A 72,089-nucleotide genomic window follows, 5' to 3' on the forward strand; every position below is an offset into this window, starting at 1 on the left:
ATTACGTCATATTGCTTGTCAAATTCCCACCATTCTCAGCAGGATTTCTTTTTGTAAATTATTCTTTGGTGTGATGATGCCTTTTTAAAATGAGGGACAATATAATTTAATTTTGTTAGACTGTAAAATATATCTTCACCAATTGTCTTAAATATGCTTTGGAAAAAGATATGTAAAATTTAGACCTTACTAGTATGTAGTTAGAACTAAAGGATAAACTAAAGGAAAAAATAGTTTATCTTCAAAATAATTAAACATTTTCCAAATATTTGAAAAATAGCCTCCCAAAATTGGGTTGAGAATGTGGCTTTCTTCATATGACAAAGATCACGGTAGTAATAGAAAAGTGCTCCCAGAACTCTGTGAGACTGACAAATCAAAACAATATAACACCTGATAGGTGAAATTAAATATATGTAAACGTTTAGGCCTTTCCACATGCTATTCTCTAGGAGAATAAATAAAGGTATTTCCTCTCATGGGGCAAGAATATGTTACTAGACCCCCTGCAGCTTAGATGAAGCTATCTAAATAAATCAAAATATCTATCCACCTTTGCTCTCTGTTTATGACCAATATATAATTTTTAGATTGGAACCTTGATTTCTAAAGCAGATAGAGGGCATCCTTTGAAGAAATAATATGAACTTTATAGTTACCTCCATGGAAAAATCTCCCCACTGCAAATTAATAAATGTATATTCTGCTTTATAAATCATCCTCTATAAACTTGATCATTGAGATTTAATCACCAGGAAAATCGATGTGCTTCCAAAATAAAGATAAAAATAAGTGTGAGCCTAGAAAACTTGGATGTAAACTTTGCAATGGGGAACTCATGCCAAGTTAGGTAATTAATAGGTCCCTTTTGGGTGACAATCTGATCAGACTTCTCTTTACAACACTCATCATTAACAACCTAAAAGCCTTTCTTCTAAAACAACATTATTATCTGTAAATTAAGGATAATGAACCAGATTTTTTTAAAGATTTATGATGTAGTTTAAAACCAAAGTAAGGAATAAAAACCAATGAAATAGAATAAAATTTCAAGATAGGTACAAAATTGTCAGAAATTAATGTTTTATAAACTAGAGTAGCAAACAATAAGGAAAAATCATATTTAATGACTATCGCCTAAACTTAAATGTTAATATATAGAAAAAATAACATATCTATACCTAATGCCATAGGTTTTAATAAAAGATAAGTCTGTTAAAGATATATACACTCTAGAAATTATGAAAGAAAGAATAGTTTTCAAAGAGGTGCGCTATGTACTAGTTTCTCTATACAAATGTATCTAATTTTATCTCCCAAAATCTGCCAGAGAAGAAATAGATGAGGAAACTGCATTTACAGAATAAACTAACTCACTCATAGAAACAAATCAAGTTAGTAGAATTCCTGGAATTTGAACCAGATCTAAATCTTTATCCATTTCAATATCCCACACTGGTATAGCACATTTACTTTAACTACATATAGACTTCTATGAGCATGACAAACTAGAAGCTATAATTAGGAATAAGCTACATAAAATAAATAAAATAAGAATATATTTTAACTTCTACAAAATAAAAACTAACAAATGTGATAAAAAATGATAACAATGAGGATTTTCGATTAATGATAGCAGAATTGAGGTATTTTTACTCTACTCAACTCTATGAAATTAAATAACAACAATAAATAAAATAATAGTTGAAAATAACAACCCATTTTCAAAAAGAATTTAAAAATGGTTATCAACCCCTCCCCCCACACACACACACACATACACACACAGAATGTCTACTAAGTACAGTGAAATGTAGAGCAAAACTAGGAAGTTCTAGAGCTAGTAAATATTTCCCCAGATTTCTTGCAGAGTGGAGATTTCTCTAAAAGTAAATGACACATTCTTTCAAGATCTGGGTGATGTAGGCAAGCTATAGAATTATCAGAAAACATTCTTATAGGAACTGGATTCATATCACTAATTAGTAGGGGACTCAAAGCTGAAGGGTAAACTCCTTAAAGATGTCACCTTTATTTTCTGTACCTAAGCTTCCTACCCTATAGAAATCTTTGGGTATGAGGCAGGATGGAGAGCCATGAAGAAAGAGAATACAACAGTACAGTCAAGGCAACCCAGGGACCAATCCAACTAGACTTCATGAGTAAAAACCAGGAGAAACAATAGAAAGCAGAAAAATACCTAAAAAGACTTCAGATATTAAAATCATCAGGCATATGCTATCAAACAAATAAAAATATAATAAAATTCATATACCTAGTAAGACTGAGCAAAACAAAAGGTGAATGCACAAATAAAAAATATCAAGAATTCTTTAAAATAGGACATAACTACAGATTCCACAGATATTAAGAAAATAATAAGAGAATATTATAAACAACTTGTTGCCAGTCAATTAGAAGATTTAGATGAAGCAGACAAATTCATAGTAAAAAGTACAATTTACCCAAACTCTCTCAAGAACCAAACATTCAAGGAAGAAGTAATTTCAATCTTATACAACTCTTCTAGATAAGAGAATAAGATGTTATAATCCCCAACTCATTTTATAAGGCTAGCATAACTTTGACAACAAATTCAACAAGATCAGCGTAAGAAAGGAAAATTACATGCCAATTTCACTCATAAACATGGATGGAAAATTCCTAAACAGAATATTCACAAACTGAATCCAGTAATAAATCAAAATGATGATGACCAAATTTGGGTTTATAACCAAAAACACAAGATTAGGTTAACATTAGAAAATTGAATCCATGTAATACACCAGAGAAATAGACTAAGGGAGAAAAATCATATAATCTTCTTAATATATAGGACATGTTTTACATTCATGATAAATATTCTTAGTAAAGTATGAGTTGAGGAGATTTTCTTAACTTTATACAAAGTATCTATAGAATCTAAAAAGCAAGCATCATACTTAATTGTATAATATTAAAACCTTTCTCTGTGAAACAGAAATAAAATAATGATGCTCACTATCAAAGTTTCATTTAATATTTTACTGATGGTACAAAAGTAGAGGGGAAAGGTTATAAGGATTGGAAAGAAAAAAACAAAACTATTATTATTGTCAAGTTAAATAACTGTATAGTTAAAAATCCAAAAGAATCTTCAGACATATCATTCAAATCAAAAATATGGGTTTAGCAAAATTGCTGGATACAAAAATCAAAAGGCCAAAATTAATTTTTCTATATGCAAGAAAATATTAGAAACTATAATTAAAGAAAATACATCATTTATACAAGCACCAAGGAATAAGTCTCAAAAAGTGTAAGACCTTAACTGTGAAAAAATAATAAAACTTTATTAAATAAAACCTAAAAATATAGAGATGTTCCTTGTTTGGTGTATTTCAATACATGACTCAAAATTGAAATTTTGACAATTCTTTCTAATTTATTTTAAAATATTATGCAATTCTAATCAAAATCCCAGTTTGTTTGTGAAACAGTTAGCTGATTCTGAAATGTAAAGGAAATGCTATTGGCCGAGAATAGCCAAAATGCTCTTGAATTGAACCAAGTAGAAGAACTTGCTCTATCAGATATCAAGATTTACTGCAAAGCTATGCAATTAAAACAGCTTAGCACTAACATAAGAATAGACAAAAGGAGAAAGAGAAAGAGAGAGGCTAAAAACAGATACACACTTTTATGCACACTTTATTTTTATTTTTAACGTTATTTACTTATATTTTTATTTGTATATTATGTATTTTATGCAAATATTCAGGTTTATTATAATTGGTACTACAGAAAGCAGCACAGAAACCTTATACTCTTCCAATGAATGTGCTGGGACAGTAAGGTACACATATGAAAAATAAAGGTGACAGTGATCCCATACCATTTATAAAAGTCATCTCAGATGACTTAGAAACTTAACAGTGAAAGGCAATAATTTATAGGTGTGTGAAAAGCATTCTTAAAAGACACAAGCGCACTAACCATAAAAGAAAAGAATGATAAGCTGGACTATTTGAAAAATAAGAATTTCTATTCCTTATAAGACATCATTTTAAAAAGTGAAAAGACAAGCCACAGCATGACTGAAAAATATTTGCAATGCATATATCCAACAATGACACACAGATATGTACAATGTAAAGAACTATGAATTAATTTTTTTATGAGAACAATCCAATTACAAATGGAAAAAAACGTCAATATGCATTTAACAAAAGAAAAAATCCAAATGGACAATAAATATATGCAAAGATATTCTACTCAGCAATAATCAGGGAAATGCATATGAGATAAAGTACCCATCCTTCAAATTGGCTAAAATTTAAAAGTCTGACAATACTTTTGCTATTGGTGTTGGTGAGCAAAGCAATCTTATGGGAGCTCAGATCAGTATAGCCAGCTGGGAAAACAAGTTAAAGAAAGTTAACTTACAACCCAGGAATTCTGTTCCTTGTATAAACCCAGGGAAATTGTGCGCATGTGCTGATATAGTGGAGATGTGACATAAAGAGGAATGTGCAAAGATGATGGGATTGCTGGAAGGGGGCCACGAGCCAAAGAATGCAGTCATCCTCTAGAAGCTGGAAAAGGCAAGGAAACGAATTCTTCCCTAGAGCTAGAAGGAATGCAGCCCTGCTGACACAAGACTCATCATTTTGGACTTCTGACCTTCAAAACTGTAAGATAATGAATTTGTGTTGTTTTCAGTCACTAAGTTTGTGATAATTTGTTACCACAGCAATAGGGAATTAACAGATAGCAGGATTGTTTATAAAGTCTGTTCTATGTAAAAACATTATCATTCTCAATTGCAAAAAAAAAAATCCAAAACAAACTCAAAAGAGAAAAAAAAAATTAAGTAAAAAATAGTTGCAACACATACGACAGACGTTAATTTCTCTTATATACAAAGAGTGTTTATAAGTCAATAATAAAGACATCAGTAACACAATGGGGAAAACGAAGCAAACATTTCACATAAAAAGAAACACAAATGGCCATTATCGCCCATGAAGAGATGCTAATCTTATCATATTACAAGAATGTCCATGTTTACCTGTTACTATTTCTCCCTGGGCCACCCACAGGCCCAGGTTAATTACCCTGGCTCAGTAGTTCTTAAACTTTAGCCTGCAACCCCAGAATTACCTGGAATGCATATTAAGAATGAATAATTCTGGATCCCATCTCCAGAGATTCTGATTCAATAAAGCTGGGGTCAAGAAATCTGCATTTTCTACATACTGGACTATATGACTTTGGTGCAAGTGGCCCAAGAAATGTATTTCAGAAAGCACGGCCTGGCCTTTGACTTTCCTATTCCTGGATTTCTTCCCAAACAACAGGAGTCCAGATCCTATTCAGAGTCTGCTAGATGCATAACTAATAGCATCAAAGGTAAACTATATACACATTGCAAATGTGCCCAAGATGGGCACTGCCAGTGCCACTGAAGTAGCCAGGGTGTCGTCGAAGTAATTATCACACTGTGGAACTGCCACTGTAGTCATGGTTGGGAGCCAGGGGGCAGACTAAGAAGACATTTTTCAGGATAAGTATGCAGCAAGTATGTAATAAGTATGTAAGTAATACACTTCAATTAATATAGAGCTAGAAGCCACGCTATTTTTTCTGCATTTATTTGGAAGACATCCCACGCCGAGGACATGAAGTCACAGAGAGAATCAACAAGGCACGTCTGTTAGGGTGTAAGTATGATTTTAGGGTGTAAACTAACATCATCCTTATGGTATTAACAGAACTCTTTAGGAAACTGACGTTTAATCTCCGTGATCCCTGACACCCATTAAATAACCTGGTTTGCTGGCACCCTGATTGCCATACATAAATTGGCTTGACCGAGGAGACAGTTGTTTATCTTCAGTGCCATTATCTCGAGGTGACCAGTCAGACATGTAGTCACAACAACTGCTCCAGTACAAAACCAAGACAAGCTTTGTTTACCTTTTGTCCATGCCCCCAGGCCCACTCTAATGAAAACCTTTTTGCTTGAGTCAACTCTAGCACTTACTTGCCTACCGAATTTGACAAACATAGTTTAGGACCATAAACATTTTTTAAATTTTCTTTCCTCTAACACCTGCTTTCAAGAAATAAAGTTGCCCTTGGATACTTAAATAATATCCACCAGTAACCCTAAACTATGACAATTTAATGGAAAATTTTGCTCTAACATCATTTTCATAATATCTTTGCCTGTATAGATTACATTTTTTTCCAAAAAGAATTTGTACTGAAACATATTGAATTAGCTATCCTCTATGGCATTACTTTTTTTTTTTTTTTTTAAGTGACTTGGTGAATGTTCAGGAACTATTTTTGTAATTTTATTTATTTATTTTTCCCCCAAAGCCCCAGTTGTATGTCATAGTTGCACATCCTTCTAGTTGCTGTATGTGGGACGCGGCCTCAGCATGGCCGGAGAAGCGGTGCGGCAGTGCGCGCCCGGGATCCGAACCCGGGCCGCCAGCAGCGGAGCGCACGCACTTAACGGCTAAGCCATGGGGCCGGCCCTCTGGCATTACTTTTAAAAATATAAGTGTTAAAGCACTTACTGTGTGTTAGATGGATATGATATATGGAAAGAAAATGACCTACTACTTTAGAAGCAGGATAAGACAACAGCACAGAAGCATAAGAACAATAACTAAATATCAAGATCAGCCCTGAAACTCCATGTATACTTTCATATGAGCAAATGAAATGCTACTGGTTTGATATCAAACATAAATAATAGGACGAACTTACTTTAAAAATCCTGCTTGCAGAGCCAGCTATTAAACTCAATAGTTTGGTAAAATCTAAGATATGGAAAGGTTTTCTTTTAAAAGACAATAACAGTCAGCCATCAATTCTTTTCTAGACTATACTGCACAGTGGCTTGATATTTACATATATTGACTATAAATCAGGAGGTGGAATTCTTTCCCTATCTTGGGCTTTAATAAACTGTACAGCCTCTCTGGGCTACACCTATGACATACATAGGAGAGAAGGAAGAGAGGAGAGATTGGATTATACCATCTCTAGGGTGTCTTTAAGCATGTTCTGTTTCTATGATAGCTGTATTCCACAGGAGAAACAGAGGTAGCTGCTATTTCATTAACTGAAATCCTTTGGGGACTCCACTTTGAGATCATCCCTACAACTCTCCCAAGGCATAAGTGCAAATGAGGTGATAGGGCATCGAGTGGCCACTTCTCAACTATTGCAGAATCTTTTACATCTGCTTATGATAGTAATCTCCAGATTCAAGTGCTGGGGACCATTGAAATCAGGAGTTACAAATGTGAAAATCTGGAAGAATCGCTTAAATGATCTAATACCTATTTCTATTGCTGCTGTTTCTCTCGTTTGAAACTCATCCCATGAATAGCAATTCAGGTAGATATAAAATTTTATATTTCAGAAGAAATCAACCAATCATAGTGGAAACAAAGAGTAGAAACTTTTGCAAAATACCTCCATTGGACACAGCAAGAGAAGTTTCCCTTATGGAAAACAATAATATATAGGGATCTAGACCTGTTTCATTAATTCTCTTAGGCAAATTAAATTATTCTAATTCAACAATTAACTGAAATAAAAATAAACTTCTATAGCTGGCTCAACAATGGTCAACTTTCTGTACAATGCGTGTTAGTGTAATACACTGTTATAGGTTGCCTCAGAGCCTGCTTGGAAGTAGCTATGGAAATAAAACCATCATGACACTCACTGACTTCTCCCTGAACCCTGAGTTTCTTCTTAAGCTCTGATTGACTCACTGCTTATAACCATAAACCCACTAAAGAATCCCTGCTGGCTCCTCTCATTTTCTACTGTTCCACGATTCCCATTGCAGTCAAAGGTCTCTCACATTTATCTCTGCTTGCTAGCCCAGAACATAGTACTGGAAGCACTGAGCTTCTATATATTCTCTACCGTCCTCTCATAGTCCTCTTTTGATTCAGACACCAAAAAGGAATTTATATACATGGGGCATGATCAACTGGCTAGCACACAGAAAGGGCGTGTCAGCTATATATTTTTTTAAGCCTGAAATTCCATTTATTTGAGACACTTTACATTCTCCTCCTGTGTTTCTATAATTCAAATCTTAAATGGTATTGCACATTACATTTCCATAAGACACAAACCATCTCCATAGCTGTTTGTGGTGTGTCTCTAGGGATGGAAATATACGGTTAGCCAAGGAGTATATCCACTCACTGATACATCGCAAATTCTCGTCATCCTTCTTTATTGCAAAATAAGTCAAATGCTTCGTACAAAAATTAAAATAAGGTCACGACACAGGTATAGCCAATGAAAAGGTGAACAGCACTATTTGTACTTCCCACATATTGAGAAACAAGGGAAAAATGCCACTCTGTCCCAAAAGCCCAAAGGTCACTGGCAGTATTGATAGGGGATATATCTCAAGAGTAAAAACAATTTAATGCTGTTCTGACCTAGCTATAAAAGAAAAATTTTTTACAGTAAACACAATTATCACATTTCAAACCTCTGGACAAAAATTCATGAAAACAAAGAAAGCCCAATTGGATATAAACAGTTACAAAATAATTTTTTAAATGCTTATTTACTCAAGGATAGCTTTCCATAACTCTTGGTTTAAAGATGTATCTAGCATACAATGATATATTGGGTTAATAAACCATCCAGTGAATGTATGTGTGTTAGTATTCTAGACAATCTGGAGGACCACCTGAAGATGTATTTTGAAACATGATACCATACACGTGCTTTATCAGGTCAGCTTAGATATTTTTTAATTAGGCAAATATCTCCAACTATAAGCTTTGCCTTGGGCAGTTATATCCAAACACTGCCTCTTTGTAAGAATTCATTTCTTCCCATTGTTTAAATATAACTTTCTGCTCTCTTTCTCATAAATATCTTCAACATATAATTCATTTTTCTTCATTTTGGGATACTACAGGCCAGCCCGCTAATTGCCTAGACTCTTTCCTATGATTCCAAAAATGCTAAACTAAGGTTTTCAAGAGACCAAGCACTATGTAGAATACATTCCATTACTAGAGAGAGAGCCCGCCTTGTCTCTGAATTGCAGCCATGGGGTGGTGAAGACAAGATGTGGTCTCCCCTTGCAATTCCCCAACCGACACGTATTAGCAATTAGAAAACATTTAACTACGTTTTATCTTCACGTTTGTTGATGTTGCTGCCAGCCTGCAATTTTTTAATAAGGAAACTATATTCTATTCTAAACCCATAGTAGCAAAGGGGAAGAGAGACATGAAAAAAGAGAAATGATTTTCAGAAATATCTAGATGCTGTTCTGGTCTCTTTCCCTTACATTCTCAGGTCTCCAATTTCAGCTTCTTCTCTTTTTTTTGGTGAGGAAGGTTGTCCCTGAGCTAACATCTGTGCCAATCTTCCTCTATTTTGCATGTGGGATGCCACCACAGCATGGTTTTTTTGATGAGCAGTGTGTAGGTCCACACCTGGGATCTGAACCTGCGAACCCATACCATCGAAGTGGAGCAGGCGAACTTAACCACTACGCCAACAGGCCAGCCCCTCAGCTTCTTCTTAATAAATATTTATGGTGATTTAAAAGGTGTTTCTCACCCATGTTATCACTTTTTTATTAGCGGTAATGCCATGAGGAGTGAGCAAACTCTGTATTGCCGTTAACCTAAAACAATTTAGTTAATGTAAAACCATACAGGTTCAACTATATATTCAGGAAAGAAGGTGCTAAAATGTGGAAACAAAAATAACTCATAAAATCGGAGTTTCTTTGACTTACCTTATTTTTTCAGAACACCTTTAAAACTGAGAAATGCAATTCAGCTATAGGACATCTTAAGGAGGGAGGTAGGAATCACCTGAATGAAGAGATGAGCGCTTCATGATTCTATCTTTCTCCCTACATCATACTTTAGGCCTGGTGCCTTTTCACAATGTCCTCTGTTCAAAGAGTCATTTCTTGAAGTTGGTTCTGTAGTGGACATATGTGTTGTCAGTATGTGTAATTTTGCTTTTACAATGTTGGCAGTAAGAAGCAGCCTACTAATTTTATTCAGCATGATGATAGGCTCTAGCATTTTAATTATTTTTCATGTTGTGAGTAATTTATTATTCATTGGGTATCTTCCCTGTAAATCTTGTCCTCACTCTGTAAGATTTTTCTTTGGTGTCCAACAAAGGGTTTCATTGCAATAAGAATCAAGGTGTGTCTGTGTTCTTACCCAGAGCCCAAACAATGCCAGCCTTCCAGACCAGCCCAGGAGTTTGGGGTGGGGAAACAGAGTCATTATAGAACATCTTCATTCCTCTGCCCAGAGAGCACCAGAGTTACTGCCCATGCTCTCCTAAAAAGGCATCTCGAAGCACATCTTGCTGCAGAGCCAAATTCAGGACCCAGAGGACTACGACTAAAATCAAATCTCATTGCAGTTCGTGTGCAAGAGAAACCCGAAGAAATGGATTGGCTTCTTTTCAGGAACATTTGCCTTTCAATCATTTTAACGGTAAGTAGAATTTAAAGGCCTGGAAAGGAAATGCAGCTTTGAGGCTTTATCTCCTCTGTCGTTGTCAGACTTTCTACATGGGATTTATTCCATTTTTAAACTTCTTCCTGTAAAGACAGTTCTATGAGTTCAGGCTCTGGTAACTTCAAAGGACTCTCCATGTTTGAGGGACCAAATGCCATAGAGAAGCAGGGTGAAAATCTGGCTGACTTAGACTTAAATGGGATCAGAGACATAATCTAATTCAGATTAAATGCTAGGACAATTCTAAAATTTATAATCAGAAATAAAATTATTTTTTTATTTTCTTTTACTTATACTTAAATCAGACAGATTGCTGTCAAAATTCCCAGTGCAAATGGGTTCTAAATTTGCAGGGAAGTAAAGTTGATCAAGCCCATTTCTTCTAAACAGTTATTTCCCTGTGAGTTTGTTTCCAAGTAGAGGAATATTAGCTATGTCAAAATTACGTTGCAACTAATTATGAAATATTTGTCATATGAGGATTTTTTCCAGTCAGAAATGGCTAAAGAAAAATGAAGAAAACCAAGCCATCAAGACAAACTCCTTCTGGAATTATTAAAGCATTTCTACAGTCCAGGAAGGAAACACTTCAATGATCTATTTCTTTAAAGTAAACATGGCATTTTGGATGTTATATTCCTTTCCTCCAAGCCCTGGGTGCCCAAGGAATGAAGTGCCTTCCAGACAGGCATGATGTATAGCGAGTGTCCTACCTTTGAAGGAAGTAGGCAGCCTCTGATGCAGGTCCTTAGAGGAACAAAGATCAGGTTGGTCAATTCACCAAACTATTGCCAATTTAATTAGAAAAGTCTATTTAAAGAAACAAACTAGGGGCCGGCCCTGTGGCTTAACGGTTAAGTGCGCGCACTCCGCTACTGGCAGCCCGGGGTTCGGATCCCAGGCGCGCACCGATATGCTGCTTGTTCGGCCATGCTGAGGCCGCGTCCCACATACAGCAACTAGAAGGATGTGCAACTATGACATACAACTATCTACTGGGGCTTTGGGGAGAAAAAGGGAAAAAAAAGGAGGGGGATTGGCAATAGGTGTTAGCTCAAGGCCATTCTTCCTCAACAAAAAGAGGAGGATTGGCATGGATGTTAGCTCAGGGCTGATCTTCCTCACAAAAAAAAAAGAAAAAAGAAACAAGCTAGTTTAGATTAGATTAGACTTAAGTCTATTGATGGTCAAATGATAGAACAATTCATCCAAAACAGTTAAGAAAAAAATAAGTAGAAAGATAAGGGGATTATTAGAAAATTGTACATATGTTTTTCAAAGCAAGTAAAGGCAAATGAGGTATAGTTGGCTGCATTTCAGTCTCCCAGGAATATCTGCAGTGCTGCTACGACATAAGCTTGGAAAATGATTTCCACCCGATTCTCAGGCAAGTGGCATTATATGGGACTCATCTGAACATCAGCTCTAAAATTTTGGCAGAGGGCAGCCGAGGCTGGGGAGATATGGGAACACACTGTTGTCCTGTTGGTCCAGCAGGCGCCATTCTTCCAGAGTTCACATTTCTGTGACCTTCAGAAGCAGTGCAGGAGCCTAATACTGCCAAAGGGCACACAGCCCAAGCTTGGGAGGCAGATTATTAAACAAGACCATTTTCGAAAAATATTTGTAAACTGAAAAACTCCAAATAGAAGTGCAATTCCCTGTTATAACGATCATTGTTTATTTACATTATTAAAGGAAGACGGAAGAATCTGACTTGATTGTTAATAGAAATCAAGAATTACCAGTTCAGACTTCTTGTTACACTTCTATGGGGTATCTCCATGCTTTAACTCAGATAACTCTTTTGTTTTCTATAAGGAAAACTGACTGTATGCATCAAGATTTTAGAGGCAACATCTGAGCACTAAATTTGGCCTCCTATTTCCCTCTGCAAAGGCATGTTTTATGGTAATATTATTTAATTGAAGAGTGAATTTTTCTTCTTCTTGACTTTGAAAGAGTATTATGTTTCAGATTCTCAGGATCTCTTTTTAGTAGTATTGATTTATTATCCTTTGTAATTTTCGTGTTTTTGATATTTAATTTCTCCCGGCTGATACTAAAGTGTTTGTGTTTTACCTTTCATGGTAATTGTGATAGGCTCAAGTTCTTACTGCATTTCTAACAGATCTCTTAAGATATCAAGTACTAATTTTTGAAATTGGGAAGTAAAGACTTTTAGCATGTTTCAAGATTAGAACAAATACAAGAAATGTTTAAGGGAAATCAATATACTATTATACATGTTGTGGAAAATAGGCATATCTTCTTGTCTTTCATTTCCTAAACTTGAACTCTGCCCCTTTTTCATCAACTAAATCAAAGGCTTTCTGGGGCATCGTTGCAGCCCACACTAAGGAGGGTGTGGCAGCCTCTCAGAGATTCAGAGGAACTTGGTGTCATGTATATCTCAACCACAAGAGTACTTTCAACAAGGTTTTGACTGACTTAACCTATAAAAGACACCCAAAACTCTAAGCTACAATAGGGCATTTTATCATAAGAGTCCTTCAGCATCTTCTTCCTAAGGGTATTCATCATGTTCTTCTGCTGTAAAACAAATTGGGGTGGTGAAGTACAGTCAACCCTGAACCAAGACTCAGAAGCCCCAGGGTTGAGTCACAGCTCTTCCTCAAAGGGGCTGCGTACCTTTGGCCATGGCACCCAATTTCTCGGGCCTTATTGTGCCTCAGTGAGGATGCGTGGTTATACATGACATCACTAAGCTTCTTTCAATGGAGAAACTCTGAGATTCTATAATTATCTCTACTGAATAGTTATGTAGTAGAAATTCATGTCTGGCCCCCAAATATTATTTTCATAACTTTGGTTGGAGAATCTAAAGATTTAGGTAACGCTGTGGATTGTATAAGTTTTACTAGGAAGGAATCACTTAAGGCAGAACAATTATTAACTGTGGGAGGCCTATATTTTATCGAGTTGATAAGATCATAAAAAACAGCCATGTAGCTTTTACCAGATAAGAATTTTTATGCACATATGGTGATCATTCATGCTACATATGAGATGTAAACGCTTCAATTAAATATTCTGATTCTTGGAAAGTAAAGAAGGTAGGTGGCTAAACGTATAGATATTATCTCACTCTAAGTTAAAAACAGGCATCAAAATTTAAAATATTTAGAACTAACCTAGCCACTTATCAATTTAGCTCTCACATAAAACAACATGATTCTGACATGTGGAACAGAAGTTTGTAATTTATTTATTTTATTGTTAGGTAAATTTCTAGAAGTATAGACTGATGAAAAGAAAAACACCTCATCTGATTTGGATTTTTATTTGTACTCAACAGAATACCCTAGACAGCATTAAACGTAACTGCTTGTTACAGAAACAATTGATGGCCTCATCACAACAAAGGTTATATGGAAGTACATCTCACCCATGTTATTTTTTTGTTGGTATAAGTAGCTAAGGAATTACAAAATATATTTTAAACCAAGTGGAGAAATTTGTTTGTTTGTTTGTTTATTTATTTTTGCTGAGGAAGATTTTCCCTGAGCTAACATCTGTGCCATTCTTCCTCTATTTTGCACGTGGGTCGCCACCACAGCATGGCTGAAAAGTGGTGTAGGTCCACACCCAGGATCTGAACCCACGAACCCCGGCTGCCAAAGCAGAGTGCACTGAACTTAACCTCTATGCTATGGAGCTGGCCCCCAAATTTATATTTTTGCCTTCAAATTCCTGGTGAGTCTGTGGCGGACTAAAAAATAGTTTAACATCCCAAGAGGTATCTAATATTATTACCATAGCATGACCTATAACTTTAGTACAGTCTTCTCCATAATATCTGCCTGTGGAATTATAAGATGAAAATCCTGCTCTGGGGGCCAGCCTGGTGGCATAGCAGTTAAGTGCGCGTGCTCCGCTGCAGCAGCCTGGGGTTCGCCGGTTCAGATCCCGAGTGCACACTGATGCACCACCTGTCAAGCCGTGATGTGGCGGCATCCCATATAAAGTAGAGGAAGATGGGCACAGATGTTAGCCCAGGGCCAATCTTCCTCAACAAAAAAAAAGGAGGATTGGCATCAGATGTTAGCTCAGGGCTAATCTTCCTCCAAAAAAAAAAAATCCTGCTCTGAAAATATTTCATGGCTTTAGAGAGTCTAGGATGCTTTGCCTTTTTTAAAGGTCTTTCTCTTTTTTAAAGAACTTCTCAACCCTCGGGGAAGGATTAGGGATCCTTTCCAGTCTTTAGGTATCCAGGGAGGAGTTCCTTAGAGAGCAGTGACTCTGTGGTTTGAGCTGCGATGATGTTTCCTTCACTTTCCCAAGGAAAATCATGGTTGGAATTCTTCACTCACAGAGAACAGCTCTGATGACAGGGTTTGTGAAAGGAGTGCCTGGAATGAAACCTTCCGATATTACCTGCATGAGAAAGGTTCGCCCTTCCTTTCTGCACAGAAAATTACACGGCTTACAAACTAAAGTGCCACTACTTGATATACCTTCAATTATAAACAAAAGTGGTATAATTAGGCTTGAACTTGGCATCTCTACCACATCCCTATGAGGACTGCAATTGCTTTACTCAATTATTTTTATAAGTATTATTCAGGAGAGAAGTGCTTAGTAATAAGTTGGTCCCAGGTGTGCAAATAACTTCAAGAACTGACTTCAAAAAGGTAAGTCATAGATACAAAAAATAGCCTGGTTCAGCACCTACTACTTTAAATACACTCAGCATGCAAAAGAATAATATGTATTCTAATATTGCAATAAGCACATGTAATGGCTTAGATAACACATATTTTACATAAAATATCATATTCTCTCTAGGAATATGACTTAGAAATACACACCGATTTAAGAACTGAATTGCTACTATAACAATAGTTTTCATTTGAGGCATGGATAGCCCTGAGATACATGAGCACTTCAAAGCGTACAAGTGCACAGATAGTTTTAAGGGAATCATTTACTAGATCCTCAGCTCCCATTTATATATATTATTTACTTAAGTCAACCTACTGTGTATGCACCTGAACATGAGGTATCAAGCTGCTTCTCCTCTCCCAAATCCCCTTTAAAAATAAAAAAGTCCCACCTCTCACCCATGGCAAAGATTACTATGTTGTACTGCAAAGATTGTAAAAGAATCCAGGGCACTAAGCTAAGGGATAATTCAAAATATCGATGTCAGTACTGAGAAGGAGAATTGACTCTAAAGCTTGTAATTAACACTTTTGCAAGTCATGTGGTTTTCAATTATGTACTTTCAACAAAATTCAAAGAGAACCTAATAGAGTTGTCAGCTAATAGGTCATTTTAAAAAGCATTTTTAATGATAGATTACTCTGTATATTTAGGTGATATAATTCAAAATAAGTTTAAAGAATTTAATGACTCTGCTACTAAAAGAAAAAATCCCCCAATGTCATCTACCTATTTATGTGAACAAGTTTTCTCAGTACTTACAACTGAAAAACCAAGCCAAACAAAATAGAATTGATGCTAAAACTTGTTTAATTCTAGCAATAAGTAATATTTATTCATGAACTAATTTTTTAAAGCTTCATCCATCTCTTTGCAATGAACTTCTGATGAAATTTTACCTTCTATATTTAATAATATTAATATAATATTAATAAATAATATGTCAAAGTTTCCATATTTGCACAATATTTAATCAATTGTGCTGCTAATAAAAATTGTAAAGGTAATTCAATCTAGATGAAATTGATCTTTAACACTTAGCATTTTGCAATTATAGAATTCCAATAAAATAAATTTCTATCCATATACATATTTTTGTTGCAAAGAAGTATGATAGACTGCTCAACAAAAGCCTTAAAAATATATTAAAATATATTTAAAGCTTAAAAATAATTCCAGTAGGATGAACCTAAGGAGGATACGATTCACTACATGGAAGTAGGATACAAGAGTTCAAGGAGAAATAGAAATGAAATAAAATTTCCAATTATTAGAGAAGAACTTATCCATTCTTTAACAGATGGGACCGGGCATCAAACGATTGCAACATTTAGATTCTGTTGGCTACATTTAAAAAGTAATGTAGTGGGGGGCCGGCCCCGTGGTGTAGCGGTTAAGTGCGTGCGCTCCACTGTCAGCAACCCAGGTTCGGATCCCAGGCGCACACGATGCACCACTTGTCAGGCCATGCTGTGGTGGCGTCCCATATAAAGTAGAGGAAGATGGGCACAGATGTTAGGCCAGGGCCAGTCTTCCTCAGCAAAAAGAGGAGGATTGGCGTGGATGTTAGCTCAGGGCTGATCTTCCTCACAAAAAATAATAAATAAATAAATAAAAGTAATGTAGCAATTTTATTTTAAAATATCAACATTTACAATATTCTTAAATTCCATCCTTTGCAGCTATTTAAACTTATAATGAAATCTTTTAGATGTCACTATAGAAAATTTTGAAGAAGCACATGTTTTTCAAAAAGTTTTAAGGCCAAATGAAGCAAAATATTTTGAAGACCTCTGCAAGACAATTTTAGGAGTAGTCAACAGAAACATCAATATTTTCCCAGAGCCAGGGGCCACAATTATATGACAGCACAGTGTAAGAAAAACCAGAGTCATTTGGTAAAATAATATCAAGTGATTCAAGAGAAGCTTTAGGTGCTGAGTAAATGAATTGTTAAAACATTAACTGGGACATTAAAATTTTACCAATTTATTTGAGGAAAAATCAATTAAAATCAGATATCGCCAAACCAAAAGTGGTTAGAGACGCTCTGCCAACGGAAGATGGGGAAAAACTTCTATAGAGAAGAGGCAGAAGCAAAGTAAGGACATTGTTGATTGGCTATAGCTTAAAGCCTAGTTGGTTGTTTGTCATGGGTTGTCCTTATGTCTCAATTTCGTAACCTTGAGGCATTTACAGGCTTAGATTTTGGTTTGCTTACATAGGCACCATGGCATCAGAGCCACTTCAGTCTAATGGCCTCCTTGTTTAATTAATTTAACAAAATATCAGTAGAATGGTGATCTGGGTTCATTCTTGAGCTGATGTTTTCACACTGCATAGATACAATACTAACCTTGAAGGCTTGTTGTAAACAGACAGAAACCAGGGCGAGGATACAGTGAAAATTACCTGCCACATCTCTGATTGAATTATGAGCAGAACCTCAGCTAGGACTCACTCGCACCACTTTCCAGATAAAATTAGGTTATTGGGTTGATTATAGCTCTGAGAGTCAACAGCATAATGAGGCTACCGTGATTCTCTGTCAGGCCTAAGAGGAGTGGGGAAGGGAGAAGGAACACGTAGAAGAGAACATCAAAGAGAGAAAGAAAGAGAGAAAAGGAGAAGCAGAGGAGAGGAAGAAAAGAGAGACAAGTAGGAAGCTGAAGACAAGGAGAGAGAGCTTCTTATTAACCACAGGCTCATGTGGCAAGCTCACCAACCTTCTGGCATCCACCAAGGTAGCACTTCCAGTTAATGTCCCACAAGAGGACAGTGCCAGAGAACCACACGTCAGAGTTTAATCCGCAGCATTAAACTGCAGAATCTATCAGTTCTGTTATCCCAGTGTCCCAGTGACCCGAATGGAAGGCATCTATTAAAATGATACATAAGGCAACCTTCAAAACGTATGATGTCTCTATGTGGTTTTTCTTAGAAGTCAGCTTTATTGAGATATGATTTATATACAATAACATTCACCCTTTTAAGTGCACAGTTCTATGATTTTTGACAAACACATACAGTTGTGTAAACATCAACACAATCAAGAACATTTCCATCACTCCAGAAAATTCCTTTGTGTTCTTTTATAGTCAACCCATAACCCTACTCCCAGACCCTGGCAACCACTTATCTGTTTTATGTCCTATAGTTTCGCCTTTTCAAGAATATCACATAAATGGAATTATATAGTATGTTTTGGTGTGAACATATACTTTCATTTCTTTTGGGTAAACACCTAACAGTGAGACGGCTGGGTCGTATGGTCTAATGATTAATCGTACAAGAAATTTCCAAACTGCTTTCCAATGTGGCTGGACAATTTTACATTCCCATCAGCAGTGCATAAGGGTTGCAGTACTTGGGATTGTCAGGGTTTTGTTTTTGGCAATTCTGATAATTGTGTAGTGGTATCTCATTTTTATTCTAATTTGCATTTCCTTAATACAAGTCATTCTCTTTTTTATTGAGGTCACATTGCTTTATAAATATAAATTTCAAGTGTATATCATTATATTTCGTTATGTGTTAATTGACATGGAGCTTTACCACGATAACTGTTGAATGCAAAATTACTAAATGGTGCGTATAATTTCCTTTTGGTTAAAAATAATTACAATTTGTATAAGTATGTGTTTTTGAAAAACGAAGCCTGAAAGAATTTCTTCAAATATTAACAGTGTCATGATCTCTAAGCAATAGGATTCTGTGTGATTTTTACTTTTTCTTATATCTTCCAGAATCATCTACTTTTCTAACAAAAAGAATACCTAACTCTCAAAAACCAATATTTATTATGAAGTGAAACATCCTATGCAACCAAAAAGACCATCTTCTATTAAATATTGAACTTCTCTTCCAGGTCTAGATATTTTACCAATGTCTAATAAAAGAACACGTGAGGGAGAAAGTACATTAAGAGGAAACACTATGCCCTACTGCCAAATTTTTATCTGTATTTTTCCCCCTTCTGGAGTCAGCTGTCATTCCAAATCCCCACCACACCCTCCACTCCCTCTTACACCCCCCTCATATCTGCAAAATCTGCTCTGCTCCCATTCCACCCATCACAGTCTCTGTCTAGTCTCAGTTCATTGGAGCTCCCTGGTTTTACTCTGCTCCCTGACTCGCTGAAGTTCACAACAGTATCTTATCACCTCCCTGAATCTCCATGCTGCCTTGATAACAATCCCCAATGCTGGGACAGCCGGTGGCATTCCTTCTCGTCCCACTCCCAGGTTGCCAAGTTCTACTAGAGAAGGCACAAAACAGATGGGCTGCGCATAATATTCTTGCTTCCTAATCTCAACTGGTCCTCCAACTCTTCATCAACTCCGGAACAATAGTTTATTTTCTCTGTTCCTAATTTTCTGTGCTCAAGTGTTCCCTAACTCAAGAATGCTAGGTGGGCCTACCATCCTCTCTGATTCATGGCATTTAGTTGGTATCCTGTCACCTTCCCTTCTTGACAGTCTCCTCTATCCCTTCCCCATTCCTCCTCACTCCAACTCTGAAAACCTATGGAATAGGCACGTGCATAATTTTCCTCCAATTACACTTCAAAATTATTTTCTATCTTCATTGTAGTCTTTTGACCTTCTGTTTCAGAGGAAGAAATAGTCTTCCTCATTATCAGGTCTCTTTTACTTGCACTATTGATTCAGCCATTCCTATTGGCTCTTTATCACAATTGTAACTACTCTTTGATTTCTTTCTCCTTCTCCTCCTCCTTTCTCCCTTCTTCTCCTTCTATCACTCTTTCTCCACAAACCCCTTTCCCTCCTCCTGTAGACCGTATAATTGGTCATGGTTTCCCAACCTAAAACATATGTCTTGATCTAACTAACTCCTCAAACTGCATCATACCTCTCACATTTCTTTTATCTTCTAACTTGAAAATGTAATCTACAATTGCTATTTCTACTTTCTCAATAACTCATTCCTTGACTCCTGCAATTTGACTTATGCCACTTGCAAAAGTTGGCAATGCCTGCCTGCTTTAACATCCCAGGACCTTCTTACTTCCCATTCTCCTTGACCTTGCTATGACACACAAACCATTAAATACTCCCTCTTTGTCAAACTTCTTTTCACTGTACTCCACTCATTCTGCCTCCTTTCTGGCTACTTCCTCTCCATCTCCTTATCCAATCTCTTCTTTCTGAACTCAGCTTTGTTACTAACCCATCACTTCTTGCCGTTCTCACACTAACAGAATCTGCTCTGCACCCACGACCTTTGACTTCTCTATTCTTTTAGTCTCTCAGAGCCCTCCACTTTTAGACTTCTTCCTTTCCCTGCACAAATATAAGCATTTCCCATAAGATTTTCTTTCCTCCCTACTTCATTTATCTTCCTAAACTGTTTCATGTTATGGCCTCACTTCCTTCAACTTTAAATAGCATTCCTGTTTGGATAAATTCCACTTCTTCAGCTTTCATATCTATCCCAAATTTTAGAAACACACCGAAAATAAATAAAACAAACTTAAGTCGTCATCTTCCTGCAGTGATATTCTCTCGCTAAATTTTCTGTTTCTAGTAATAGTACTTCCATTCTCCCAGAAAGCCAAGCTTACATCACCTGAATCATCTGACTCTTCCTCACAATCTATAAGCCCTAACAGTTCTTTGGTAAAATCTCCAATCTCTCTTTTCCATTCTCTCCATTCTCTCCTTTCCACTGCCACTCTAGCACCCATGTTCATGTTCTAACCAAGTATTATCTAAGCAATTGCTAATTCCTAAGTGTCTCAACTTCAAAGGTTTTTCCCTTGTAATCTTCCCTTTGTATGAAGGGAATGTTTGAAAAACAATGTTTTTGCCGCTCCCAGTCCCTACCCAATAAAGTCCAAACTCCTTAGTCTGGAATATAAAGCACTTCATGCTCTGCCTCCAAACTGACTTTCCAAACCTTGTCTCCTATGTCTCCTCACTAGTTCCTCTACCTTCCAGCTAATCATATTATTCACCATTTCTGGAACATCCTCTGAAACTTAGTGCCTTTAAACTAGTGTTCATGTTTTACTCTGGCTGAAATTTTCTTGCCCATCAATTCCTCTTATCAAAGCAGCTTCATCCTGCAGAGCCCTTTCAAATACCTGCTCTCCTATGAGGGCTTCCCAAAATTCAATTTGATAACAAGATGTCTGCTCTACCCCCGCACTGAGCCCATTAGTGCCTCTGTTGAAGCACGTATACTAGCCTGCCCTGCTGTAGAGCTATGTGTTTGTCTTCCATAAAAGTATAAAAGTATAAAAGCCTTTGGAGCACCAAAAGTCTGTATTATTCATTCATTTTGTATTATCCATGTTTATTCCATATTATTAACAAAATGTATATTCAAGAAATGAAATAATAAGACAACATTGTCAATGTTTTTATGACACTGATTCCTTTCAAGTCTGCATATTTATACTAATGTTGTGCCTTCTATAGCAGGTGGTGCTGGAAGTAAACAGTGAATTTATTGTTGAGGTAATGTATAATAAAACTATTTTCTCAATTTAAAATTAAAAGGAAAACTGAATTTTGTAATACATCATATATTTAAAAAATCAGAATATTTGAAACCATAATTGTCCAGATAAAAGTTAAGAGAAAAAAACCTCTGCTGAACTGAAATAGCAATGGTGAAGCCCATATTCCCAAATATCCATACTCTTATGCATGGTTTGTGACAACTCAGTGTCACAGTAACTCCTACTTATCAAACTATACTGGTAGCTTATTTATATATTTCCCAATCTAAAGCAAAGCAAAATAAATGAAGTAACACATGAGAATGGGGATAGGATCTTTAGACAATTACGTTAGCAAGAAAGACAACTGATGGTCAATCAATGAAGGAAAAATACTAAAATAAAAAATATGTAATCACAACTAAATAGAACAACAAAGAATCTGGTGCCATTTAGAATGGGACTCAGGAAATAAACCTTCTCTGGCAAGGCTTTATTTTATTATGGTAGTTAAATTTTCATTATGATGATCTCAAATCACTTAGAAAGTAAAATGACTTTTCTAATCTATGTTGACAAAATAGGGAATACGTGGTGCATTTCAGGAAGTTGTATCAAAATGGGGAAAAATGTAAATGCTTTGGTTCTTGAAAGGGTAAGCTCCGTTCACACTGAACATCTTCTTCCCCCAAAGTGGTATTTAAGTGAAGCCTTAGCTTAAACAAACATACAATCATCCATATCTCAATAGGTACATTAGAAGTTACAAATACACACATATATACGCTTATGTTTATGCACGTATACAAATATGTTTACAGATGCAGTAACATTTCTAAGCTCTTTAATAGTACAAAATCCTTAAACACCCTCCAACAATAGCAACAGAAGACGACAAAGAGAGAAACATAGCAAGCAGAGACACAAGTGGACAGCACTGAGGAGCCACATAGGTGTCCACACAGTTATTGCTGGTACCATCAATTCAGTCTAAATATTCTTCTGATCCTGCAATGACGTATTTGGATGCTTGGCCAGAGTGGTGTCCTTAACAACAGAAGAGAAAACTCCCTTCCCTCTTTCAGGTGAGCACACTCACCAGCGCAACTTTCCTTTTGTGAGGAATGCACTCACGGGGAACACCCGCAATCTTTCAGTCTCTAGAGACCAGAAAGCCTGGTCAGAGCTCAATGACGGGTGAGGCGAGCAAGACCTCTACATGGTGGGGGTAGATTGAAAGAACAAGAACTATACCGTATTAGCCAGTATAATGCATTATGAACTCCACACATACCTAATGAAGTTTGTTTCACTAGAGTCATACAGTTAGAAGTGAGATGATTCCAAAAGATGAAAGTTTTACAGACGTACAGATGACAAAGTTATATCTATTTAGAATTGTGAATTAGGAAAAACTTTCTTTGTTCCTGAAATTCAATACCACTGCTTCTTCTGAGTGCACCTTACAGTGCTGAATAAATGTCCTTACTAAGTAAAACTGTTCTAACACTGTACGAAATGTGAACTATTTTTGCTTAAGGTGAAAGAATTAGACATTGAAAATGGCACTACAAAATGGCAAACTGTCAGAAGACAGAAGCGGGAGTGGATCAAGTTTGCTGCGGCCTGTCGAGAGGGAGAGGACAACTCCAAGAGGAATCCGATTGCCAAAGTAAGTGATGAAATAAACAGGAGGATCCTGTGCTGATAACAAATGCTTCTGCAGGGCAGGAAAGCCCTCCCACATTTCAAGGATTTGCGGTCTTCACTACTCCATAGCGATCTGGGAAGATGGGTGACATCTAGTCATTTGCTTGCATTGCCGAGGCACTGTTTTGAATGTCACATTCCGGGAGCTGATACAGAGCAGGGGTCCTTGAGTGATCCTAGAACAGAGACTTGGATCTCCAGCACCACTGGGCTTTGTCTGTCCATTTGTGTTCTCATAATCATCACCTGCATATGTTATAGGAAATTTATGCATGTATTAATAGTCTTCTATCCCTCCCAAAAATCAAAGGTTTATCATATATATTGATTAATTCTCTCCAAGAAAGTAAGGACAGTGTCAAAAGTTCCCACTAGATTCCTACATCCAGAAATTAGGAGAGTCTTGAAAGGTATTTCAAATAATGGCTATCAATAAGGAAGGAGAGTTAAGGGAAGAAAGTGTGATAAATTGGTCCTTGAAGGATAGGAGCCACATCAACAGCTTCACTAGCTCTTTCTAGGCATCTTGGCCTTGGCCTACTAGTGAAATTATAATACTCATCTACCAGAACTCCTTCCTTAGGCTTTACATTAAATGCCTTAGGCTTTACATTAAAAATATTGTAAGCATCAGCAACGATCTTACAGATATAACTTCAGCTCAAGGTAAGAGATTTATTTTCTCTCAGGTTTTCAAATTTTTGGAAAGCTTGGAAATTGCCATTGTCTCCATTCAATTCATGGTTATAGCTTTGTTTATGTTATCCCACTTGTACTACATATTCTTTTCTTTTTATTTGCATTTAGGGGATTTCCTGGATTTTCATCTATATAAATAATCTCTGTGGATTAGAGTGGAGCTCATCCAAGTTGTATTTCTAGCCGTCTTTATTTAATTGTGGATATCTGGGTAACAAATTGTAGTATTTTACTGAGTGTTCTCATTTTTAGTATATAGGTTAGATTTCTAAATTTAAACTACCTTTGTCTAAATTTATGAGCAATAGATATAAAGCTATTAAAACAAAACCTATATCACAGAATATTTGCCATAAGATCTATTTGGCAGATAAGTGATATGGTAGGTTTTCATTTATAAAATTATTGCCAATATCTCTAAACCCTGTATTTCTCTTCTGGTTTTCTTAATTCATCTATAATTTTTTTAATTCATTTTTATTTTTTAAATTTTTTATTTAAATCTCTAACTAAAGTCTAAGCAGGGTACATACTAATATGACACAATCTTTTATAAAATAATAAAGATGGTGATTTCTTCTGTCAAACTCTTTATATGCAAAGAAAAGTCAGAGAATTAAATAATGTATTGTTAATAATAACAAATCTAATATCAAATGTGTATGTGCCATATGCCAGGCAATGGGGTGTGGTATATATATGTTACCTCATACAATCCCCACAAACCTAGGATATAGGTGGTATTATTCCATTTTAAGCTGGTGCTTGACAAAGTTAAGTGAATTCTCTAAAGCCACACAGGCCTGAGTCATGGTACCGGGTTTCAATCCAAAGCCCCTCTGGCTGCAAAGCCCATTCCCTTCTCATTCCACTACACTCTGAAGTTCATGATATACTCTAAATTAGATCACAATCCTAGCCATTTTCCTCATAGATTCGATCAGACTGCGAAGTGAACCAGAAGATTACATACCGCATCTCTGGGGTAGGAATTGACCGACCTCCTTACGGAGTGTTCACCATCAATCCTCGGACTGGGGAAATTAACATCACCTCTGTGGTGGACAGAGAGATAACTCCACTCTTCTTGGTAAGTCACAGCAGTGTGTTTTGATTTATCATGTTATTTTTCTTCCTTGTTTTAAAAAAATATCATCTTAGGACTAATGCTTACTTTTGTTTGTTTGTTTGTTTGTTTGTTTGCTTTAGGAAGATTGGTCCTGTGCTAACATCTGTTGCCAATCTTCCTCTTTTTCTTTTTTCTCTTCAAAGCCCCAGTACATAGCTGTGTATCATAGCTGTAGAGTTGTAGGTCTTCTATTTGGGACACCACCTCAGCATGGTTTGATGAGCAGTGAGTAGGTCTGCGCCCAGGATCCGAACTGATGAACCCTGGGCCGCCAAAGTGGAATGTGCCAACTTAACCGCTACTCCACCTGGCCGGCCCCTAATGCTTACTTTTGATAAAACAGACTAGACTGAAACCAAATAAAGAGCTTGAAGACATGGAAAGAGCATGAAAATATAAGTTTTATAGTTCAGGATTCTCTGTTGGGTTGCATATGCCTGTGACCAAATGTCCTGATAATATTTACATTACTAGACTATATAGTAATATAGTATAGTATATATATAGTAATATAGTCTGAATTCACCAGGAAAATTGTTTCTTTGCACATTTCCTGATATATTTTCAAGCATGTTACTTAATTTCCTTTGGTGGAGAAAGACAGTTTTTTTCCAACTTTCCACAGATCTATTGCCGGGCTCTGAATTTACGGGGTGAAGATTTAGAAAGGCCTCTTGAGCTTAGAGTCAAAGTTATGGACATAAATGACAACCCTCCAGTCTTTACACAAAATGTTTACACAGCCAGCATTGAAGAAAACAGCAATGCAAGTAAGTGGAATGACACCTCTTCTCTGCATGATACCATACCTATTTCTCTTGGTCAAAAGCTTTAGGAGATTGAAGTACAGATAATTTAAAGACAAGAAAAAGTCAAACTTGTATTTTGAATAAACCCCACAAATTCTAACTTAAAACTGACCTAGAAAAAAAATCACGTCTAAAATTCTAAATATCCTCCGTTTTGTAGAGGATTCTTTATAATGTGATGTAGCAGGGTAGAAGGCCTAGCGCCTTCCTCGGAGATTGTTACTGGGCTCATGATTAACTTAATCCAAATGAGTAAACTGAGGAAGAAGCCATGAATGTGTACAAGGGCTCTGTTCTGGTCTCTTCCTCAAATTCTGGGTGGAACCACAGCAGACAGAGAGTGATGGAGGGTGCATCTACCAGTGTACCCATCAGACCAGTCACCGAGGGTCATCACTGGTCTTCACAGTCTACACTCATTTTTTTCACTTTTTTCCACCCCACTTTAATTCTACCTCCAACTCTAATACTCTTCTCTTTTTCCCTATTTCTATCACTTCTCCTGAACTTCTTTTCTTTCTATACTTAGGCTTTTCCCATATTGCAACTTTCTTCTCTTCTCTCTCTCTTTGCCTTCTGCCTCTTTCTTCCCCCCAAAACTTCCGTAAGTTATTAGTCTTATAATCCTTTTTCCATAAGTGTCAATAATTGATTTGCTTTCCTGCTAGTTTGCGAACCTGGTTCTGGTACATGTATGGATGTACTCAGCTTTGCTGAAATAACCTTGCAACTTCTTATGTATAATAATACACCTTAATCTTCCTTTTCCTTTCACATCTATGTCTGCATTTATACCTCTAAATAAAATCTCAGGAAAAAGAATAGAAAAAAGAAATTTCAGAAGAAAGCCAGAGAAGAAAACAAGGTAAAGGTACCAAGGGACGAAGAAAGAAGGATGGAGAAGTGTGGAGGAAAAGAGAAAAGAGACTGGAGGAGAGAAGGAAAGAGATAACAAAAGGGAGAGGTTGAGAGGGGCTGTTAGGAGAACTCCTTCTTCAGATCCCCTAAAAAAAAGTGATGCTGAAAATAAGAAACACGAAATATTTTATAACAGAAGAAGGGAGGACAGAGAGAGGCAAAGCCAGAGTTTTTGCCTAAGACAGGCAACAAAGAGAGAGGGTCTCCAAAGCCCATCATTGTTTCCTCGTTGACATATTTCAGGACAACTTTGGTGAAGGAAGAAAAGGTGAAACCCACATCCGTGTCCACATCCACGTCCACTCGGTTGCTGATTAGCAGCCTTGTTAATGCTCCCTCGTGCGAGGAGAGTTAACCACAGGGCCAGGGTCTACTTTCATAAACTATGACTTCCGTGAAACCTGGCTCTTTCTATTCAAGGGGTCCCTGGATCTCTGTGCGGGGATTTTTCCCTTTGAAGCCTGGCTGGGAAGCAGAAAGACATCAGGGACCTGCCAACTCTGGAAAATATGTCCTGTGGGCTGATGTCCTTGGGGATTGGCCTAGGATGCCTGTTCTTTGTCCCTATAAATAATTAAGAACTTCTTATATTCCTGCAGACAAATCTTTTCAATAATTATATACTTTTGACTGTTCGGTAAAGTACTATTATCTTGCAAGGCAACCAAGAGTAATTCTCTACTTTCTGGATGAGCAAAAATAAAGAATATAGGTGCTCAGTAAATAATTGCAACACTGAATTTAATTAAGCTATAATCTTTCTTAATTAAGCATTTTAAAATAATTTCACAAGACCGTGGCAAAAACAAATTGATAAAATCGGTTTTCCAGCTTTATGATAAAGGCTACTGAACTTCTTTTTCACACATTAAAGATTACTACATTTTACTACTAATTTACCATTTAATCATTTAAGGAGTGCAAGTACTTTATAAACGTCTATAAAAAGGATTTTATAGAAGCAAACCACCGTTATTTTTGTAATCAATGGTGCAGCTGGAAGTTAGGTAATATATCCTCATGGAAAACTAGACAACAGAGAATTCAGAAGGCAGACCACTCTTTCTTCCTCTACAAGATGATTCGCTGAATTGATTCTAACAGAGTCCCAAACATTCTCCATCTCTATCTTCATTTCTAGACACACTGGTAGTAAAGTTAAGTGCCACAGATGCAGATGAAGACAATCATCTGAATTCTAAAATTGCCTATAAGATCATCTCTCAGGAGCCAGCAGGTGCACCAATGTTCCTCCTGAACAGGCACACTGGAGAAGTCTGCACCACGTCAAGTTTCCTGGACAGAGAGGTAAAGCCTTCTATGAATGAATGAAAAGAAAGAGAGAATTCAATTTTGAAAAGATGAAGATGACATGATCCATGTATGCCCTTCTTCCAAAGTAAAGAGGGAAGGAAAAATAATCCAACCATTATTTTTAAGGAAAATTATGAAAAGAAAAAATTATTAAAAGATTATATAAAATTATAAGAGAAAAGTGGAATAACAACATTAGAATGTATTGGATTTTATTCAAAACAAGATCTAAGTCTTACAATTCTTTTCCACTTTAAGCAACACAGTATGTATAACCTCCTCGTGAGGGGTTCAGATCGGGATGGAGCTACAGATGGACTGTCTTCCGAGTGTGAATGTAGAATCAAGGTTTTAGACGTCAACGATAATTTCCCCACCTTGGAGAAAACTTCTGTAAGTTATTACTCTTATAATCCTTTTTCCATAAGTGTCAATAATTGATTTGCTTTCCTGCTAGTTTGTGAACCTGGTTCTGTTACATGTATGGATGTACTCAGCTTTGCTGTATTAACCTTGGAACTTCTTATGTATAATAATACACCTTAATACTGCATGTTTGCTCTGAGTCACTATTCTATGAAAGCAACACACTATCTCCTCCATACTCTCTACTCACAGAAATGTGGAAACTTATTAATAAAACTCTGGAAATCATGTAATAACATTGATAAATCTTTATATGCCTGATGATTTGCTGAATGAATTCTATACGAGTCCAAAACATTCTCAACTTCCATTTTCATCTTTAGGCATAAAGAAGTATAAAATCAAAAACAGCAGCCCCAAATCTGGCTCACCGCCTGTTTTGGTAAAAACTTGTTTTATTGACCAACAGCTGTACTCATTCCTTTTCATGTTGTCTGTGGCTGCTTTGATCCTACAGCAGCTGAGATGAGTAATTACAACACGAAGTCTCTGGCCCACAAAGCTTAATATATTTACTATCTGGCCCTTTACAGTAAAAGAAGGAAGTAAGGAAAACTAAAAATAGGCAAAAAAAATGAAACAAAGTGCCGGTTTGACCTTGATTTCACATACAACACAAGCAAATCAGTTTTATCATCTTATAATCATTTTATTCTTATATTTCTGATTGGACATATGGCATTTAATAATGGTGCAAAAATCATTGACATAGTTTGTTGTTATATTTTAAATAATTACTTATTTGTAAATATCTTTCCTCTTTTGAAAATTCATTGATTATAAAACTGATCTATGTCATTTCAGTACTCAGCAAGTATTGAAGAGAATTGTCTAAGTTCGGAACTGATACGATTACAAGCAATTGATCTTGATGAAGAAGGCACAGATAATTGGTTGGCAAAATATTTAATTCTCTCTGGAAATGAAGGGAATTGGTTTGATATTCAAACAGACCCACGAACCAACGAAGGCATTCTGAAAGTTGTCAAGGTACAGTATGGGATCTGCAATATTTTCTTCCAAAGAAGTTTCAAAATACTCTTAGAGACAGAATCTTCGTACAAAATCCATAATCGTGAATATATTTATATGGACAACTGCCCTAGTTAGTTTACTGTGTCAGTCTGAGAGTTCCAGCCCAGCAACACAATATTTATTTACCAGAAGAAATAAAAAGGCTATTTTGAGCTCATAGTGCCCAATACCTAGTTGAGAAGACAAAGCAAAGACCCCCAAATTAGACAATAATATGAGAGTTAAAAACATAATAAATAGTAGTATAGATATTATGATATTAACCATAATTAATTGCCAAATGAGTTAAATATGAGATACTGAGATAAGAGGTGAGATCCTTTCGAGTTATATTTGCCTGATAAGATTTCACGCATAAACCTCACGGAATAAGGTTTAAGCAGGACCTTATAACTGAGATTGCTAATGTGGGTAATGGAATGAGCAAACACGCAGAGGTGAGAAAATGTAAAGCATGTTCAGGGCATGGTGAACAACCCTGTGGGGCTGTAGCAGAGTATTCCTGGAAGAAAGCAATGAGATGCAAAAACAGAGATGTCGAGTTGGAGTCAGTCCGCTCAGAACCTTGAATATTGAACTACAGGGTTTGACTTTTTCCTATGGATTATTTTCTCTTCAACTACTTTATGCTTTTACTTTACGGACAACAGTCAAATCTAAAAATACAAATCAGAAACAAATAACACTACAAACCAATAAGATTCAAATTAACATTAATGGAATAAGATAAATTAATTTTTCTCAAAGAAAATTACGACTAACAACAGAAATAGAAGTTAGAGCTATGAAAATACTTACTAATAGACACCACGCATTTGGTTTGGCATACAATGTGAACTGTGATTACTCCATTCTCTTACTACTATTCTCTATTCCAATTACTGTGAAACTTTTTTCAGACAGTGTATTAGAAAACCATTTAGGCTTCATCTAATGCAAACATATTGTTTATATATTGAGTTTTTCTCTGTTCTCTTTGCAATTTTCTGGAGCAATTATTACTTTACCATAAAACTCAACCACTAGCACTGAAATCATATGATGCATTAATTTATGAGGTGATAACCAAAATTATGGAAAATATCTATACACACTTTTTAAGGTTATCATTCAAATGAACACACAAAATTTCAAAATTCCTTAATAGAACAAGAGGACTACAAGAATACACCATGGCCTTCCTTGAGAAACATTGTTTTTGGCCAGAGCTCAGCCAACTATGGCCCACAGGCCCAATCTGACCTGCCAACTTTTTGCAAATAAAGTTGTATTGGAACATAGCCACACTCATTCATTTACTTATTTTCTCTGACTCCACCCACACTCCAATGGCAAGTTGAATGCTTGAAACAGAAATTGTATATTACCCCCAAAGCCTGAAATATTTACTCTCTGCTCTTAACCAAGTTTGCCAACCCCTGCTTATAGGCCAAAGAAAGCTTCAAGATAATTTTTTAAATAGCAGTAACATTATGAGCTCAACTCTGGAAAGATTAAAGTTAAAAAAATTATTATTACATTAATCAAGTCCTGAGGTGCTAAGAATCTAATCTAAGGCAATAGCAGTAAAAATAGAAATGAGGGAGCAGGTGTAAGTGCCGTTGTCAAATGTGACATGGATTGGAAGAGAGAGACAAGAGGTCACCCACAACCTTATCAAATTCCAAATATTTACTCAAGCTTTTTCCCAGGGATCAGACTTTGTTCAACCCTGTATCTTGGTTAAAAATCAAGATCTAGACATGTGATGTAATTCTTACCTATCATCTTACGATCTTAATCATTGACTTTGAATATCATCTTGTAATATGTACCCGTTCTTTGCTTTTGGTCTGCCTCCCAAACTACTAAAATAATAGTAAGAACTTTGTGCGTAAACAACTTGACCTAAATATCTTTCCATCCCTAGCACCTGGCCCAGTGTACAGAAGATTGTAGAGACTCACAAAACTTTGAGGATAGTGTTGATATTGATATTTACCTGAAACTAATGGTGCAGCTCTCATCCAAATGGGAGTCATTGAGCTTGACTGCATAATTCATAATTTCTACATAAAATTATAAAAATCAAAAAGAAAATATGTTCATAATTCAGGCAATGTACTATCTATGACATATAATGCCTCTTCTGTGAGAGCTAAAAGTTTTTTAAAGATATACTTACTTTATTGCCAAAAAAGAAAACTGTTAGAAATTCAATTTCATGAAAAATTGGTCAAGGTAGTTTTAGATGTTGTGTAATCAAAGGTATCTATTTTTCCTGGATGATAACTTCCCAAGTCTCTTAAAGAGAGCAGAAAAAAAAAATATGCTTAAAAACACCAAAATAATATGGAGAGGCTAATTAAAATGAAATTTAAAACCTTAATATGTATGTTAGCACATAGCCAAAAGAACTACATATTTTAGAGAACGTACGTGTAATTGTCCCATGACTTGGCATTTGGAATGAAGTCACTAATGTCCCCTTGCACCCTCTTAATGGTCACTCAGGCCACCATTTAACCTTGTAGAAAATGGCCCCTCAGCCATGGGCTTTTGAAGCTTTCTATAGCACTTTTCTTAGTCTGAGGACACTCTAAGTGATTCAGTTCAACTCAAATTTATTGAGAATTGCTATGTGCCAGGGATATGCAGGTGAATGAGACATGGTCCCTATTCTCAATGAACCTGTAGTTTAACAAGAGAAAATCTTTAAGAAAATCAAAAATCTCTCTGTCAATAATAACATCCTTTTGGTATTTACTGATAAATGTGTAAGGAAATACTAAGAAATAATATAAATATATGTGTGTACATATACACACTCACTTCAACACTGAAGAGAAAAGCAAAATGCTACCCACTTAGAATTCTAACAAATATTGGGTCTCTATTTTTATAATAATTCTATTTAATATTTATTAAGCAATCACTAAACACAAGCTATTGGGTTATATTGTGTGTATAGAGACTTTATGCATATTATCTCATTTAATTATCACAACTCTGGGAAGATTCCTTTTTTATAGAAAATGAAACAAAATCAAAGAGGAAAACTAACTTGTCTAAGTTCACTCAGGTGACAAATGACAAAGACAAGATCCAACCAGGTCCCGCTGATTCCAGAGTCATAATTAACTGCCACCTCTATTTCTCACCATGTCATTTGTGACCAACAAAACAAGTTTTAGAAAAAAACTAGCACCTTGAGATTTTTCCCTCTGAGTCTGTTCACCTCTGTAAGCTACTTCCCAACTGTGCGCCCTGCTGGTCTCTTCCAGACACATTTGCACCAGAAAATGTCAATTCCTGAAAAGCAGACCATACACACCCTGGCAGATATTTGACCATTTCCTTAGTTCCCTGACATAGAAAAACTGCCCCTTTTGGATGGAGACTTCTAACCTCCTCCATCTTTCACACTTAGTTCTAAAATGAATCAGCATCCTCTGAGAATTAGCAGTGTCATATCATATCAGACAAAAAAAACTGGTTGTGAGATTCTAAGAGCTTAGCTTTTATATTGCAATTTACTGAAGCAAAAAACCCACCAGAAGCCAAACCTATTTCTGGAAGGGTCATCTTCATGCTGAGCCTTTCCTGAGACTTGCTCTAGACCCCCACAGGCCGTGCTCACCCTCCACCCCCCACCCCCATTTCTAACACGCACCTGCATATCCTTTGTAAGTGATTGTTCTTCAGTCATGCCTTAAACTGAAGAAACAGCTTTTCCAGCCTCTCCATCCTAACTCTAAGCAGAAACTTGGTGGTAAACAGTTGTTTTTATTGCTCTTTGCACAGCCCTGACCTCTGGGCACAATCAGAAGACCCTTGATAAAGGGGCCCACTTGCAAAGAATGGATGAGGACTCTCTGCCTTTCCCCTATCTTTTGTCTTCCCTGTTAGAGGGAAGATTAGCCTTCAACCAATTTCCTGTCCCTACAGTCTGTGAATTTCTCTAATTGACATAGCTTTAGAGACATATTAATATATTTTCACTACACTCCATTCAATAAGGAGAGAACTCTTCTGACAAACAAAACCACATCGGTGTATATGCATAAGAAAACCCCAGGGCCGGCCCCGTGGCTTAGCGGTTAAGTGCGTGCACTCCGCTACTGGCGGCCGGGGTTTGGACCCTGGGCGCACACCCACGCACCGCTTCTCCGGCCATGTTGAGGCCACGTCCCACATACAGCAACTAGAAGGATGTGCAACTATGACATACATCTACTGGGGCTTTGGGGAAAAAAGGAGGAGGTTTGGCAGTAGATGTTAGCTCAGAGCTGGTTTTCCTCAACAAAAAGAGGAGGATTAGCATGGATGATAGCTCAGGGCTGATCTTTCTCACCAAAAAAAAAAAAAAGAAGGCACAAAAAGAAGGGGGAGCAAAATAATAATAATAATAATAATAATAATAATAATAATAATAAATAAGAAAACCCCAAGAGATTTTTCTATCAGGAGAGAGGATCCCAGATTTTTCATTTATTTGGAGATAGCATGTAATTCTAGAAAATAAAAATTAGGTTGTAGAAGAGGGATCTCTTCTAATTGAAAATTCACTTTTGAGGACACAATTCATGTTCACCTTTCTGCTAGGCATTATGTGGACCAGGGAGGGGAACAGATGTACGAAAGCAATAGAAATTCCAAACCTCAAGGATTTCAGCTGAAATTTAAGTGAGGCATGTTGACCCAGCCTCCAACAAGAACCCAAACGAATTGCTTTGAATATTTATGTCTTATTAGTTCTTGTGAAGAATTTAACTAAAACCTAAGAAAGCATTCATGAGGTCATAGAATTTCCCTGAGAAGCAGAGATTTATCTCAGGGTCTTGCTGATAGCACTGATAACCTCTGTTGTTGGTAAATATGTTGCAAGTGATGCTTACACTAGCTTCCAGAACACTTCTAAACAGACATTGCCCAATACTCCCTCTTTTACAACTGTTTTTCCACCTGTGACTTTTCATGTCATCACATCAATCATTCTGGATCAAAAGATTCTACTCATCTTTATCCAGAGAACCCATTTCAAAGGTGACTTTTCTCTGGGCATGGTATTTACTTATTCGATTGTGCCCTGTGAAGGAGTCTTCTTGTCCACCAGACTCAGCACAATTAAAGTATAGTTTAGGGCTGATTATGATAATCATGAATTCTTTAGAAGCTGTTTGCATCATTTTTTTAAAAAAAATTTACATATTCAATTACGTCACACAAATTAGTTCCTTTAATCTGCTGATTATACTGTCAAGAGATTCTCAGATGTGAATTCTACAAAGGAAGCCTGCGTCCTATTTATTCATTCAATATTTGTGAACATATTTTATTTCATTCTAAGTTTTTCACTTTTCATAAACATCTCATTTGGAAAGAAAGATCATTTTTCATTTCAGTGTTTTTATGTAAAAAGTTCAAAACTCCAAAATTTGAGTCCCGTTTAAAGTCACAGGCTTCAATGACCTTTATACCTGATTATGCCAAAAGATAAATGGGATAACATATCTGAAATACCTAATGCAATAATACTTAAAATTTTATCAATTCAAAATCTGAATTGCATACCTCCTGGGCTTTATTCTAGTGTGTTGTTTTCTTACCGTGGCTTCTTACTCTACGAAAAGAGATTCCTTTTGCTGTTTCATTTCAGATGCTGGATTATGAACAAGTGCCTAATATTCATCTTAGCATTGGAGTTAAAAATGAAGCTGAATTTCATCACTCAGTTGCTTCTCAATTCCGAATGCACTCAACGCCTGTGAGAATTCAGGTTGTTAATGTGAGAGAAGGACCCACATTTCATCCAAATTCTATGACTTTCAGTGTTCGAGAAGGAATAAGAGGAGATTCCTCAATGAATTATGTGCTTGGCACATATACGGCTATAGATTTGGACACGGGAAATCCTGCCACAAATGTCAGGTACCTGTTAGAGTGACAAAGTGTGGTGTGTCCAGTGTTAATTCATGCAGTGTGTGCTAGGGTGTGTGGGTTGAAATACTTTTGGAGTTTTGCTTTGCTTTTCTTGCTCATTTGTTTGTTTTAGAAGACTACTGTGGCATTGACATTTTCTTAGAATTCTAATAGTGTTTTAGAGGCTGTAAGGGCTCCAACTGGTTGTAAGAGTAATTATGTCCAGGGAGCAATTGTAAGATCGAAGAGCCACCTACAGTTACTCTGTGAGTCTCTTTGATCTTTCATGGCCAGTTGTACCACCCTAGACCTGGGCTGATGAAGCCATGTTGTACACAATAAGACAGCATAAAAGATGTTTGTTTCCTTAAAGCCTGTGCTAGCTGACTTTGAGGCTAACTCCAATCCTCTGCTTAACCTAAGCCAAAAAAAAAAAAAAGATAATAGAAGAAGCTAAAAACAGGTGTTTCAGAAATTTGACGAGCGTGAAGAGAGTTAGAACTGGAGAAATAGAAAGGTAGGAATTAGGGCCATTAGATACATAGATTATACACAAATTAGGCCTATGTAAGATATTTGGTAAAATAACTATAGTGAATGATATAGGTATTCTTTATATCTTTCCCTTGTCCTTCTTTCCTTCTGCCCAATATTTTTGGAGTGAACAAAGTCTATTGACTTATAAATTACTTTGATATTAACAGTCTTGATTACTTAATCATCCAACAAATTAACAGACAATGAAAATTATGAAGTCTGTCAGTGTGGGATAGAAAAAAAGGATATGTCAGATAAGTGCCTTGGACACGAAATTGTGCCTGGTGTGGAGACCAGATCTTCTTCCAAAAAGATCAAGCACTTTGAATCCATTATATGTAACAAAACCCATACACACAAGCCAAGTAGAGGATACCACAACCCCTAACAGGCCAACAATGAGGTGCTCTGAAACCAATATGCCTTAAAATCTAGGAAAAATAAAATACACCACATGTGAATGTGAATAAAGGATATTCCCTCAATATTGCTATGATTTAATATACAGACCTGAAATAGACTTATATGTTTTATTAACAATTATATTAAGAGCTAGAAGAGTAAGAATTATGAAATTTTAAAACTCTGTTGTGAACTTGTGCATTAATATGTTAAATACCAGAATTTTATTAATATATATACATTTTATAAACCAAGACAATTATTGCTGTAAAGCATGCAAACACCATATATAAGTTTAACACACTGTAGTTCTTATATGACTTAAAATTACCAACTTTCAGATAAGCATAACGATGAACTTATTTATTTAAAAACAGGTATATCGTAGGACATGATGCAGGCAGCTGGTTAAAAGTTGATTCAAGGACTGCTGAGATACAATTTTCTAGGGAATTTGATACAAACTCAAAATATATTATCAATGGGATATACACAGCAGAGATCCTGGCTATAGATGGTAAGAAAGTTGATTTTCAATATTTTAATAAAATTATTATTATTACATTAAATATAAATATTATTCTAATGTTGATATTAGACTGACTCAGATAAAATATATCCTTTAGTGGTGTCTGCAAAACTTATAAAGAGTTCAAAATACCTTAGACTAAGAACTGAATTCAGTACACTTATAACCATCCTTTACATTTAAGTCATAATTTATTTCACCCACTTCCAAAAAAGGATTGTATGTGACTTACAGTGTAAAGCATAAAAGCTAAAATATATAAATAAAATTCAGTTCCTGTTTATGGTCTCATCTCTTGAGGTGGTTAATTCAACTTGTAGAGTATGTCAGGAATGTTTACTTAAAGGAAGTGCTACAAGGTGTGCACAAAGTTCATTTGAGGATGACCTGTGGGAAAGGCAGTGTCCCAAAGAGTATAGTTATTATAGAGCCACTAAAACTGAGCTACAAGAAGCCTGTGTGAGTGTTGCTTAATCAGACATGTTGTCCAACGTAAGATGTGAAGGACCAAGAAAGCACAAGATTATTCCAAATATAAGATCCAAATCAAAAGGTGTAAGTGCAGAGGCACTGAATTAATTTGTAAATGAGTTGCTTCTCATGTGGGAAAATCTACTAAGTATTCCTCTTGGTGAATAGCAACAGGAATTTATTTATTTATCAATAGTTAGTGATTGTCTGGAACAGTGCCTGGGAAAACAACTACTACAGAACAAAAAACAGAAAAAGGTCAGACAGATGGAGGACAATAGATGTCTCAGATACACACCTAAAAGAAAATAGATACTAAAGGTTTGCATTAAGTTTATATCTGAGCTTTACAGTAGCCAAACAAAGAGAAAAATAAATGGGTGGTATAAGAAACCATGATAATACCCAAGCAATTACAATCCATGTACTCTGGTCTTCATCCTGCACGTGTCACTTTTAACATCTGGGTCAGTTATATAAATAACATAGTCTTATTTATTATCAGTATTCTAGAAGGCCTGTTCCTGAATGGATTCTAACCGTGTTGATCTCAGCTTATGTTTGTGCATTGGTCATATGTGAAAATCTTCAAAAACTACAATAAAAATTAATCATTTAAAGTGAATAAAGAGAGAGACAGAAACTATCAAAATGTATCGACAGAAAACTAAAAGTAAGAGCCATTGTTTATTCACCTAAGCAGAGAACCTGCACCAGCACAGAGCCATCCAGATGGTTCAGATAAGTTTGCTCAAGGATGCTCGGCCACCAGGTGAAGAGGCAGAGCACTTCCTACAGCAAATGCCATCAGGGAGCAAATGCAGTCAGCAACAGCTACTGCACGTTGTGAGCTGCCACACCACGAGGCCATAAGAAAGCTCCAGATGATCAGAGAATGATACAGAAAACAGTCTATGGGATAATCTGATGTCTCTCTAATGAGTCTAGAAGTCCAATGCTGAATAGGGTATAAGAACATACTGTACAAACCATGCAGGATATAGATAAGCTCCTGGTTTAATATCATTCAACTTACTAAATGACTGCAAAAAACATGCATGCAAAAAACATCTTGAAAAGAAGTTTATTAACTTCTCAAAAATGACCTAGTAAAATACCCTAATGATAATGTTCTAGTTTACAAATGAGAAAACTAAGATTCTTCACAAGTTAAAAACAAAATAATTCTTTACTCATTGTAACAGAACATAAAGTAGAAAAGTGGAATAAAAGCCCAGACTCCTATTTTTTGGTCCTCTGCCCTTCCTAATAAACTATACTAACCCAAAATTTGTTTCAAATGTGTTAGGAAAAAAATCTAATAAATTTATATTTGTTTTCAGAAGTGCCATTTCAGAGAGGAATAGCATCTAAGGGATGAAATTAAAATAAACAGTGAAAACAGAAAGAAAAAATACACAAATAATTATTTAATTTCAACTGTGGTTATTTTCACAAACACAGGACTCAATAAGCATCCTGAATGGAAGGCTCTAGGCTAGTTTGGGGGTCTCATTTATGGGGACAGGGTGGGAATTTGTTGTTAGTGTCCTTACTCAATTCCAACGCCTAGGGACCCTGTGCACAGCAGAGCAGAACCCTGCCTGGTCTTTTTGCACCATCCTCTCACCTTCCCTTGCCCCACTGCTTTCATAGGGTTTTCATGGCCAATTTTTTCAGAATTGGGTGGCCAGCTTCCTTAGTCTGGAAGCTCTGTTGAATTCTGTCCACCACGTGACCCTGCTGATATATGAAATACTGTTGGCATATCTTGCACAGCCGACATGTAGCCACTACAGTATGACAACCGACAGACAGGTAGAGTGGTTCCCTGACCAGGAAACAACCCTGGGCCGTGGCAGTGAGAGCACCATATCTTAACCACTAGACCAGAGTGGGAACAGAAAGCAGTAAACCTTCTCTGAGCAAAGACATTTAATTTTGTATCTTAGGATGTGTAGGAGTTAGTAGAATGAAATAGGAATGAAAAACATTTTAGGAGGAGTGAATGGAATGCACAAGAGTTCCAAGTTAGGAAGAAACTTGTTCAAAGATCTAAAAAGAAGCCAGTGTGGCTGGAAGGTAGCCAGCAAAGGCAAGAATGGCTTCAGGTCATTGAAGTAGGCAGGAACCTGTTATGCACCAAATCAGGACTCATTCATACTATCCCTATATGCTGTGGCATCGTCACAGGATATGAGAAAGAATGCTCTCCCTGACATCACTTACCCCAACACCCATAATGCTTTGCTCTTTCAGATGGCTCTGGCAAAACAGCTACGGGAACCATATGTATTGAAATTCCTGATGTCAATGATTACTGTCCGGTCATTTTTGCTGAAAAAGACACCATCTGCATTGCCTCTCCATCCATCCTTATCTCTGTCAATGACCATTCTTATGGGTCTCCCTTTACCTTCTGTGTTGATGATCAGCCTCCAGGGACAGCTAACTTATGGGATATCAGATCGATAAGCGGTAAGGAGAATGCAAACTTGCTCACACTTTAAGACCAAAAGCAAAAACAATTAGCAAATAGTTAGTCGTCATGTAATAATATTCTCTCTTTCTTTCCATGATTCTTGCCATATTCGTGTTAAATAAAAAAATCTTTCATATACATTTTTAGGACATTTGGGAAAATTTTGAACTGAAATCAAAATAAAAATGTTTTATCAATACTGAAATTACACATAGTAGTATGTAAATATCAGTTTATCCATGACTTTATATAGGTGGGGTGCTAAACCAATATTTGATCAGTTTGAAATAAACAGAACCCTTGACAAACTCAACAGATGTCACAATTCCCTATTCTGAATTATTTCAAGCAAGTCACTTAAATGTCTCTGAAACTCTGGTAGCCCATAGATACAGTTACACATTTTCTACTCACTTAGGACCACATAAGATCAATGACACTGTTTTTATAAAGAGCTATGAGCTCAGACTTATTTGTAAGGGTAAAAATTTATATCCAAATTGCCCAATAGTAGAAGAATGGTTAGGCGAACTGTGGTACACATTATTAAGATGTAGTACTATACAGCATTAAAATTAGAATTATGTAAAGGGTTTAGATACAATAGAATGCATAAACCAAAGTATGTAAAGTGTAAAGATCCCAAAGTAGCATGTGTGTTTGTGCTAATTGTTGCCATGTAAAAATGAAGGCCTGACATTGTTAAAAACTGAGAGTAAATTTCAGGCAACATAACACAATATACTTTGTGGTTTTTTCCTGAAACGTTAAATGTATAATAGAAAATGAAATGCTGTGAAAGGACCTCATTTGAGCTAAGATAGCTCCCTAATCTCATATTTATTTAGGGAAATAGGAAAGATTTTGGGGGGTGGGGGTGGTTAGGATGGGGGTCAGACTGCAGAGCCGAAAGTGAGAGGAAATACTTCCCACCTCTCTGAAGCCACCAAGCTTCTCCTTTCACAGAAAGGACAAACCCTAAAATAATGCCAGAAAAAAATGCCACCTCTAAGGATTCAGTCAAAGGAGGAAATAGGCAACTCTTTTGCACCATAAAGCTTTTTAGCTCTTTTCCACAAAACCACTTTAATTTTAAAAAGCTAAGCATATTAAAGCAATTCCATTAAAGTCAAGACAACTCTGAATTCACCTCTCCCTATAAAGCCCAATATCCCATTCTTAAATAATAATTTCTAACCACTTTTTCCTCATTCAGATCCTAGATATTATGAGTAAAAATATAATAAAAAACGTTCAAGGTAGAGGCTGGTAAAGGTGTTTAAATGATATAGATTTTCCAGTAAAAAATATAATCATACTAGAGATAATATTCCTAGAGCCCTCTTTCAAGGTTGGTGTTGAAGAACAGAATAAACTTTCACCTAATATGCTGTGGCATTGCTTTATTCAATTCTTAGTGCACAGGTTACATTTTTGTAGACATAGCTGGCTTCTCATATAACTAACTGAAAGTAATAAATCATAATAATAATAATTATTGAGTGTTATGGATTAATAATTACCATTCTTGATTTAGGTGTAAATTTAATCATCTCTAAACCCTCATTAGGTTGATAAATTTCAACCAATGTTTTAAGCAATAGTTTCTATAAAAATCAATAAGCAGGGGCCGGCCCGATGGCATAGTGGTTAAGTTCAGCACACTCCACTTCAGTGGCCCAGGTTCATGGGTTCAGATCCCAGGCACAGACCTACACCATTCATCAAGCCATGCTGTGGTGGTGACCCACATACAAACTAGGAGTAGACTGGCACAGATGTTAGCTCTGGGCCAATCTTCCTCAAGCAAAAAGAGGAGGATTGGCAACAGGTGTTAGCTTAGGACCAATCTTCCTCACCAAAAAAAAAAAAAAGAAAGAAATCGATAGGCAATGGTAACACAAAGAATTAGGAGAATAATAATAGTTATTAGAATAATTTTAAATGAATGGGCAATGTTGAATAAGAGACAAACGACAGTCTTAAGGAGGGTATTTGTAATCTGTAATACTAAATAGAAGACTTCTAATATTTCCTTTCACCTTAATATTCTTCATTCATTAGACAAATATTGATTAAGTGCATAGTACAGGCCAAGTGTTTTTGCTGTGGAAATAAGCAGCAGGGTCCCAGCCTTCTTTTTAGAAATAACAATCCAGCAGGAAGCAGTCTTGAACAATTAATTATAAACGTTAAAAAAGAACAAGAAGTACAGGGAGCTCTGTGACTAAGGCAGCATAAAAAAATCAAGCCCTAAGTTAGTCTTGGGAATTAGGAAGGGTTACCCCAAAGAATTTTAATTCATTTTCTCTTTCCTCTCTTTCTTTCCAGCTACCTCTGCAATCCTGACGGCTGCGCAGACTTTACATCATGAAATTTACAAAATCCCAATCCTAGTGAGGGACAGCTATAACAGAGAGTGTGAATTGGCACAGATAGTGACATTGCAGGCCTGCGATTGTGACAACAACCACATGTGCTTGTACTCTACTACCACGGGCATCTACACCGGGCATGGCAGCTCTATTACCGGTGACATATATGGGCCTGTCACTGTTGACCGAACTGGGGGTTCAAATGTTGGTCTCGGACAGACAGGGATTGGCATGATTGTGCTGGGCCTCTTACTACTGCTTTGTAAGTACTGGATTAAATCCTTCTTTTCAACAGTTCAAAATAAGAATATAACCAGGCCCACTGGAATGGTTAGGTTTATTTGGACATTTCTATTTGGTATCTCTAGCAATTTTCACGGAAATTTGGAAATAAACAATGGGACTGATAAGGACATGTACTTGTTCAATAATGATAACTAAGAAAGTCTAGGGTTAATGAGGGTCATAAAGATGGGAAACACATGCAAATCCGTAAGTATAATATAGCAAAGCATGAAGTAAATCCTGTAATGAAAATTTCAGCAAACTGCTTTAAGAGTAGACAGGCAGAAGCAATTAAGCCCAAGTGGCAAGTTTGGGGAAGTCTTTATGGAGGAGGTGGCTAAAGCTGAGGATTTTCTTAGAAGGAAGTTGGTGTGTGGGGAAATCTGAAAGGCCATCTAGGACAAAGGAACAACACAAACATAAACAGGGAGAGGAATGGAAGGGCATAGCACACTCAGGAAGTGGAGAGGCTAAAAGGTAGGCTGGGAGCCATCACAGGAACGTTCGCGTTAGGCCGAACATTCTGGGCTTCAGTCCACAGGCAACGAGGAGTCAGTGAGGACATGTGAGCTCAGGTGACCTGCTCACTCTGGTGTCGTAGGAAGCAGGGGCAAGAGCCTAGAAGAAAGAATTAGCCTCTGGGTTCCAGATGAGTGTCTGAACTAGGACCGTGGTCAAAGCAAAAATTTCAAAAAGGGTCCTCCTCTCCCTAAACCATCTTTTAAAACATGTAGGTCCTCAGAGGAGAAATGCTTCATGCATATTAGGTTGCCTTTGCAATACTTAGATTTTGTGGAGATCAAAAATTGGATTCTAAAATTAAAGCTGACTAAATTCTTCAAACTCTAATATTAATATGTTTTAATTGATAAATAGAAACTAAAACATTATCATTTTGAGGTATAAAAAAATGACAACTGACTTTGGGCAGACATTCTTTCCTAAAATAATCTGAGTTCTTAAGGCTATACAAAGACCATGAGCAATTTTCATAATGATATAGAGATATTTTCCCAGAATATGACCTAACAGCAACTGAGTAGAGGAATCAGCTTAACTTGAAGTCAGTGGTTCTCAATCCCAGCTGCACATTAAAATCACTAGGAGATCTTTAAAAATTACTCACGCCCAAGCAAGAGTACTCAAGATGAGACCCAAGTACCAGCAAGTTTAAGCCCTCTGGTGAAGCTAATGTGCAATTCAGGGTTAAAAACCCAGATTAAGCTGGCTAGCACTCAACATTTCATGACTCTTCCTTAACCAAGCCAAGAAAACATGAGCGTTAAATTGACTGTAGAATAGGAGGGGCATATGCTTGTGGACAAAGTCACTTTTTCTCATGGTGGAGCCCAGAGTCTATTATGCAGCAGGAGGGGCAGTACGATGGTGGGAGGAGGGATCCTGGCCCAAACCTTATATTCCCAAAGGGCCTCAAACTAAGACTTTTGATGTTAGCTCCAAATGAGATTATGCATACAGTAACTGTATTTGGTTTGTGTTGAAAACTTTCCTTTCCTTTTATTAGCTAGTGCCTTTGTTAGACAGAGCTTATGTCCATATGATGCATGACCCTGCACACATCTAAATGCACAGAAACACAGTGTAGGTGGGGCAGCTGCCTAGAGGCTACCATTCTAGTCATTTTCTGGGAGGCTCTCTGGAGATGTATAACTTGACCTTTCACCGTTCATGGTACAGATGGTAAAATTGCCAAATTAACACTTTTAATGAAATCAAGAAAACCCTTGGGGCCGGCCCTGTGGCTTAGCGGTTAAGTGCGCGTGCTCCGCTACTGGCAGCCCGGGTTCGGATCCCGGGCGCGCACCGACGCACCGCTCCTCCGGCCATGCTGAGGCCGCGTCCCACATACAGCAACTGGAAGGATGTGCAACTATGACATACAACTATCTACTGGGGCTTTGGGGGAAAAAAAAAAAAAGAGGAAGATTGGCAATAGATGTTAGCTCAGAGCCGGTCTTCCTCAGCAAAAAGAGGAGGATTAGCACGGATGTTTGCTCAGGGCTGATCTTCCTCACAAAAAAAAAAAAAGAAAAAAAAGAAAACCCTTGATTTTTTCTGTACTGCTAGTTAACCCATTCAGTGGAATGCATGTTATGCTAGGGCATTAGAAAAGTATAAAAAGCAACTAGAGTGGATCCAAAGAACTAAACTGAGTGTCTTCTAGAATCTTAGAAAACTTAAGCATCTATATTTATGAACTAAAGTGTAGAATTGAGATGAATTTTCCACTATATTTTGTAGACAAAGTCTTAAAATAATAAATGTAGATAGCTCAATTAAAGCTAGTGGGTGATATTTGATTGATTGCTTTTAAATGTAAATATAATAAGGGTTGAATAAAGAGTCCTATCTCTAAGTCATAACTGACTCTTGTATCCAATCCTCTTGCTTACATATATTGATTTTGTGTTTAACTTATATGTGTATATATGGTATTTGGTTACATGGGTTCATATATATTGGTTTCTATATGGATGTGCAAATATATATATATATACACAGAGATGGTCTATGTGTACACATATACATATCCAGGTACCTGCACATATACATATCCAGGTACCTGCACATATACATGTGCCCGTGGAGGTAAATACATACTTATTCATGGATATACACATATATACATAGTCTTACAAATAAAGTTATACAGATGATTTTATGCGTATACATACACATATATAAATGCACATGCATGTACATGGGGGAGTAGGAATCAGAAAATTGGATTTGAATCCTGGATCTGCCACCAACCAGTTCAGGAGTCTTGGACTAGAGGGAAGAAAGGACCTTACTTTCCTAATCTGTCACTAAAGAACCCAGATTACATGATCTCAAACTCCCCCCATTCCAGCTCTAAAGGTCTATGTGATTGGTGGTTTTGTATTTATAAACATGGATATGTATACGCAATCCTTTAGGGGAAAACTGATGCTTTCTTACATTTGTATTTATCCCTTTGGTTCTAAATGTAATGCCACACTTTCCAAAAAATGATCCATTCAATGACTTCCTAAATTGAGCAATATGTGTTAACTCTTCCTTTTCACTTCCTTGGGCAGTGTCACCACTCTTGTTGCTCATGTGTTGCTGCAAACGGAGGCAGCCAGAAGGCCTGGGGGCAAGGTTTGCTCCTGTGTCAGAGGGGGGAGAAGGAGTGATACAGTCATGGAGAATAGAAGGGGCCCATCCCGAGGACAGGGTGAGTGGACTGTCACTTTCCAGAGAGGCGTGGGGTTTCAATGGAAATTGAGCATGTCTCCACAATTATACACTACACAAAAATAAAAAGATGTCAATTTTTAATACAAAGCATTTATTTTAAACATCTTTTCTTTCTCTTTTCAGGATGTGTCAAATGTAGGTGTAACAATGACAGCCTCTAATACCCAGGATCGGATGGATTCCTCTGGTCAGTGGACACCAAAATCTGTTTTTCTTTTCAAAATTTGCAAAATTATTCAACCAAAGTTCATGTATAAGCACCTTATTAAAAAAAAACCAGCATATCTGTTGCTGTCCTTGGATGATAATTAGAGGGAAAGTTACATGTTTGAAGTGGCCACTTTATCCTTCTGTCTTAAACTACACACAGTGAAGTATGGTGTAGCAATTAAAAGGGCAAACTCTGGAACGGAATGCTTGAGTTTGATTCCCAGCTCCGCCACTCACTAGTAATAAGTCCTTGGGCAAGACACTCAATGTCTCTGGGCCTCAATTTCCTTATCTTTGAAATTGAATTTATGATAGTCCCCACTTCAAAGTGTTGCTGTGAGGAGTAAATGAGCATATATATATATATATATATATATATATATATATATACACACACACACACACATACACATATACATACATATACATATATTACATATGGTATATAATATATATTATATTACATATATGTTATATATGTTATTTATGTACGTATATGTGTGGTGTGTGTGTGTGTCATAAAATATACATTAGAATAGCGCCTGGCACAAAGTAATGCTACTATAGCCATTATTTGTAATACAAGTTGTCAAAAAAAAAAGAAAAGAAAAAGCAGCAAATATATTCTTCTAATAATACACTGAAGAACTTTTCTTAAATTCACACATGCATTTGGCTCACCAGTCTTACACTCTCCTAACTTCAGTCCCACACATACCCAAAAATTTTGAAAAATACCCAGCTATTGAGCAATGATTGAGCAAAGTAGAGAGGCTGCCCAATTTTAGGGCAGACACGAGATTTCTCAGTGATGGTTCCTTAGTATCCCAAGCTGGCCTCTGGATGCAAGGAGCCTCAGGTGACTGCATGCTCCTATGAGAGCCAGCTCTCCACCCAGCGCCAGGGTGAATGAGGACTATGAGTTTCAGTTTCTGCAAACACATGGCTGGCCTTGCTCTGGAGAGTTGCCAAGTGTGTGCAAGCCCTCTCAGACAGGCCGGGGGAGCTTACCAGAGTCAGCGAAGGAAGGAACTGGTGCAGGCACAGAAACCCCACTCCTCTTGGCTAGTTCTACACCTTTAAGTCTAGGGGTGAAGTTTGTGCAAATATGGGAAGGCCGGGTCTGATAGCTGGCTCCCTCTGTACGTTTATTTACATTTATTTTATCAGCAAGCCTGGGGATTGTGGGTGTAATTCAAATTGTTCCTTACCTAGCATTCCAGTACCTACTCTCGGTTGTGTGGTGGTGGTGCATAGCAGACAGCGGCTGGCAGTGTTTCACATGGATAAACAATGCAGACGACTCAAGTACTGTTATATGATCACCCTCTCCTTTCAGAAATCTACACTAACACCTATGCGGGCGGAGAAACGGTTGAAGGGGGTGTATCAGGAGTGGAACTCAACACAGGTCCAGGGACAGCCACTGGGCTGATGGCTGGAGGAGCAGTGGGAACAGCCAGGAAGAGGAGTTCAACACCAGGAACGCAGCGGGAATATGCAGACACCGGCCTGAACGTGGCCTTCTTGGACAGCTATTTCTCTGAGGTAATGCCCCTGCACACAGTTACACAAAATAGTCTTGAGACTGAATACTAATAATAACAATGGTAGGAGGTTCTTCTGAAATATATTCAGTTATTCTTAACTCTATCCCAATCCTGAAGAAAAAATATTTCACTTCTCCTTAAAATACAGAAAGACAATTTGCCAAAGCATTTCATATTCAAGTGACATTATACATCTTAATACTAGCATCTCTCATCACTCTCCAATCCCTTATTCCATTTTTCTATCCTCTGCTTCCTTCTGGTTTTGCCACTTTGTTTCCCATAGCAACAGCAAAGCACAAGGATCCTGATCAAGAAAAAAAAAGTGTGTAAAGTCCTCTCTTTATGGTGTCCTTCCTGCTCTGCAGGTGCCTCCAATAGAAAGGAGAAAAAATTAATTAAAAGCCAGGACAGGGGAGGGAAGAGAGTGGTAACTCAGGAACAAATCAGCACCATGACTTGGTGACACATCAGGGCCTAGAACCCAGGTCTCCTATTCCCTATCCAGTGCCCCATCCGCTACATGTCCCTCACTAAGAGAAAGGATCATCGGTCTATGAGCATTCCACAGAGGGCAGTTCCAGAGGCACTGGGTTGGCCTAACATGACAGCACAAAGGGTAGATAAATCCTCTTGTGGATTCCTATTTAGTACATTTATTTCACCTGATTAGCTATTTATCTCATATTTCAATTAGCCTGTTTTACTCCCTATTGGTATTACATGTTTCACCACTGCTCTTAACAAAAAATGTTACAGATATTGTTTTAATTGTAAGCACTGTCTTAAAATTGGTGGTTACCAATGCCACTGAAGGCTGTGCATGAATAGCATCGATTATTTAAATAAGCGATCAATACCACTAGGTACATTTGACAAATGGGCACAAATTATATATGTGTCATAAAAATGTCATAGAAATTATATTTAATGAATCATTCATAAAAATCACAATAGTAAAGAAGCTTTACCATTAATGTCAAAATTGCACTGGGCATTTTTTCCTTTGGTTACAATTGATTCCTTACAGGACAAATAAGATCAAAATGCATTCTCCTTTCTCTATGGACACTGAGGTCATCCTTCCTCAAACATTTTAGCTCTACACGCAAAAAATAGCACTCAATTTCAGAGGTGGTAGGCGCAGCCTCTCCTTCTGCCAGGTAAAGCCTCTGCAGAACAGTACCAGTGCATCTTCCTGCCACTTTTTACACCACCACCACCCACCCCAGCAGCTAATCTGTGCCCCAGGCAAGATGGGATTATCCTATTATTGAGGTATCATTTAAAATATTAAACAGTAAAGTTTGAAGGTAATATCAAACTCGCAAATAATTGATTTCAAGACCTAAAATCATTCATTTCTATTGGTAGAATTTAGACCAGAGGGAAAGCACAAGATGTAGTGTAAAGAGGATAGTTGGGTTTGAAGTTGTATTCTGCAACCATTCGGGTCTTGGGCAAGCCATTCACCCTCTCTGGGCCTTTGATTACTTTATTCATAAAATAAAAGCAGATCAGATTATATCAGGGGATTTCAGATGGTGCTGGGCAGGCCTGATGGGATTTCATGGAACCCACCAAGGGCCACAGCAGGTGAAGGAAACGGGGGAGAGAGCTGGCAGGCAGGTCAGGCTCCTACCTAGGATTTCATTTAAAGGGTCTGTCATTAAAAATAATTTGAAGATCACAGCAGATCGCCTCTTAGTGCCTTCCTCCTGTTAACCTAACTCCAGAGACATCCTAGCTCTCTTCACTCAAGCCACGTAAAGCTTCACTGAACATTCTGACACAAGTCTCTGAAGCTTAGAGATATTTACATCTTTATACATGCTTTTAGTCTAAGTTGATCAAATATCTCTCCTTAAATAAATATTTTTAACGTAACTATATTTTATTATTTCTAGATCACCTCAGAAATGAAAGACCATAAATCCAAAAGATTAAAACATTGTCTTAGATTCAGTCTGAATAAAATGTAGAAATTATCATCTATTCGCTTTCAAATAAGAAAAATTCATCTTTATTCAAATTCTATGCACCATTAATGCACACTGCTCTCCTTTAAAAATTCCAATTATTTAGAAATACAGCAAAGAGGCAGTGTTTTTCTCAGTTCATTCCATAAAATCTTTTAGATCAAATGTCTCTAACGCTTTGTTGTTATTCTTCTTTGATTAAGAGAAAAGAAACTTCTAATTCTCTATTTTTCTTCTAATTTTAGAAAGCATGTGCTTATGCAGATGAAGATGAAGGTCGGCCAGCAAAGGACTGCTTGCTCGTTTACGACCACGAGGGAGCAGGGTCTCCTGTGGGCTCCATCGGTTGCTGCAGTTGGATTGTGGATGATTTAGATGAAAGCCACATGGAAACTTTAGATCCAAAATTTAGGACTCTTGCTGAAATCTGCTTAGACACAGAAATAGAACCATTTCCTTCACAGCAGGCCTGTATACCTATCAGTACCGACCTCCCTTTACTTGGACCTAATTACTTTGTTAATGAATCTTCAGGAATGACTCTCTCGGAGGCTGAATTCCAGGCAGAAATGGCAATACCTGAACCCATGATTCACAAGGATATTGTAGTGACTGAGACTTACGCTACTGCTGATCAATGCGCACAACCCACTACAATTGTTTTTGATCCTCAGCTGGCACCCAATGTTGTAGTAACCGAAACAGTAATGGCACCTATCTATGACGTTCAAGGGGATATTTGTGTACCTGCTGAGTTAGCCAACACACACAATGTAATCTATGCTGAGAGAGTGCAGTCTAGTCCTGGTAGGGCTGACATGAGCAATAGTAGCATGACGGACGGTTGTGTGGGACCTGTGACGAGTGGCAGTATTTTGGTAGGGCCAGAAATTCAAGTGACACAAATGGTAGGTCCAGACATTCACATAAGCCAAACCATTGGTTCCACATCCCCAATGACATCTCGACACAGAGTAACACGGTATAGTAACATACATTACACTCAACAGTGAGTGCCTCATGGTCAGTATTTATATGGAGAACTTGCACCTTGTAACCACCAATATATCCATCAAAGATGTATAATGAACGACTTTTAACATTTTATCAGTCAACAAATATTCTATGTTCAATGCTACTCTTTGATTATATCTTTTGGGGAGGAAATATGGCTAAGCACTTCAGATAAGGCTTTTTTAATTCTTTGTGATTTTAAATAATGTACCAAAAAACTTGAAGAAAGTGTGTTACATCCTTTGATACTTTCTAGTAAACAGCACATAACTCATAAGGTGAATCTTAGAGGCCTTCAGGCCTGTAGAACTGGTTATGTAAACCAAGGCACCCTTGTTCTTGAAGGTTGCAAAAGAAGTCTTCCTGCATTCATCAGTCATTTTTATCTTTAGAGAAATATTTCTATTAAAAATTTTTAATTGAAAAAGTGAACGAAATATACATTTCCGAAAGGAAACTGAAAAGGAAGATGGAGCATCTATCATTAGAGATCTGAAGTCATTGGTCTCTTCAAACAGTTTTTCAAGATATGCAATATTTAGGGCATGCTTAATATAATACACGGAAAGAGTTTGCCAGCTGAATGCATCACTGAAAATGGTTCATCAAAAGGAATTATATATATATATGTATAGGTATGCATATATACACATATACATAAATCAATATGGATGAATTTTATTGCACTTTATTGATTTATATCATTAATTGTAAATTAATTTAGAATAGCAAAAAAAATTATGACAATACTACAGTAGGACCAGTTCTTAGAGAAATATTAGAGGTTCTCCCCCTTACACAAAATTTTTTCCCTAATCTTGCTAATCATGCCAGAAAACCATATGAACTATGGTTTAATCAGTTTCATTGACCTAAGTCATAGAGCTTTCTTTTGGCAGCCAGATATTCTCCAAAAGCACCTCTGTAATTATGCATATATTCAACAATATTTACTTAGAAGCTACTATGTGTTGAGTGCTGGTCTTGGGTCTGTGAATATATAGATGAAGAAGACAGACATGATTCCTGTCCTCACAGAACTTCTAATTCATTTCTAGACTTAAAGTAAAACTCTGGGGATGTAGCTTTGAGTTCCTATCAAGAATAATTAACAAAATATTTGAGTCCATTACCAAGTGTGTTTTTCTTTTTAACACTGCTACTTATGTTGAATGAATGAAATGGAAACACATGCACAGATTGCTTATTTTTAGTAGGCATAAAACCAGCTTGAGAAAAAGAAATTCCAGCAAGATAGTTTTTCTTAATTCTGTAAAATATGTAAACTGTGTAGTAGTAACTATAATGTGACCAGTGAGACAATGTAAATGAAATAAACTTATTTTCAGGGCTTATTCCTTTTGGAAGGGAATAATTGTGGTGTTTCTTGTTTAATTTTGTTCCTTTAGAAATAAAACTTTCACAGAATTGGGGGCATTTTACATGATCTCTTGCCCAATTTTCTCATTTTACAGAAAAGGAATCTAGAACTAGAGAGGTTAAACGACCACAGCCAGCTAGTTGTGGTACAAAAATTGAACCTGTTGGGCCGGCCCGTGGCTTGGCGGTTAAGTGCGCACGCTCTGCTGCTGGTGGCCCAGGTTCGGATCCCGGGCGCGCACCAACGCACCGCTTCTCCAGCCATGCTGGGGCGGCGTCCCACATACAGCAACTAGAAGGATGTGCAACTATGACATACAACTATCTACTGGTGCTTTGGGGAAAAAAAAAAAGGAGGAAGATTGGCAATAGATGTTAGCTCAGAGCCGGTCTTCCTCAGCAAAAAGAGGATTGGCATGGATGTTAGCTCAGGGCTGATCTTCCTCACAAAAACAAAAAAAATTGAACCTGTTGCTCAGGTACCCTGGCCAGTGTGCTTTTCAATACTATCACTTCAACAGACGTGGAGAGGGTCCAATTTGGCCTGTTGCATGATCTTTGCTATTTCCTAATTGGAAGAAAAAGCATCTCTCAAAAAAAGAAAATAGGTTTTGTGAAGTTTAAGTGCCGAATGGCTAAAACATCATAATGCCAAAAGGTGAGTTATATGTTTTCTAATATTTTCCAAATTATATGTAATGCCAGTTGTCACAGCCATTCCTTACTTTAGTTGTTCACAACCAAGATTCTGCTACATTTCATTACTCTATAATTTGATGAAATCTATAAGATAGCCAAGGAGCACTGGTGCCATGGTCATTTTAACATTCAATCAACAACCAGCCATGTAACATCTTATGTGCATTCAAGCCTGTGACATATCTTGATGTGGATATTTCTTTTAGTTTGCATTCTATTAGGCCAATAATTCTAAGAATTATGAAATAATTAGTGAACAATTAAATATAAGGTGCTAATGGGATTAGAACTGAAAATACTATGACATCTGAGAAATGAAGAATAAAACAGAACTGAGCATTTAACTGCCGGATTAAAATTTTAAAAGGAGGTGAAACCACTTGTCAGAAGAGTAAGAACATTTTTCTGTGAACCTTTTCTTCTAACTCTCTATCAATATGCAAAGATCTAAAGATGCTTCCAAAAGAGGAAATCGACTTCTGGTGAATGCCTTCCTCTATATTATCCATGGAGACAAGACCAGAACCATTTCATTTCCTCTCTTATCATTATCACTGAGGAGGAACTCCTTCATCATTCCAAGATGGTCAGTAATGCTCATATATGACTCAAGCCTCTGAAACTAGTGTATTTTAAAAACATTATCTCAAACAAAATAGAAAGAATAAAGCAAGATTTCCCCTTCACTGCTTAAGAGTTAGGGTATTGCTTTATCTGGGAGATAAAGATGATATAGCACTTACTTTAGGGTTTGAAAGTGAACCCAGAAGCCTTGGAAATGAGATTTAATAAATATAATAGCATATAGTTCGAGTCTTATCTCCTGCCCCATGGAATTACTTGAGGGGATAGCATTATTAAATGAATAAATGAATTCTCTTAGAAAAGTCTTATCAGGTGAAGGGAAAGGATAACATTAAGACAGAGAGCATTTATAAACTTGTTTCAGAAAAGAGTTAGCTAAAAAAAATCCCTCTTTTGAACTAGATATTTCTGATTGCAATGTATTAGTGAATGTAATAATGTTTTATATATTTCTTCAATAAAAAATATGTGATAAGGAAAAAAATGTTTCATTTTCTCTTTGGTGTATGCAGTATTCCATACACAAACACACATTCAAAAAATCTTTTCCCAGGGCCGGCCTGGTGGCATAAGTGGTTGGGTTCACGTGCTCCGCTTCAGTAGCCAGGGGTTCACAGGTTCAGATCCTGGATGCGGACCTACACATCACTTATCAAGCCATGCTGTGGCAGGAGTCCCACATATAAAGTGGAGGAAGATGGGCACGGATGTTAGCCCAGGTCCAATCGTCCTCAGCAAAAAGAGGAGGATTGGCAACAGATGTTAGCTCAGGGCTAATCTTCTTTACCAAAAAAAAAAAAATTTCCCCATTGTGTTACTAGGTGATTATTACTCTTATCATTATGTGTATAATACAAGAGAATGGACTCATTTCCATAAATTAAGATTTGGAGTAATTAATTTATTGGCCACTGGTAGAATTTCTCAATATAATCATTATTTTACTAATAAATGCTCACTATAAACTAACAAATCAATTGAATAAACTCCAGAAATTATTCTAGATGTTGTATAAATTATGGAATTAAATACCATCTCTTCCCACTAGATTTAAATTCAACAAAATTATTACTACAGTTCTTGTACCAGAGGTACCAATTTCTGTTGAAATAAGGAAAGAATAATTAATTTCAGTTAGAGGAATTGAGGAAGGCTCCTTGAAGATAGTGAGATCTGAGCTAGGCCAAGTAGAATTTTGTCTGACAGGGATTCCAAAGGTATAAAAATCAAAAGCACAGGGTATATTCAGAGAATATTAAGTGATCAAATTGAATATAATAAAAAAAATGTCTAAAGCAAAATAGGAATTATAAAATTATTAAATAGCCATTTTATAGATGCTTACTGTACTAATTACTCAAAATATATTATCCTATTGAATTCTCAAAACAATGTGTACAATACACTATGTGTATTATACATAGTGTATTGTACATACTGTACATAGTATATAGTACATACAGTATTGTACATACACTATGTAGTATGACTTATACCCATGCCATAGATGAAGACAGTGAAGCTAAGGGAAATTGTTATTTTTATGTTAGAGCTTAAATGAGTGGCAGAGTTAAAATTCAAACCCAGGACAGCCTAACTCCAAAGATCTTATTCTTACATATCGAATTCTTTTGACTTAATTCTGGAAGGATGTGTGCGAGGCAGGTTGTAGAGGATCCTGAACTCCACTAGGGATTTGGATTTAACTTGGTAGAAAATGAGGAACCAGTGACATTTTTTGTGCTGGTGACTGGCCAGGTCCTATTTTATGAGACAACACTGGGGCAGCCCTCAGGAGTCCTCGTGATAGTTAGTGTGTTATTGATCACCATGACACAGAGATACCCCCGTGGCCAAATCACTGAGGCAGAGAGCCTAGCGTAGTGGTCAGGATCTTCTGAAAAGCCAGCATTCCAAGGGGAGCTCGCTGGCCCCAAAGCCAGGGACATCCTCTAGATCTCCACTGAGGTGAGCAGGCCATGCTGTGTTGACTAAAGTGACTCTAATCGATCATTCTACACGTTAATCAAAGTATTTGTACATTGAATACCCTTGATCTTTTTTATTACTTTAGGTGAGGTGTATGAATTATTTACAGTTTCTAGAATAAGGCATGCTTTCTCATACCTCTATTACTCTGCCCCACCTTGGTTCCTTAATCGGGAACCCTCTTCACTCTCCTCATCCACTTAGCTTTTTCCTACTCACCCCTTAACACTCACCTCAAGCATTGCTATTTCTTGGGAACATTTCTTGATATCTCTTCCACTGTCCCAATCTGTTTGCTTAGCTAGCTCTCCTTTGCTCCCTTCAGCAATTAACACACTATTTTTCCTATGCCTGCCAGCCTGTGAGCATCTCAAGACCAGGACAATATTATTCTCATTTCTGTATCTCCAGTGTTAGTAGAATGTCTAGTACATAGCGTGCACTCATTAATTTTGGAAGTGAAGAATATAGTCAAATTCTCTCAAGCACCTAAAAGTCTGCATTTCAACAGTGTGGCCTCTAGATAGCAGCCCTTTGAACAATCTTTGAAAAGTTGGTGTAAATACCAACCTTAGCAAGAAAATGCAAGTATATGGCTCACAAAGACTATTACATTTCAGGAGAAATTTACCTTTTGTAGAAAATAATTATAAAATAAAGTTATTTAAAACAATCTCATGTGCTTTAGGAAAGAAATTCTGGTAAAGCTGAATAAAATAAATTCTAAAATGTTACAAAGAAAGTGATTTTACACAGGATAAATACTTCAGAAGTTAAAACTTCTGGAAACTTGAGAGAGATTGCTGATAATAAGATTACTTTTCATTATAGCCATTGGTTGATTGATAGTTTTTTTTAAAACCATTTCTTCTATTTCTTATGTATAAGTTCAGTAACAAAAGTTTTAAAAAAATCATACAGCAGGGGACAAAATAGACTTCCCAATATTAAGATAAAATTTCTTTACTTTTCATCATAATATATTTCTCAAAACAACCATCAAAACCAAATAAAGGGGGCCGGCCCCATGGCTTAGCGGTTAAGTGCACGCGCTCCGCTACTGGCGGCCCCAGTTCGGATCTTGGGCGCGCACCGACGCACCGCTTCTCCGGCCATGCTGAGGCCGCATCCCACATACAGCAACTAGAAGGATGTGCAACTATGACATACAACTATCTACTGGGGCTTTGGGGAAGGAAAAAAAAAAAAAAAGGAGGAGGATTGGCAATAGATATTAGCTCAGAGCTGGTCTTCCTCAGCAAAAAGAGGAGGATTAGCATGGATGTTAGCTCAGGGCTGATCTCCCTCACCAAAAAAAAATAAATAAATAAAAAAAATAAAGGAACCCAAAACATTACACTTACGTGATGTTACCTGGAAAAATCCCATTCCCATTTTTATTTTAATCTGAACATTAAAGCCAACATTTATTGTCACTAAATATGGTATAATTTTTTACTTTTTTTCTCAAATGTTATCATGTGTAAACGGTGGTTACAATATTTTAGGGATGGACTAAATATTAAATACAGATAATGGAAATTAATTTTCTAAGACAACTTCTTTAAATTCTATTTCAGCTTCTTTGAAATAACAGGAAGACTGAAGAAACTGAGTTCGTAGTGGGAAGGAATTACCAGTGGGAATTGCCAGTGCTTTTGTGTATTGTTAGGAAAGTGAATAAACAAAAGATTCATGAGGTATCTTATTATTTTTTTTAAATAATAAGAGAAAGGGCAATAAAACCATCCCAATAATTACACTAATAAATTCTGTTTTACAGATAAGGATGGCGATCATCTGGTACTGAACTGCTGGCAGGCAGACATGTGCTAGCACAAAATGCTTGTTCATTAGTTCATATGCAGGCTGAATTGTGCATCAGAAAGGCAGTGTAAGGGGGCTCATATATAACATGGATAAAGTGAGTTAAATGAAAGTGGAACAAATGAAAATTGAGGACTACCTGTATTTATTGTTGTTGTTATAAAAGATTGAATCTAAACACTGAAAAATTTTTTCTTAAAAACAGGACCACACTTTGGCTGGAAACCCATATGGCTGAGTTTCTCTGTGATTAGTAAGATGACTGAGTTAAAGGTAAGAGAGATTCTGAGTGTGCTTAATAGAGAGGCAGTGAATCTGTGCGGTGAGTGATGATGAGGTGTTGGTACAAAAGTCACAGCACACATGGGATCAGCATAAATATTGGCTGACTGGGAAGTCTCCATTGTGTATTTAATAGGGAGTCACTGACTGGGTGGGGACTTTGGTATCAGTGAGGCATGAGCCACCAAGTGCGGGGAACATGAAACTAGATAGGGGTTGTAAAGAGAGAAGAATTAAAAAAATATATTTATTATTATATGCCAAGCATTATGCTAATTACTTTTCAAACATTTTCTCATTTAACCCACCTTATCATCTTCCTTTTATACATGAGGAAAAGTGAGAGAAAGAAAAATGATATGGGAATCACCATGACCTAGTTCCAATGTTCATTCATTCATTCATTAAATGTTTTTTGAGCATTTCACTATTTACTTGTGAGCTAAGTACTAGGAATAGAGAGGTGAACTGGGGTCCACGCCATCAAGGACCTCACAGGCAGATGCAGGAAGAAGTAAAGAGTTAAAACGCAATATGACAGGTGTTACACAAGGGATATGAATGAGAAGGCTCTGGGAGAAGAAAAGGGGTGCCCAGCCCAGTGGGGATGGGGAGGCTTCTCAGAAGAAATGATCTTTGAGCTGCCTCTGGAAGGACCCACAGGAAATAGCCAGGTGAAGAAATAGGAAGGGCATTCCAGGCCAATAAAACAGAACGGGAAAGAGGGAGAGAAACAGAGGATGTGGACACAGAAGTTACCTCCTTCCGAAAACTAGTAGTAGTTCAGTAAGGCTGGGGAATGAAGGAAGACGGTTGTATAGACAAGAAGTCAAAGGCCTGAATATGTATGACATTCTAAGGAATTTTTATTTTAATCTGAAAGTTAAAGAGAGCCATTGAAATATTTAAATAACTTGTGAAGTTTGCTCCTGCCCAGACAGGAGGGGGATGAGGCTGCTGGTAAGCAAATCAGCAAGGACCTTGTTTCAGTGAACCAAGACAGTGAGGGGATGATTTGGGTTTCATCTATGCACCATAATCCTTGGGATAACTGACAAATTAACTGCCCATATCACAAAATCATGTGATAATTGTGCATTTCACATCATCAGCAAATGGTGGCAACCAGTTATGCCCGTTATGTCCCAAAGATGGCACTGTAACCTAAAGACACCAAGCCCAGGAAATGCCCTTGAAACTGGAGGACCCTCCCTGGAGGACTATCTGCTGAAAGAGCAGAACATGGAGACAAAGACCAGCCTTTCATCTCACGAATAATATGCTTTCTACATTTATAAGGAATAGAAATGAAATCGAAAGTCAGTGTTAAGATTTTAAGCTATTTTTTTTTGCTATTAGTGCAGCATTGATTATTCTCCTAGTATAAAATTAATGTGTGCTTATTGTAGAAATTTAGAAAACATACAAATATAACAAGAAAATGGAAATCATGTCCCATTACCCAGAGACAACACCAAGATAGTTTTCCTTTCAGTTAATGCTAACACAGTCCTGCTACCCTTCAGCTGACAAGGTAAGAAACCTGAATTCCTGACTGCTACTTAGTCTCTACACTCTTTCTCTACACCCTGATTTGTTGCATAGCATTTTAAAGTTGAGATTATTATATATACAAGTTTGTGCTGACTTTTTACATTCAAAATTCTTTGTAAAAGTTTTTAAGAGATATTTCATCCCATGAATGGACACTTAGGTTTCTTCCACTCCTCTCACATTGAAAATAATTATCTGGGGCTTTGCATGTGCTTTGCATGATTTCCACTAGAATTGAAATTTCTGGATCAAAGACTATGCAAATATTTTAGAATCTATACATTATAACACATTATTAACAAGATCCTGGATATTAGTGAAAACACCTTATACACCAAAGCACAATCATAACTATAACACACAATAGATATATTGTATCATTATGAAGCTTATATTCTTTTGTAAGGATACCGGCATTATAGAGGAATATTTAGAAAGATACTCTCTGCTATCAAGGCTTAAGTTGTCCCGGGGTATTTTTTCGTTTTTTTGTGGGGTTTTTCGCTGAGGAAGATTTGCCCTGAGCTAACATATGCTGCCAATCTTCCCTCTTTTTTTTTTTTTTGGCATGTGAGCTACCACCACGACATGGCCACTGACAGACAAGTGGTGTAGGTCTGTGCTCAGGAACTGAACCCGGGCCACGGAAGTGGAGTGTGCTGAACTTAACCACTGGGGCTGGCCTTGTCTTGGGTTATTTTTGATGGCCATAAAGCTGACTCATTTTTTTCTACTGAAGACAATAAAGGCTCTGCTATCTATAAAGTGTTCGGCCCTGATTTATGTATAGGATAATTCTAGAAGCAAAGTTATGGTTCTAATTTTCTAAGTACCAAATTATCATCTAACAATTTGAAGTCTGAAAAAAATCTCTCCCCCAAAAAGACATGAGATAATCTAAACCACAATGCCCCACTGGCATCTCCCAAGTACCACCTGTAAGCTGGTTGATAGTTAGGTTAATTATCCACGAAGAAAGATCCTCAGATTTAAATATTGCTTTAGAGGAAAAAAAAATATTCCCAGCAAAAGATAGGACACGATCTGACATGACGATGGTAGATCTCATCCTGAGATAGCACTTATTACTTATCTTTGTTCTTAATTTCAAAATATTTGAGATTTTTACACTGTCCAGAATACATTAATCTATGACTGATCTTTCAGAATTTGTGGATTTCAAGTACTAGCCTGTTCTCTGTTATTTTCCATTCCCATAGTTTCAAACCAATGCCTCCACCCCAACCCTGCCTCCCTTAACTTAGGGAATTTACATTCTCTGTTTCACTTGCACTGAGATATTGGCAGGAGAGAAGTTACTGTAACAAGTGACATTGAAAAACTAAGATAAAATGTTTTGTTTAAACCTTGAACAGAGAGAGTGGAAGACCTGGACACCTAAGGGAACATTTGGAACCAGTAATCCCTTTCACAACAATTACAAGCTGAGGTGCAAATTCCCGCAAACAAATATCACAAGCAAATATGATTCATTAACTGTTTCTGATGGCTGTCATCTATTCATTCAGCAGCATAATCTTCACACCATGGTTAGAGTCAAGACGCTTCCACCAACTACTGAAATCTAGTAGTACTTAAGGACCAAATCACACAGCAAGTACTATAAAAAGTTAACTGGAACATTAACACTTTTTCACTCACTCCAATTTCATAAAACGTATCAGTGAAAAATAATTGATTATTTAAAGAAAAGAAAAGGAAAATTCTTCATCATATTCTGCAAATTGACTACTTTAAGTAATTGGTGTCTTCCTCCCTCAAACTTCAGATTTTCTAATGGGAGGCTCCAGGAGCCTTTTTTCCTGCTGGGAGGAAGCAAGCATGAGAATCTGAAAGAGGGAGCAGTTCTCTAGCGGAACAAGAGGAGACAGGACACCTACCCTCCATTAACTCTGGCCTCTCCCAGTCTCTCGCCAAGTCAACAGTTCCTTTCTGCCCTGCACCACAGGATGCTTCAGAAAGGAAAACTCAGCATGTCAAGAGGGCAGCAGACTCCTCTTGGATTCCTCCTCCCACACTCTTCCCTCCCCTAGAGAGCAAAAGGAGGGTTAAGGGAGAAAAGACAACACAAAATCTCCCTGGCTTAGGAATTATGGTTTCTGTGGAAACGAAAGGGGTGTCCTTTCCCTGAAGACACGGCTGTGTTCAGTTCATTGCATGTTTTGGCAAAGGACTTGTCACGTGCCCTTAGCTAAGACAGAAAAGCATGTAGCTTAACAGGAAAAAGGCTGAGAAATGAAATCTGAAGTTGGAACTACTGAGCTCCACGATAGTCAGACTGATTAGCAGTGAATACTTAAAGAGAAAACATCCATCACTTTGTCAATTAGAAAATGTGGTCAAAATGAAAAATGCTTTATAATGGGTTTTGCGATTCGGAGCAACTGGTGATTCTTAGAGTTGAATGCATAATAAATCATAACCATACTTACTGGATTTCCAGAACAGATTCATAATTATTATCACCATCCCTTTCAGTCTTAACTTAAAACCATCTCTCTGTTGCCCCTTATGTGCTCATTCTTGCTAGACCAGGTTGAGTTTTAGAAAATACAGTCACCATTATAAGCATTCATTAAATATTTGTCGATTTCACGTGTCCAATTAATCATGTAAAATCCTTCACAGCATGAATTGAATTAGTGACTGTCTTTCCCTGCTTATGGGCACACTTTGGTCCAAGATTTCACCATCTCATTCATCTTTGTATCTCTAGGCCCAAACTGTGTCTGGCACATACTAGATACTTAATAAATGCCTGTGGAATGAAATACTCGTGGATTGAATTATCCTTCTTCAATCACTTCTTAACGTTATCAAAATTATCTCTTCTACTAGCTGTAGATTATGGGAGAACCTATATTTCTAAAAGCAAAATCATAAAGAGATATTAACAACCTGTCAGAAGGAAAAAATGATTAGATGCTTCAACTTCTACCTACCTAAGGCTTGCAGCTCTGCATAATTGTACTGAGAATTCTATTAATATTTGGGTCCAATTCTTGGATAAGTCAATTCAAATCTGTTCACTTTGCTTTGCTTATTTGTAAAACTAGAGACTTGGATTAAACCAGTATCTTTCACACTATGGGTCACACCCCCCAACAATGGGTCATGAAGTCAATTTAGTACACCTATCTAGACAAACATTTTTTTTTTTTTTTTTTTTTTTTTGTGAGGAGATCAGCCCTGAGCTAACATCCGCCAATCCTCCTCTTTTTTTGCTGAGGAAGACGGCCCCGGGCTAACATCGGTGCCCATCTTCCTCCACTTTATATGGGACGCCGCCACAGCATGGCTTACCAAGCAGTACTTCGGTGCGCGCCCGGGATCCGAACCAGCGAACCCCGGGCCGCCGCAGCGGAGCGCGCGCACTTAACCGCTTGCGCCACCGGGCCGGCCCCTAGACAAACATTTTTAATGGAATTAAATGGAAGATAAAAGAAAAGGAAATAGCAGACTAATCACACACAGTAAGAGTATGTGTTTGTGTACTGGTTGGTGACATAAACTATATTTTTGACCAGAGGTTGTGGTTAAAAGAAGTTTGAACATCGCTAGACTAGATCATCTTAAGTGACCTAGGCCCTCAAATGCTTGAATTTTATGATTAAGTTGAGAGAGAAATAGGAAGGGTTTTAGTACTAGGAATGGGGAAGCTAGAGGACAGATAGGGGACAGTGCCTCTCCAAGCAGAACAAAAGCTGTGATGTGAGAAATACTTTAGTGCACCTAAATTATTCGTATCTCATGAAGATAAGCACTATGTAGATCTTCTATACAGAATACTTCTTCCTGGAAAGCATTGGGAAAATAAGGAAGTCATCAAATCTCTGGAATACTACAGAAGAGTTTGTAAAAATGAGCACTCGGTGATCCTCATCTGCCATTGACCTATTATAACTGTTACTAAAGAGAGCCAGTTCACCTACATAAAGAAAAGACAGTGGGTTGTAGGTGCATCATATCTTCATTCATTTAAATTGCACCTAGCAAATCCCACTTTTGACTCTCTTTGCTTTGATCATGAACTTTTGGAACATGAAACAGATTGCACTTTGCAGATGTTGAGATATATGCCCATGATTCCTGCTCCGTGGCAACTTGTCATCCTAACCTGAACAACGGGGATGGGATTCTAGCCCAGGCTCTACTACTGATGAGCCATGTGATGGCAGGCGAGTCCTTTAGCTCTCTGAGCTTCGAGTCATCACCTTCAGAATGTGAGTTCCTTGACAACTTATGTCTCTGGGTGTGAAATTACCTAGGTCGCACTTGCTCCTACTTAACAAGATAATCCCTATTGGATACTAAATCTTTCCTAAATTGAGAGTGACGTGAGGCATTCCAGGAGTTTTGTTCAAGAAGAAACCAGTTTTGGAGGATCCTCTTTGTGAGTAAAACCCCAGGTATGTGATCTCCAGGATGTTTTACAGTCAACTGAGAAAGTTGGGGATGAAGACTCCTGGAGAGCAATGAACTATTGTTCCCTGAGGGATAACTTTCTCTGGAAGAACCTCCAGAGTTCCTTGAGATTTTGTGTAACCCCCACCCCTTTTCCTGTGCTGCCCTTCTTGATGGGGGGTGGGGAACGGGCTCGGTGCACTCACTCCCCCCACCCTCCCCCACACACACAGTAGCTTGCTCTTCTTCAAGCTCTAGCAGAGTGGGTTTTAATTAAATCTAAATGAATATCAAGCAATTTTATTAGTTGGATCTTCTTTTAAAGTGAAAAAAAAAAACCATGAACCAGCCCTGATGGCCTAGTTGTTAAAGTTTGGCAGATTCCACTTTGGTGGCCCAGGTTGGGTTCCCGGGCAGGGAACCACACCACTCACCTGTCAGTAGCCATGCTGTGGCAGTGGCTCACATAGAAGAACTAGAAGGAATTACAACTAGAATATACAACTACGTACTGGGGCTTTGGGGTGGGGGAAAAAAAAGAGAGAGAGGAAGATTGGCAACAGATATTAGCTCAGGGTGAATCTTTCCCAGCAATAAATAAATACACTTACTTAAAAGAAACTTGGTGTTTTTTTTAAAAGTGAAAAAAAAAAGAGTTTGGGGAGAATTTACTTTTTCAAGTGAAAAGACAAAGCATAAAATTTCCTATGATAAACAGATTAATACAAACATCAGATCTACACTCCGCCCAGAGGTGGTGTGGAAGAGGGAAAAGAAAAAAGGGAAAAATAATAGAAAGAAAAAATGGATAGGCAGAGAGGGGGAAAAAAAAATCTGAAGTAGCAGGAAGGAAAAGGGTGAGAGAGAGGGAGAGGGAATAGGAATGGAGAGAGTGGGCTGCAGCCAGAAAGACAGATGGGAGGAGAGACATATCCTGAAAGGCATTAGAAGCCTGTGCGGGCTCACTAGCTGAAGAAGCCTGCCTCACGCCGGAACCAGCTACACTTGCCCAGCCTGATCTCTGACCTCACCGGGAAACCTGCGCAAGACAGACTAGAGGAATTTCTTGTTCTAGGATCCATAGTCATTTCCTGGTTTGGCGTTGAGTGAACTGACTAGTTGCCTGTTCTGGTTCCTGAAGGATTGTTTCTAATTTGTACTCCATTCCCATTCTTGTTGTTGTTGTTGTTTTTCTCATGCTAGTCCTAAATGCCAAACTCTTGACTTTTATTCCAACTGCTTCTCCCCTTACACCTGACTTGGATTTCTGACTGTTATCATAACAAGAACTTTTTCAGACAGTGAAACTTGTCCGCATCCTACAGTCTGACCTGGTATCTCTGACTCTGATCTTAGATTTCCTCCCAGGACCCCCAGATCTGTTTTTTCAATGTAACACTCAAAGGCGGGATTCCTACCCCACATTTTGCTCAGATTTTCCACCCACTGCCTTCATTTCATTTCAACAAATATTTATTATCTGCCATGAACAGGCTAGGTGCTGGGGCTACAAAGAGGAACAAGACACAGTCCCATCCTTCAGGACATTATAGACAAGTAAAAGGGATCAACTCTTCAGCAAACATTTCAGTATAATCTTTAAGAAAGCTCTACCCAGGTGCTACGTATGAGTATGTAGACACAGAGCACAGGCTAGTCTGGGAGATCAGAGACGTACCTGGAGAAAATGAATCCTCAGCTTGGTGTTAGGGAGGCAGCTAGCAAAGAGGTGGGGAGGAGGTAGTAGAGAGGAGGGGGGCTACCACCAGCAGTCTGCAGTCTCGTGTGACACAAGCATAAAGAGTACAAAGTACACGCCAGGGAACAGTAGGCCATGAGACTTAGATGTCCATTGGACCAAATCACGGAAAACCATGCATCCACATTAAAGAGCCAGGAGTTCATCTTACAGGAGTTGAGGAGACACTGAAGGGATTTAAGCAAGGAAAACACACGCTCAGATTTGTATTTCATATGCATGTTTCACTGCCTCTGTGGTGCTGAATTCGTGGAGAGTAAGACTTGAAATTGGACTGACCTCGCTTTTAGTTCTGCACCTGCAAGACCACTTCATCCTGTGACAGTTTGCAACCAACTGGTTACTACTGGAGGCAGCTTCACAAAGAGACTGTTTTGTCTTTTGATGATGAAGGATATTGCCAATGAGCCAGTTGAATATCTAATGCATTTTTGCAACATTAGGCATTAACAGTTGAAATATTTTGGAACTTTTCTCATAGGCTAAAAAGACCATTATTTCAGAACACTAGAATCTTCCTTAAAGTCTGCATAACCTGAATATTAATCAGCAGTGTTAAAACAAATGAAAAAAAAGAGGCAAGTGGGTCAATCAGATATTATTCTGTTTTCTGATGAGATGCAAAGCGAAGTACATAGGACACATTCTGGGCAAAAATGTTTGATTTGGATCTGACAAACCTTTTGAGATAATAAGGAAAATATAAGGGATTAGAAATACAAGGACAGAGGGACAAGTTAACACCACAAGACCAATCCAAAAATGGGACATTCTGTAAGATAACTAGCTCAGTCTCTTCAACAAGTTCATGTCACTTAAGAAAAAAGGACATTGCCAGAGTAAAAGAAATTTAAGGTGGAACTGAATTAGGTCCTAATTTGGACAAATCAACTATAAAATACATTTTTTGGCTTATTTGAGGAAATCTGAATACAGACTGAATATTAGAGAAGATAAATGTTCATTGACATAGAAAGGTAGAGATCATGCACAGAAAAAAGCAATTGACGAAAGGGCATGTACAATAGAATCTCACTTTGGCTAAAAAAAAACCCATGTATGTGTAAATAGAAAAGTGAGAGAATTTCAAGCAGGAAAGGGAACTAATATTTACCTTCCACATACTTAAAAGTATTGCTAAGTATTTTCTTTACACCATTTATTTAATTATTTAATTCTCCCGAATACCCTGCGAAGAAGATGTAATCAGCCTCATTTTCCAGACAAGACATGTACTTGAAAGTGTTTATAGAAGTAATCTCTGGCTAGTCAGAATTTGGTGACTTTATTTTCTGCTGCATATTTATATTTTCTACAACATATGTCTACTGCTTATGTAATAATAAAAAGCTGGTTGTTTTTTAATTAAGAAAGTGAAGACAAAATAGGCAAGTACAGTACTTTTCAACTTTTGTGAACCTATATCCCCTTTTGATAGACATACAAATCTGTGGCTATTTGAAATTCCAATAAATACCATGATTTTAAAAAACCAAAGCAATGGTAGAGAAGACTGCTTTGCTTTCAGCCTATAAATAACAGCCCTTGCAGACTAGAAACCCAATTCCTGCCAAATTATGAAATGCCCCCTCATGTAGATATGTCCCTCTCTTCAGAGTTATTGGGGTTGAGGGAAGAGCATAAACTTTGAAGTCAGACAGTTATGGTTCAAATCCCAGCTACACCACTCACCAGTATGGTGATCTTGAAGAAATTACTGAGCCTTGGTTGTCTCATCTGCAAAATGGGGTTAATAACATCTTCCTTACAGGGTGTTTGGGCAAATAACCTAACTAAATAAACTATGCGAAGAAAATACTTAGGGCCACAATTAAGTACATAGAGGGTACTCAATAAATATCAGCTCCCTTGCTCCCTGAAACGAAAGTGTGTCTAGGTGTTCAACGAGCTTGAGGCTCTAGCCTCCTTAGGGAGCCCCACCATGCGTCATCAGTTCCCCTAAGAGGTCCTCTGCTCCACCTTGCGCTCCTAGCTTTTATTTGACTTGCCTGCTCAACGTGGAGCTCAGCTAAGAATCACAATTCAATTCCCTTCATCTCTATCCCCTCATTCAACCATCCATCCACCCACTTATTTACTCAAAAGTAGCTATTGAGAGTCAAGCAGTGGACCAAGTGAAAAGTGGCAAATGAGAGACATAGCCCCTGCCCTCTCTGAGCTTGTAGTCTAGTCCTTGTGAAGGAGACCCATACTCTTGGGCCGCATGCTGTTTCCTGCATTGCTTGTATTAACTCAGGACTATCTTGATTTATGATACAGTCACCTACCTAAAGCCACTGCCTAGAGGCCCCACTGCCCACTCTTGTGACCCACTGGATAGAGATGCTGGCCCACAGCCGACCAGACTTCCCAAGAGCATCCCGTTGGACTTGGTGATGAGGGCAGCTGGCTTGTACACTCTCCTGCTAGGAGCTACCCACCTGCTATGGGCCAGGCCCTCCCACTGCAACAGCAGGGATTACTTTTTGAAGTCTTCCATGCCCCCAGAAATTGCTACTGAATCCCAGTGCCCCTAATAATGTCACTTTTCTATTACCACTCATTGCCAAAATAGTAATTCTCTCCCTTTATCTTCAGCATTAAGAATGTTATTTCTAAAATAATGAAAGATGCTATTTGGGCTTTTCATTTCAAATTGCTAGTAAAAATTGTGTTTTTCCTTACTTTTGCCCCTCTCTCTCTGTAATTCAAGTGCACATCGCTACCTGTCATGGAAGAAATAAATGCACACGATTGATCACTATGCCAACACCTTCAGCAGTGCCTACATGGCTGATTCGTGCGTTTTCAGAACACATTGTTCTTATTTAGGGTAAAACACATGACTCAAAGGAATTCAATGGCTCAGTATTTTATGCTAATTTTATTACTGGACAAAGCCCTAAAATAATAATTATATACACCCTTTCATGTTTTTGGCCAAGTCCATCTTTTCCTAAATGGTTTTAAACATCAAATTGCTAAATCTCTCTTTTCTTAATAGTTAATACTTTGAAAGAAAAAAGATTAAACATACAATAAAAATATTTCTAGTTTTAATGTTTTCTATGTATAGATTTAATTTGACATAAATTAATAAATGTGATGTTAAGATACATACTATAGTTTTCAGCAAAAAATTTTTTTTACATTTCCTTTTCAGCTTAATTACCCCTCCCCACTCCTGAATACATGGTAGTAGTATTCATATTTTTCTCTATGTTCAAGTAATCACTTACAGCCATAGGCATGTATACATGCACATACACAGACACACACACATACATGTAACAATTATTATATACACTATTCTATATCTTGCTTTTCTCTCTCAACAGTAGCCCATACAGATGCCTCTGAGTCAAGTGGTATATCTTTAATTAATTCTTTTTATTGTCTTCAGAATATTCTACTTTCCATGTTCTATTTATCTATTCCTAGAACAATACTATATTTGTTAGAGTGTTAGGGAACCAACTTTTTTCACCTACTTATATCGTAAGCAATTGAGAAATAAGGTACAGGAGACAAAAAAAAATAAGTATCATCTTTATTATTTGTGACAAAATAAATGTGGATGATCTAGTTGAGGTGAGCAATCATGATGAACATCCTAATACTCATTCCAGAATTAAACTTATTCACCCAGTCACAGACAACTTCCACCACCACGACCAAAGGATAGAGCCTGCCCCTGTGAGCTTATAGCTAGAAGAAGCAGAAGGTACGTCTTGTCAACAAGCTGGCTCCAAAAGAGAAAACACTGGATGGGGAGTTGTGGGGTGGGAGGGGGCAGTGGGATGAACCCAGCGTGTATAATTTCTTCTCCCAAGCTCACCAATGAGATGATTTGTCCTCCATCCATTAACAGGAGCACAGGAATGATGGGGAATAAAGTCAGCCTTACTGTAGCTGAATCCCTCTCATATAGAAACATGAGTCCAGAAGCAACAGTTGCATCTAACAGTTGCTTTTTGAATAATAGCAGTATTATAGTGAACTTTGCTATCTGGTAAGGCACGACTCTTCAATATTCTTCTTAATCGTTCTTTAATTAGCCATTGGGCACATTTCCTCTTCCATACAGACTTTAAGATTTTTTTTAATCCTCCTCCACCTCCATCCCTCACATAGACTGTGGGTCAAATCTGAGAACTGTATCGAGGTGTTTTTTTTCTTTGAGGAATTGATATTTTATAATAGTAATTCTTTTCATCTAGGAACATAATAATATCTTTCTATATTCTTAGATTTTGTTTTATGTCTTTCATTAACATTCTTCTGTGCATTCTTAAGAAACTTACTTCCAAATATTTTACAGTTTTTAACTGAGACTGTGAATGGATTCTTTTTCTCATTTTACTTTCTAGATCCTTATTACTAGGGTAAAGAAAAGTTAATGATTTATTCTATAAAAATCCACCTTAAAATTTCTTTAAAAAGTGCTACATACAAATATGTGATAATATATTTGAAAACACTAGAAGATATGAATAATTTCTTTGCAAAATATAAATTATAAAAATGTAGCCCCCAAAATGGAAAACATCAACAGACCAATTGAATATTAAGGAACTTCAGTGTAGTGAAACTTGGAGTGACTGGAGATAAATGTCATAAGCTCAAAGCACTTCCTTCAAATGTAGGCTGACCAACCCAAATGAGTATAAATTGCATCACTTCAAAGTTTAAAGAATAAAAAGGTGTTTCGAGAATTTGTCAATCCTGACTTTACATGGAGAACTGAAGATTAACCTTGTCACCACGTTGCACAAGTTAATCAACATGCACAAGCATTCATAAAATTGGCCTTGTGTCTAACGCATCAAAAGTGAAGCCCAAACTGACTCATGAAGGTGATGTGCTAACGAGGGAGACTAGAGGTGGAGTCTACTCCATTAATTTCTCTTTAGGTGTATCCTTCCAGAAAAAGACCAAATAAGTTGCAGCTGTGCCAGCACTGGATCAAAGAACATAAATTCACACTGCCAAGATTGTGCTTTGAGAAATGTTCAGCGTAAATGAACCCATAGGAATCTTTAGAAGTTTCGATAATGGAAAGTAAATTGAAATGATGTTCAAAAAAGTTAGTGAAACAACACAGAAAAAATTTCTATAGGCTAAACAACATTTTGCTGTAAGACGTGGATTTATTACCAGTTCAGGTAGGTAATGGATTCTGATCCTCTTCTTAATGTCAGTGAATATACTAATAGTGTTTATTCAAAGGAAGGCCAATTAGGCATGTCCAAAACTGCAGAAGAAACATGTTCATGTGTTTCAACTGAAAGTTCAGTGCTTTCCTAAGTACCATGTGAATACAAAACAGATGATATGAAAGTTTTTCTGCGTCTGAAAAAGGGCAGCAACAAAATACACTTAAAATTCCTGTTCTCTCTAACTAATCTTTTCAGGAGGTTTTGTAGCTCCTAGTCAGGGCACCAATAGTAAAATGCACAATACAATAAGTTGTGCAAGTTTTACAGGTTTGCCAAACTTACTTGGAACTTACTAATTATGAAAGTATCAGCGTAGAATGCCTCACTGTATGTAACACACCAGTCTTTGGTAGAGAAATGCACTAATCCTGAAGAATAAAGAATGACAGGCTGCTTGTTTTTTAGATGCATCCCCCTTCCTTACCATGCTAGAGCTAGTAGTTCTTAACTACAGTCATTCCTGACATCCTTGGAGATCATTTTTTTAATGTTCCATGCTGTTTTCAGATTCCATCTACAGACTGGTATCTGCTGCTTAGCAAGGAGCATAGATGCTGCTTCATAGGACACAGCGTATCCATTCCATTGAAACCACACCTCATGGCATGTGGTTTGAGAAGCTGGTGGAGCACTCTGCATGATATTTCTTCCCATGGGTGGAGTGGTGGGTTGAGATTTAAATTAAAACAATTATCAAAAAAAATTTCCTTCCTCGGGTATTACCAATAATAATACTGGTACAATTTGACTACTAGAAAAACATAAGTCATGGCTCCCGTGATACTTGAAAATACTTGAGGACTTTGGTGAAATGTGCTCTTTATCATCAAAAGGAAGATTAAAAATGTATAAATAAAGGGATCATAATAACTATCGAGTATAGGAAATTAACATTTGACTTTGCATATTTGGTTGTCATATCTTTTCGTGTCATATCATCATATCACCCGAGATGATGAAAAGGCCAGAAAGGTATTAAGTGCAGGAAGGATGCCAGGTCATTTGAATCTAACCAAGATCCTTAACTTACTTAGTTCTGGGTCCAGTTTCTTAGATTTCTATACTCAGAATCTTAACTTTATTTTAATTTATTATAATCTAATAAATTATTAGCATTCAAATAAACGATATTTAAATCTCTTAATAGATTTAAAATATATTTTTCATAAGAGTACTATTTTCTCATCAAAGAAGCAGAAAAGAATTTCCTATAACAAACTTTATGCCTGGAAGGGATGAGGGATAGGCATTTTCTTACACTATCAGTGGGAACGTAAATTGGTATAGCCTTCTGGATGACAGTCTATTAAAAATCTAAACTATATGTGCCCTTTGATCCAGCAGATATACTTGCACAAAATTTTTAAAGATATATTCATTTATTCACCCTGCGAAGTCCTGGGAATATGCTACCAAATGAAACAGAGGTGATTCCTCCCAGAGACAGCTCATAGTCAAGTGGTGGAGAAAGGAAATATAAGCAACACAACTAAGAGATAACAATTTACACATGGTACTAAGTCTTATCTAGGAAGCAAATTGGGATTACTGATAAAAAAAAATAATGGGGATGAAAGTGCTCAGGTGTGGGGAGTAGGCAGTAAAGATCTCTCTGAGAGGTCACATAACCTACCACCTGATGAACGAGAAGAAGCC

The 72,089-nt window shown here is 37.2% G+C and overlaps 1 protein-coding gene across 1 annotated transcript; it reads left to right on the top strand.

The window, feature by feature from the left end:
• The first annotated feature begins 5,246 nt into the window (after positions 1-5,246).
• On the top strand, positions 5,247-50,713 carry DSG4 (desmoglein 4). The gene is given in 16 exon segments (XM_058556545.1): positions 5,247-5,391; positions 21,636-21,709; positions 23,234-23,365; positions 25,037-25,192; positions 25,857-26,001; positions 28,100-28,266; positions 28,531-28,665; positions 29,503-29,688; positions 35,372-35,643; positions 36,951-37,090; positions 39,833-40,051; positions 42,387-42,692; positions 45,799-45,938; positions 46,085-46,148; positions 47,511-47,719; positions 49,946-50,713. Coding segments are annotated over 16 exon segments (3,258 nt in total).
• The last annotated feature ends 21,376 nt before the right edge of the window (positions 50,714-72,089 follow it).

Source organism: Diceros bicornis, chromosome 16 (genome assembly GCF_020826845.1).
Source record: "Diceros bicornis minor isolate mBicDic1 chromosome 16, mDicBic1.mat.cur, whole genome shotgun sequence".
Taxonomy (NCBI): Eukaryota; Metazoa; Chordata; class Mammalia; order Perissodactyla; family Rhinocerotidae; genus Diceros; species Diceros bicornis.